General features: G+C 40.7%; 1 protein-coding gene across 1 annotated transcript; it reads right to left on the reverse strand.

The window, feature by feature from the left end:
• Nucleotides 1-23,806: 23,806 nt before the first annotated feature.
• Nucleotides 23,807-60,074, reverse strand: CMPK1 (cytidine/uridine monophosphate kinase 1). Its single transcript, XM_027537333.1, has 6 exons — nt 59,836-60,074; nt 32,308-32,454; nt 28,334-28,486; nt 26,970-27,046; nt 26,637-26,733; nt 23,807-24,898 (listed from the first exon to the last, which is right to left on the reverse strand). Exons 1-6 carry the CDS (start codon nt 60,004-60,006, stop codon nt 24,857-24,859), a joined length of 687 nt encoding a protein of 228 aa, XP_027393134.1. The 5' UTR covers nt 60,007-60,074; the 3' UTR covers nt 23,807-24,856.
• Between the last annotated feature and the right edge of the window lie 7,162 nt (nt 60,075-67,236).

Consider the following 67,236-nt stretch of genomic DNA (forward strand, 5'->3'; position numbering starts at 1 on the left):
GAAACATTTATGATATAATGTTAAATATAAAAAACAGCATGTAAAAGTTACATAGTACAATACCAATGTTTGTGTATGTGTATATACATGGAAAAAGAATGGGAAGAAAATGCACAACAATATCAAAAGCTTTATCTCTAGACAATAGATTGGGGTGATTTTTTTTCTAATTTTTTAGAAATTAAAACTATAAACATTATTTGCCAAGTTGTGCTCTTAAGACATATACATTTTGCTGTGTTTACATGTGCTAATGATTCAGTAAAAATTTTTTTAAATTTCTACACATTTGATACACCAGAAACCAATAGCAGTTGCCACAGGCAGAAGAAAAACAGTGTGGTTATAAAACAGGAGTGAGAGAGGGAGACTTTATCCCTTTTCCATTTGTATTCTTTGAACTTGAGATCATATGAGTGTATCACCTATTCGAAGATGGATTGATTAAATTAAAAAAAAAAAACATAATAAGCATGCGTGAGTTCATTAACAAGAGGAAAAATATTAATTTCCAAAAGCATCCTGTTTACAGATGAAGGAGTGGAGACTAGCAGAGGTTGGGGTACTGCCCAGAGTCACCCAGCCAGGAGACAGTTCCAAGCCCAGGGCCCCAGGGGCAGCTGTCGCTGGGTGTGTCTGGGGCTTTGAGTGTACAAATTACTGCTTCCCTATAGGCTCGTTACTCATTATAGATGCAGAAGCTGAAGATACTTAAGTTTAGCGTCCACCTCCCTCACCCCACTGCTTCTCAGGTGGTGCCGTGGTAAAGAATCCACCCGATAAAACAGGAAATGCAAGAGATGTGGGTTTGATCCCTGAGTCAGGAAGATCCCCTGGAGGAGAAAATGGCAATCCACTTCACTATTCTTGCCTGGAGAATCCCACGGACAGAGGAGCCTGGAGGGCTACAGTCCACGGGGCCACACAGAATCAGACGTGACTGACTGAGCATGCACACCTCCACCCCACTGTCACCTGGAGTGCTGGTGCCCAGCGTCCCACTGGGCGCCCTTCTCCCCCGACTCTACCCCCGGTGGGCAGGGGCCATGTCCACAGCAGTCTGTAGAGATTCCCCTAGACTGCTTTTATGAGACCCAGAAGGGCAATCACTTTGCCCACCCCAGGCCACCCTATGTCTCCCTAAGGACTAGAATCCAAGGAGGAGTCCAGAATCTTGGGTGGGAAGAAGGAAGGGCTCTCCTAGAGGCAAGAAGCAAGAAGCAGCATCTGGAACAGTTTCTGCTTTGGAGCAAGCGCGCAGTCATTAGTACGGCTTTGGCATGTTTAAGACAATAACTGCATATTTTCTCCAGGGTGCGTTGTGAACCACTGTTGCTCAGAATGTAATGAGTATGTTTCCTACGAGGTAGGGATGTTTACACTCCTCCCAGGCCTGCCTGGGCTGCTCTTCTGTCATCTGCTTGGCCGTAGGTTCCAGGCCTCCCTATTTTTATATGGATCCAACAGCGCTGGGACCAGTGGCCGAATGCAGCTGTGAGCGTGGCTTTCATGATGGTACCAAGGATCAGTGGAGCAGCTTACTAGGGGAAGCATCCTTCATTCCAGTGCTTTTCTGTGGTCTATAGTCACTTCTTTTTATCCGTGTTCAAAGACTTCACCCTGGGGATTTTACAAGCTTTAAAAAAAAACAAAAGGAGTTTTTCTTGTTCTCGCAGAAGTTAAATGGGTGGGAAATACAAATAAAAGGTCAACTCCTATGTCCCCTCCCCTCTGGCCTTAGGCAGCCACTTTCTCCCATTCTCCTTTAGGCCCTTACAAGCCAGGTTCTTCTGCCTGGAGGGCCTGTCCTCCTCTCTCCACATCCACCCCTCTCTGAAAAACTCAGCTCATGCCACCTCCTCCAGGAAGCCTTCTAAATGGGGATACGTCTCCTCTGACTTCCCCACAGTGTTTGTGCTTCCCTTTCCCAAAGCCATTACCTCACTCAGTACTCAAATGCTTGCCTAACTCCTCCCCTGCCTAACTCTGTGAGTCTTGAGAACAGGCGATGGGAATTATTCCTTTACCAATAGTCTGTGTCGAACATGGGGTCAGGGACAGAACAGATGCACAAGTGATACTGACTGATTAATTGATAGAATAAATTAATGAACATAGTAATAGAGCATCAGAGATCAAGGGGGCATCAGCCCCATCATTTTACAGATAAGGAGAGTGAGGCTTAGAAAGGGAAGGGAGAAGGCATGATCAGGAGCCACTGGTTGCAGACGACAGAATACCAAGTCAAACTAACTTAAGAAAAACAAGGCGGGTGTACTGGTGCATTAATCATGGCAAGGATGAAACTGGATTTAGGGACATCAGGACCAAGTAGTCAAACATCCCTTTATGTCAGCATCACTGTGCCAGACCACTTTCTCCACAAGGTTGAGACCTGGCTGTTGGCAAGCCCCAATCTCTCACAGTTCTACAAACAGAGACAAAAGAGCTGCACTTGAAAAAAATCCCCCAAGAGGCACCTTGAATGATCCAATTTGGGACCCATGCTCACGCCTTGCAAATCACTGTCAGAGGGTGGCAGCTCCGAACTGAGGGAGGAGCAATTCTCCCAAATACACGAGGGCATCCCAGCCATGACCCTTGAGGGATATCAATATGGACTGGGCAGCCACCACCGTTTATATCTACTAGAGTCACTAGCATTTGTTGAGCATCTCTGTACCCCACCCACGTTAGATATTTTCCCGCCCACTCTCTTACAATAATTCTGTGAGGTGGATATATTTACTCCCATTTCACAAATGAGAAAACCTAGATTTGAAGAGGACAATTGGCCCAAAGTCTAAGAGAGTTAAGGAACCCAGTAAGACACTTAGTCCCACCCTCCGCTGAGTATAAATGAAGAGCCTTCAGCCACCCGCGAGGGTAGGGACTTGCTTGAAGTCACAGAGTAGGTCAGTAGCATAGTTTGGAACTGGAATTCATGAGCACGTGGTCACATCACAGTTTTATATACGTAACAGGCCTCTTCTGGGTATCTGCTCTGCTCATGATAACTCCCTTCTCTCAAAACAGCCCACCCACCAATCCCCAGGGCTACGAGGAATGACGCCAGAGGGTAGTCTGGCAGTCATGTTAGCAAAATGTGGCCCTGTTCTCCTCCCAAAGCCGGTTGGGCCAAGAGTGGGACACCAGCTCTTGTTGGTTCAGTCATCCTCTCTTGGGAATGCGGAAATTCTTTTCACGTGGCTGGACATGACAGGTGCTGTGAGCAGCCACGTTTCCCCCATCTGATCAGAGGGGCAAAGGAGGCCAGTTCGGGAAGAGAAAAGAACAGAGAGGCAGAGACAGAGGCGGGGAGAGTCCCCACCCCTGTGGTCATGAGCTGGGTAAAGTCCTTTACCATGTTAGGTCACTTGAGACTCTAAGTACCTTGTAATCAACCCCCATTTCCTGTGTTTAAACAGACGCTGGTGGATTTCTTTTCTTAAATTAATTTTCTTGGAGTATAGTTGATTTACAATGCTGTGTTGGTTTCTGCTATGCAGCAAAGTTAATCCATTATACATATACATATATTAAACAGACTAGTGGAAAGTGGCATCCTTCTACAGTATGTGGCAAAGTGCCTTTACTCAAAGGCGGGGGGTGGTCACTGAGTGAAGTCACATGGTTACTTCAGGTATTTCAGGCGGTCTGGTGAAGAGGCCTGTGTAGGCTGGAGTGGTCAGAAGGGCTTTACTGGAGCAAGCAGGACTCCTCTGTCCGTCCTTGAAGGATAGGATGCATGTAAGCAGGGCAAGAGGCAGGAGCACTTCCAGGGGACACTTGAGATGATGCAAGAGAGGCTAATTTGAAGGAGTCAAATGTAGGGCTAAGCAGAGCAGTGAAGGAGCAAACAAGAAGGATGGTGCTCTTCTGGTCCCCTGGGAGCCATGGAGAGCTCCAGTGGATGTCTAGTGGATACGGGGAAGGATTGGGAGGAATTAGCCCCTGGGAGGGTTTCTCAGGGTTCAGTTCAGTCCAGTTGCTTAGTCGTGTCCGACTCTTTGCGATCCCATGGACTGAAGCACGCCAGGCCTCCCTGTCCATCACCAACTCCCGGAGTTCACTCAAACTCATGTCCATTGAGTCGGTGATGCCATCCAGCCATCTCATCCTCTGTCATTCCCTTCTCTTCCTGCCCCCAATCCCTCCCAGCATCAGAGTCTTTTCCAATGAGTCAACTCTTCGCATGAGGTGGCCAAAGTTGGTTACAAACTGAATCACTGTGGTGAAAGCAATTACATCCCACCTGTGCTCTAGGCTGACATCAGGCATTTTGCCATTTCCTGCCAGCCTCTCACTCTCCAGCCCCTCACTCTCCAACCTCTGTGACTTTGTGCAGTTCTACCAGCCAGGGGACTCAGTGGTAAAGACTCCACCTGCCAATCCAGGAGACATTGGAGACATATGTTCAGTCCCTGGGTTGGAAGATCCCCTGGAAGAGGAAATGACAACCCACTCCAGTATTCTTGCCAGGAAAATCCCATGGACAGAGGAGCCTGGTAGGCTACATGGGGTTGCAAAAGAGTCTGACACGACTAAACAACTGAGAACACACACACACACCAGCCTAGCAGCCCTTCCATCCAATCTCAGCCCAGCTCAAAGCCACCTTAACCCAAAGCCTTTCCTGCCACCACCTCAACCCCCAAAGTGTAATCCAGGCTTTCTTTATGTGGTTCCCACTTGGACCCTCTACTGTGTAGTTTACATAGTAATTATCTGTGTAAGTATCTGTTGCCCCCACTAGAATGTGAGCCCTGAGGCCAGGATTCAGATCTAATTCATTGCTTATCTATTGCCCACAAGTGGAGTTGGCCCCCAGTACGGGAAAGTTTGCTACATACCCGAGGGTAGCCATTGTCCACGCTAACCATGGGAAGAAGTGGTATGTTTGCTGCCTCCTTAACCTCCCGCTCCCACTTACCAATCGAGAGAGAGAGCAAGATGTGAGGGAGCAGGGAGTTCGTCCTCCCATGGAGCGCTGTGGAGTTGGGAGCTGTATGGGGCTATGTGTGCGTGCGTGTGTGTGCACATGTGTATGTGTGCACGGGTCTCTGCTGGGAGCTCTCTCTAGGTTGTCAGTCAAGGAGGGCTCCCCCCAGAGCTGGGCAGTTGGCAGCACTAGCTGTGTCACTAGCTATGGTGGCCACCCCTGGCCCCAAGCGTCATTCTAGTCACATGTCTTCTGTTGGGCTAGCAGGCATCAGGCCTGGAGGCTGATGGAAGACATAATCAATAGCTCCAGAGCCAACCCCATTTGGCTCAGAGCCCAGGAGGGGCTGGGGCTCAGCAGAAATCAATCTAATCTTCTGTCACATGATGCCCCCAAAGATCCTGTTCATCTCTGTTAACCTGCAGTTGACAGTCAGATTAATCAGATGTTTCCCTTCCTCACACTGCTCCCCAAGGCTTGTGAGCGGCCTGGAGAGGCGGTGGAGCAGCCGCATGAAAAAGAGACTGGATGCTGAAAGTTTGGACAAAGAGGAAAGGGGCCAGAGATGAGCTGGCCTTGCTGAGCACCTACAGATTCCAGCTCTGACCAGCACTTCTTCCCTTCCTCCCAACAGGCCTAGCTGTCCCTTTGCCAGCACACAGACATGGATCCTAGTGCTCTGGCCCTGAGGTGGTTTGCCCTAGGGTGAGTGGCTGTGAAGAGGCAGAGCGGAGACCTGAACCCAGTCTGTCAATGGCTGCCCTCTTGTCATGGAATCCTGTTGTCTTTAGAGGCTCTAGAAGTGGCACCCCAAGCTTCTCCAGCATCTTTTCTTCCCAAAACTTCATGCCCCAAATCCTCATGACGCTACACGTCCAATACTCTCACAAGCAGAATTTTTATGCCAGCTTTCTGCCAGTTGGCCTGCCTGGCCCTCTGTCAAGTCACCCTCATTCTACCTGCCATGTGCTCACCAGCATTTACTGCAGTTGTGTCACTTGGTCCTACAGGTGTGTGCCTGCGTGCTCAGTCATGTCCGACTCTGTGACACCATGGACTGTAGCCCACCAGGCTCCCCTGTCCATGGGATTTTCCAGGCAACAATACTGGAGTGAGTTGGCGATTTTTTCATCTAGAGGATCTTCCCAACCCAGGGATCAAACCCACATCTCCTGTATCTCCTGCATTGGCAGGAAAATTCTTTACGACTGAGCCACTGAGAAGCCCGTCCTATAGGTGACCATTTGCCTAATGTCTGCCTCTGCCACCAGACTCTGAGTCCCATGAGGGGAGGGGCTGTATCTTTTCCACCGCTGTCTCCCCATTGTTCATTCACTCAACAGAACGTAGGGCTCTGGCCCTGAGGTGACCTGCCCCAGGGTGAGTGGTCGTGAAGAGACAAAGTGGGCACTTGAACCCAGTTTGCGGACGGCTGCCCACTTGTCAAGGAGTCTTGTTGCCTTTAGCGGGTCTAGAAGTGGCTTTCCATGAGCTAGGGCCCACCTGTGTTCCCCCCTTGGGGTCTCCCCTCCCCTCCCGTCCTTTAGCTCAGATGTTGCCAGTGGGCACAGCAAGATTCCTCTCTCCTCCTTGAGGTCCTCCAGCCGAGCCTCAGGGATGTTGGGCCCTCGGGCACTTGTCTGCCTTCCTTAGGCAGCACCAGTGACAAAGAGGCCCAGGGAGCAGGCTTTCAAGGAAACACTGTGGTGAGGCGTTTGGAGTGATGTTCGGTTGGGCCAGGAGGCTGTTGAGGGTGGCAGGCTCTCTGTGGGCACGGTCCTGGATTCCAGGGAGCCAAGGCCAAGGCAGGCCAAGAATTCCTTGCCTTAATTTTTTGCCTCTAATTCCTCCCAGAAATGAGGCGTGTCAGTCCTCAAATTCTTGGGTTTTTACAAGGCGATTATGGTGATTACTGTAAATCTCCCGTGTGTTGTTTTCAAAGGGGCAATTAAGTGGAGGAACCAGGCACCATTTTCATTTCTCATTAAGTGATTAGGGTTTGTTTGGCAAATCCCAACATCTGTGGCTAGAGGCAGGCTCTGCTGAACTTGACTTGGACAGCATACGGCCTCCACACACGGTAAGCGTCCAGCACTTCCTTTTTGCCCTGGCTTCTCCTGGCGTGAAGGAATTGGAAGGAATCCTTCCATTGTGCAGATGAGGAAACTCAAGCGCAGGATGGGGGACTCATCCACTAATATTGCACCACTAGCAAGCTCTAGCAGAGAAGGCAATGGCACCCCACTCCAGTGTTCTTGCCAGGGACAATCCAGGGAGAATCCCAGGGACGGGGGAGCCTGATGGGCTGCCATCTATGGGGTCGCACAGAGTCGGACATGACTGAAGCGACTTAGCAGCAGCAGCAGCAAGCTCTAGAGCCAGGTCCTGCCTCCCAGAGTAGGTCTTCAGGCGGTACACCATGCTTCCATCTAAAGAAGGATTTTTCGATAAGCTTATACCCACTGAGGCAACTTCTGGAAGGAACAGTGAGGACTCCTTCTTTAGCATAGGGTCATCTCCCCACCTGCTTCTTCTTTCTCCTAGAACAACCATCGCATCAACAAGTAGAGCAGACACCGTTGGCTGCCCACACAATAATGATTCCCGGCCTCCTATTCTTTTGCTGGCCTCCCGCTAAAGAGGCTATACCCAGACTGCCTTGTGGTTAGGAGATGCTGTGTGATCCAGTTCTGGCCGACTGAGAATATGGGGGATTCTGCTGGGGGACTTCTGGGTAGACAAAGGTCAAAGTCACTCAAGGAGAAATTTGCTCCATACTCACTCTGTCATGTCTGCTTTTAGATGTGGTTGTTTATAATGATGCTCATAGTTGAGGCAGCCATCTTATAACTTGAGGCAACAGGCTGGAGAAAGAAAGCCAACTGTTCCAGTCATCTTTTGCTATGTAACAAATTACCTCCCCAAATTCAGAGTCTTAAAACAACAGTTTCATATTATCCTTCGCCATTTGGTACATTGGCTGGGCTCAAATAGATGGTTCTCACTTGAGGTCTCCTCTGGTAGAGGCTAGGCCAGGAGGCATCTACAGGCCCACCTGGCCCGGACATCCTGGGTGGCTCCCTCACATAGCTGGCGGTTCCTGCCAGATGTCCAGTGAGAGCTCAGCCAGGACTCCTGACCAGGACGCCTGCACAGGGCCTCTTCGTGGAGCCTGGGTGGCTCCCAGTGTGGATGTCCGAGAGCGTTTCACGCACTAGCTAAGCATTTAAGAGGCCCAGACAGATGCCACAAGGATTATGACCTAAACTTCAAAGTTCAAAATGTCATTTCCACTACATTTTATGGGTTAAGCTAGTCACTAAGGCCAGCCCAGATTCAAGTGGAAGAGAATTAGACTCCATCTCTTTATGTAAACTTTATTGAAGTATAGTTGATACACAATTTTGTATTATTAATTTTTGCTGTACAGTAAAGTGACTATAATATATATATATTCTTTTCTATTAAGGTTTACCACAGGATATTGAATATAGTTTCCTGTAGGGAACTAAACAGTAGGACCTTACTGTTTATCCATCCCATATATAATAGTTTATATAGGAGCCAGGTCCTATATATATTACACCTGCTAATCCCACATTTTCAGGCCTTCCCTCTCCTCGCCCCACTCCCCCTTGGCAACCAGAAGTCTGTTCTCTCTGTCTGTCAGTCTGTTTCTGTTTCATAAATAGGTTCATTTGTGGTGCATTTTAGATTCCACAAAGAAGTGATATATATTTGTCTTTATCTTTCTGACTTACTTTGCTTAGTGTGATAATTTCTAGGTCCATTCATGTTGTTGCAGATGGCATTATGTCCTTTTTATGGCTGAGTAATATTCCATTTTCAGCTCTTGATGAAAGCAGGGCAGGGTCACACCACAGAAGAGCAAGGGGCATGGAAAATATTATTGCTTCCATCTTTGGAAAATGTAATCTGCCATACCCACACCCTGAGGATGATTATACGGAAGAGGGAAAGAGTCATGGTCCTTGTTACCTCTGAGCTACCTCACAGTCTTTAGACTTAAGTAAATACCTAATGTTCTAAAGGCTTAAGCCATAGTAAGTTGGATTTTCTGTCAAAGTCCGAAGCAAGAAGCAAACATGATCAGCAAAGACTTTCTGGAGAAGGTGGAGCTTAAACTGGACATTTCAAAATCATTTCAAACTCTTAGACTTTGGTACCAGATACTCCTAGGTCTGAGTTCAGGTTCTGGATTTACTACTAGCTATATGATTCTGAGCAAGTTTGCCTCTGTGAGTTTCAATTCCCTCATTTGAAAACTAGGAATAATAAAACTTGGCTCTAAGTTCATTCTGAGAATTAAATGAGATGATACCTAATAAGAGCTTAGCATGAGACCCGACACAAAGTGGTCTGTAAATGTTATTTATCATTGTTATTTTATCATGTTATTGAGATGAGGAAGAGAAACCCAGCTTGCTATGTGTGGTTCCTGACATCATTGCTGATGTTATTGAGGGGACGTGTCAGGAAAGCACTTTGTGAGGGACTTAGCTGCCTCTGGGAGTGCCCAGCTTCCACCTTTGGGGGCACAGGCAGAGCTCAGGGGCCCCGTGAGGGAGGCTGCAGAAGGGCTTCTGCCTTGGGAGAAGATGGACTGCCCCTTAGAGCTCAGTAAGGAGGAAGAGGACCTGATGGGAGGGGCCTGGGTGGGACCCTGGGCAATCAGCTTTAGAGTTGTTGGTGAGGCCTTCCTCTATGGAAACCAGCCCAAGTTGGGACAGGGAGCTGTCCTCTGCAGGTGTGGTGACCAATTTGTTCCAGTTTGCATGTGTCCTTCCCGTCCTAGCACTGAAAATTCCACATCATCTGGGGAGCTGCCCAGTACAGGGCAAACCAGGCTGGCTGGTCAGCTCTTTTTGCCGGGGGTCCTCCGGCTGGAGCACACCATTCTGCAGAGGGTCCCCTGGATGGAGCACACCAGGACTTAGGGAGTCCTCCTCCGGGAGGCCTGGGATGCAAAGCCACCTCCAGGGCAACCTGGTTTTACAGTCTCTAAGTCAGGGACAACAACAGTCCCTCGGCCATCACAGGCTGCACTTCCAGGCCCGGGGGTAGCGGGTGTAGTGCAGAGAAGTAGCAGGCGCTCTCCAGCCATAGTTGGCCGGTCTTAGTCCTCTGTCCGACTCAGGCGTGTCCGACTTTGCAAACCAATGGACTGTAGCCCACCACATTTTTCTGTCGTGGGATTCCCCAGGCAAGAACACTAGAGTGGGTTGCCATTTCTTCCTCCAGGGAATTTTCCCGACTTATGATCAAACCACATCTCTTATGTTTCCTGCATCAACAGGCAGATTCTTTACCAATGGTGGGAAGCCCTCAGTTTTCCGGGAGAGATAAATCTGTGCTATTATTACCAGTAGGATCATTTTAGCACCTCAAGGCATGGAAGATACACACTTATGCCTGAGATAGAGCTTCCCTAAGCTAAGTCCTAGAACCGAGATCCCACCATCACTTGCTTTTTCTGGCCACACCACAGTTCAGTTCAGTTCAGTCGCTCAGTCGTGTCCAACTCTTTGCGACCCCATGAATTGCAGCACGCCAGGCCTCCCTGTCCATCACCAACTCCCAGAGTTCACTCAAACTCACGTCCATCGAGTCAGTGATGCCATCCAGCCATCTCATCCTCTGTCGTCCCCTTCTCCTCCTGCCCCCAATCTCTCCCAGCATCAGAGTCTTTTCCAATGAGTCAACTCTTCGCATGAGGTGGCCAAAGTACTGGAGTTTCAGCTTTAGCATCACCACAAGGCATGTGGGATTTTAGTTCTCCAACCAGGAAGTGAACCCGTTGCCCCTTGCAACACAAGCATGAAACCCTAACCACTGGACTGCTAGGGAAGTCCCCCACCATTGGGTTCAAGCCAATGGGACTGTGTTCTCTGAAGTTCTAATCTGACACGCAACCTCAGAGTAGTTTACAGTCCTTTCCTGAGGAGGAGCCCGGAAAGGTAAGAAAGAGGTGCTTGGGGCCAGGGAAGGGGAGAGAGAGCACAGGAGACACACTTGGAGGACCTCACAACTGGGTCAGTGCTATCATCCGCTGGATAGTGAGAAAGAGCTTTGGGCTGACATATCCCCGAGGATGATAAAATTGCTTGCTTGTTTTATCCCCCTTTTTCTTGAGAGACTTTTAAAGTGACTATTAAGGAATACAAAGGATGTAAACCCACAACAATAAAGGTAATGGGTGAGGTAACCTTAGTAGACAGATATTACAACAAATTTCAGGACAATAGAAAGCAGATGGAGGGGGAACTGATGCAGTGAGCAGAGAAAGCCTTAGGACAGAGTGCACAGAGGGGAAGATACGGTAAAGGAATGAGGCAGTTTGACCTGCAGATTAATTAAAAGTCTACATTGAACGGTATCTCCCCAACCTTGGGCACCCAGCACCAAGAGAACAGGGTCTACTCTCCAGGGGGAGACCAGGGGGCTTCTGGAACAATCTAACGTTCCCATGTTCTAGCATCAGGGTTGGGAGTGGAGGAAGTCCACTGCTATAGACTGACCGACTGCCCAATCAACTTGAGACATACAGACTAATCAGCAGCTCTTTAGTACTTCAATTGTAAATGTGAATGGATAGCCAAAGATTGCCACACATTTGAGGAAAGCCACCAAACTGAGAGTAAGACAAACACGAGTCCAGAGGAAATGAAAGTAATGCAGGGAGCAGAAAAGAACTAAAAAAAAAAAAAAAAGTTTCACACTCTTAATAGCATCCTCATGGAGATTCAAGGAGATAGTATATCCATAAAATAAAAACTAGATGGTATGAAGAAAAAAGAAACAACCAGAGTACAAGAGAGAGCTCTTGAAAACTTAAATATATATTTTAAATTTTAATAGGTGTCAATGTTTTCAAGTTGAAACTTCTCAGAGAGTGAAATAAAAAGATAAGGAGGTAGTAAATATGAGAGAAAAGATGAGACACAAAGGACCAATACAAGAAGTTAAAAATCCAACAGATAGGAATTCTAGCAAAAACAGATAAAAATGGAGAAATTATTTAAAAGTTACCTAAGAAAATTTCCCATAAACAAAGTTCACAAAACCTCCATATTTTTTATAATTTTATTTATTTATTTTTCGCTGTGCTGGGTCTTCATTGCTGCACAGGCTTTTCTGTGCTTGCAGCGAGTGAAGGCTACTCTCAAGTTGCAGTGGGTGGGCTTCTCATCGCAGTGGCTTCTCTTGTTGCAGACATGGGCTCTAGGGCACGTGGGTTTCAGTAGCTGTGACATGTGGGCTCAGTCTTGTGGCTCCCAGGCTCTAGACCACAGGCTCAGTAGTTGTGGCACACGGGCTTACTTTCCCACAGTATATGGGATCTTCCACGGGATCTAACCCATGTCTCCTGCTTTGGCAGGTGGATTTTTTTTTTTTTACCACTGAGCCACCAAGGAAACCCCAAGCCTCCATATTAAAAGAGCACAACATGTGCCCCCAAAATGAGTGAAAAAGCAGTCTGCACTCGGATAGCATATCCTGAAACTTTAAAACACAGGTTTAAAGAGGAGATCTAAAACCTTTCAGAGGGGAGAAAAATAAAAACAGGGAAAAAGATCACAAAGGAATAGTAATCAGAGTGACTTCAGAATTCTCAGCAGCAACACAGGATAGTAGAAGTTAGTGGAGAAATACCTCCAAGTGCTGAAGGAATAGAGTCGTATGAACCATCAAGTATACAGATATAGTAAAGACAGAGAGAGAGATGCCAGGATTCAGAATTTTTATGTCCTATGCACCCTTCCTCAGGGTTACTTAGAAGGGAAGTGACAGATATCCAGCAGGGATATGTGAAGGGAAGTGACAGATATCCAGCAGGCTTGGACACTAGCAGAGCACGACAGAGCACGAGACTAGAAGGCCTTGGAAGGAAGTCTGGGGAGAGAGGAGACTGGGTGAAAGAGAGACCGGATAAGTATGGGGGAGAGCTAAGAGGCAGTTAGGAATCTGAAGGGAAAAAGTGGCATAAGAAAGAATACGCATTCCAGGAATCACCACCTCTTCCATGAATGATGGTAGCACAACTACGTGCACAGCAGTTTATTAGTTTCTGAGTCTGGGGATGCATCTATAAACAAAGCATTAAAGACGACAGACCAGCAGCTGACAGAAGAGGAAGTCAGGAGTTTGAAGCATGAGGAAGAGTATGTCTTTTCTGACTGGAAAATGGAGGGGCACGTGGGAAGGACCTGAGCATAGCCTCGCACTATGTGTGTCCCGTGACTAATGGTCATCAAGAAAACAGGTATCTCAGTCCTACAACTGCAAGGAATTGACTTTGGCCACACTTCTTTGTGTGGAAGCCTGGAAGTGGATTATTTCCTGATTTTCTACATGAAACCTTGATTTCAGCTTTGTGATACTGTGAGCTGAGAACCCAAATTTCTTACCTATACAACTGTGAGGTAACAAGTGGGTGACATTTAAATTCACCAAGTTTGCAATGATTTATTAGGCAGCAATACAAAACGAAGACCTCTGGCATGCCTTTCCCTTCCCTGCCTCCCCCAAACTCTTAGTTTATTTATGTTCTAAGAAGTGTTTTAGCCCACAGGCTCTCAGACTGCAGCTAGGCAGACCTGGGCTAGAATTAGAATTTCACCTCTGTGAAGATGAGCAGTCATGAACACAGTAAACAATCAATAAACAGAACTATGATGATTGTTCTTATTCATTCTGTGAGTCTCAGTTCAGCTGTCACTCCCCTCTGTAAATATTTCCCTGACTCCCCAGCTCATGCCTCTGGAAAGTTTATTACATCCTCTCCTGTACTTTGTACTTACTGTACTATTGCATGCCGCATACTGTACTGATTAAAGCCGTTACTAGAACTGGACATGGAACAACACACTGGTTCCAATTTGGGAAAGGAATACGTCAAGGCTGTATATTGTCACCCTGCTTATTTAACTTATATGCAGAGTACATCATAAGAAACACTGGGCTGGATGAGGCACAAGCTGGAATCAAGATTGCCAGGAGAAATATCAATAACCTCAGATATGCAGATGACACCACCCTTATGGCAAAAAGTGAAGAACTAAAGAGCCTCTGGCTGAAAGTGAAAGAGGAGAGTGAAAAAGTTGGCTTAAAACTCAACATTCAGAAAACTAAGATCATGGTATCCGGTCCCATCAATTCATGGCAAATAGATGGGGAAACAATGGAAACAGTGACAGACTTTATTTTGGGGGGGGGGGCTCCGAAATCACTGCAGATGGTAACTGCAGCCATGAAATTAAAAGATGCTTATTCCTTGGAAGAAAAGCTATGACAAACCTAGACAGCATATTAAAAAGCAGAGACATTACTTTGCCAACAAAAGTCTGTCTAGTCAAAGCTATGGTTTTTCCGGTAGTTATGAATGGATGTGAGAGTTGGACTATAAAGCAAGCTGAGCGCCAAAGAACTGATGCTTTTGAACTGTGGTGTTGGAGAAGACTCTTGAGAGTCGCTTGAACTGCAAGGAGATCCAACCAGTCCACCCTAAAGGAAATCAGTCCTGAATATTCATTGGAAGGACTGATGTTGAAGCTGAAACTCCAGTACTTTGGCCATGTGCAAAGAACTGACTCATTGGAAAAGACCCTGATGCTGGGAAAGATTGAAAGCATGAGGAGAAGGAGACGACAGAGGATGAGATGGTTGGATGGCATCACCAACTCGATGGACATGAGTTTGAGTAAGCTCTGGGAGTTGGTGATGGACAGGGAAGCCTGGCATGCTGCAGTCCATGGGGTTGGAAAGAGTCAGACACAGCTGAGTGGCTGAATTGAACTGAGACTGCTAATTCATTGAAGGGCAAAATCCCGGTCTGTCTGGAGCCTGCCATAGCCCCTGTCATGAAGAAAGAGTCCTGAGAATGTTTATTGAAGAAGAACAGAGGAACTTTCTAGAACCAGTGACAGGGGCTGCTTAGGGAAGGGTAAGTTCTATTACTAGGGTAGCTACCTGTCAGGGGGTGCTGGAAAGGGTTGACTTCATGACATCTGGGTTCTTTCTGCCTTCACCGCGTTTTGATGCTGGGATCTGTTCCATAAAAGCACACAAAAAGCCTGGAGGCAGGTGCTAGCTGGTGAGCGACCTCTCCAGCTGAAGTCAGTGGAAGAGGCAGAGTCAGGTGTGAGCGGGGCATCAACTCATCCGTTCAATTATTTTAACACACATGGTTAACTCTGGCTGTCCTACGCAGGCAGATGCTGAAGTAGACTTTGAAAAGTAGGTGGGATTTTGACAGGTGCCCCTGGGAGAGAAGTTTTGATAGAGGTCACATTATGATCAAGACCTGACAGATCCAATTCTCCAAAGAGCACTCTGAGGACTGCGCAGGGGGTTCTGAAGTATGCTTTCAGCTAGGAGGGAGGAGGGAAGGAGACATGTGCTTGTTTCCATGGTTCGAGACAGGGACAAGGTGAGAATGAATACAGGAAGGTGCAGGCTTGTAGGTATAAAAAAAACTGACTGGGAACACTACCAGCAAAAAAAGTGGATGCAGTATGGATCCTGGGTGCCCCTTGGTGGCCACACTGAATAACTACACCTGATAACAGCCAGGCATAGCCGGTGCCCAGCAGAGTATTTCACTTACCTCTGGACAGGGAGGACCCACTCACCCACCTTGGAAAGCCACCTGTTGCATTAGTATCTGGGGTTGTGTGTCTGTGTGCTTGTGTTGCCCAACTCTGTAGGTATATACATGACTCTTTGCAACCCATGGACCATAGAATCCGCCAGGCTCCTCTGTCCATGGAATTCTCCAGGGAAGAATACTAGAGTGGGTAGCCATGCTCTTCTCCAGGGGATATTCCCGACCCCAGGGATCGAACCTGGGTCTCCTGCATTGCATCTGAGTCACCAAGGAAGGCCATATGAGTACATGCAAGTGCATTTGTCTGTGTCTGAGTATGTGTGCTGATGCCTGTGATTGGGCACGTTTTTATTTTTGCATGCGTGTATGTACTAGTACCCAAGCAGGCATTTGTGTGTGCTGATGCCAGGGTGTGCATCTGTATATTTGTATATGTATCTGTTGTCCCATTGCTCGCGTCTGAGAGCATGTGTGTTAACGCAAATTTGGGGGCCTTGGCTTTCTTTTCTGTCACACATTGAAATAGTTAAGCTCCATAATCTTATTGTTTGTTTAAAGTTTGCTCTTGGATGCAGGCCTGTTTGAGAATAACTAGCAGATGCAAAAAGCATCCATTATGTATTTTTGCAATTAGCCGAAAACCCAGAAACTTTTTCTTAAATAACAGACACAATTCTGTGGGCTGCTTATTGCTGGGAGCCACCTCCTCTCTCCGGCTTGCCTGAATCGGCATTGGGCCCAGCCCCAACCCAGGCCAAGCCAAGGAGGGTTTGCACACTGTCCCCAGCGAGATGGAAAAACCATTAAGAGTTCAGAATAGAACTCAAGGGACAGCTTACAGTGAGGAGGAGAAAGAGAAGAATAAAGAGGAGGGCTGAGGGGAGGAAAAGTACAGCCTCCAAAATCTGAGAAGCGTTTGTCACACCAGCTCGTCCAGCCTAGCAGCTATCCAGGTTCTGGTCTGGATGCAGCAGAACAGACACAGGACAAATCTATATTCTTTTAGTTTTTTTATGGCTTGTTCATTGTTATTTCCCCGCCTTCTCCTTGCATATTCCCGTCTCCTGTTGTTTGGAACACGGTCTCCCCTGCCCCTCGAGCAGTCTCACTGCCATCCTTTTGCTAGTGCTGTTTCTTTCCCTCTCTTGGAACACACTTCTCTCCTCCAATGCAAACCAGGCACCTCCTGACCACCAGCAGTATTACCATTAGCAAACGTCATTGAATACCTATCCCAGGTGCTGAGAAGGGGCCCTGGGAGACAGAAATAGAAGTTTAGGGAAACTTTGCTTTGAGTTCTTATGTGAAGGCGGAGTCTCATTTCTCAGTTTCTCCTCTCCACTTCTATGGACAGAGAGCTGTTCTGTGTCCTGGGTTTCAGGAGAGATCAGAGAATGTGGTTGGGGTTCAGGTGGACTTCAGACTGAGATTACAACTTGAACAGGATGGTCTGTGAATACATTGCTGGGCTAGAAGAATCTAAAGCATCCTGCAGAGCAGGCTCCTAGGCTCTGCTTCCTCCAGTGATGGGAAACTCATCAAATTCTCAAGCAGATCAGTTAACTGCTGGGTGGCTCTGACTTTCAAAAGTCTTCCTTATGTTGCTTCTGGTGCCCTTGCTCTGCCTGTAAGCCCACACTAAACATAGCTACTCCATTTTTCTTTAGGCTAAAGAAAGTGACAGAGGCCTCCTGGGCTCACCTTTTGTTTTTGTTTTTTCACCTTAACTTTCAAGACAGTGACAGCTGCTAAGTGAGATGAAGGCAGCTCCACTATGTCAAGCTGGCATTCATTTGACAGCTTCTTTAGTGGGGGACCATTTGTGATTTTCTCAAAGTATTTCTCTCCCCTAAACCCATGAGCTTCAGATGGCAGGCTAGGCAAATGTTTGATCTGTAAGCTTCCATTAAGGTTGTTATCAGTTTGTCAATTCATCACACATTGAGCGCCATGCTAGGCATTACGGAAACAAATACCAAGAACACGTAGTCCCTTGCCTGTAGAGAAGCAAGGCTGGGGATTTCCAGTACTGCCTCTGGCCACTCTGTTTAGCACACTGGTTCTCAGAGTACCTATACCAGCATCACCTGGAACTTTAAAAGAAATACAAATTCTTGGACCATACCTCAAATAGACTGAACCACAGAAATTCTGGGTATGGGCCAGCAATCTGGGTTTAATAAGCTTTCCAAATGCTTCTGATACATTTGAAAGTTTGAGAACCACTGGTTTAGATTCACCTGGGGAACCCTTAAATCAGAATTTCTGGAGTCTGAGGCATTTTTTTTTTCTATTTTTCAAGAGTTTTATTGATAATTTTATTTATTTATTGGCTGTTCTAGGTCTTCATTGCTGCACAGGCTTTTCTCTAGCTGTGGCAAGCAGGGGCTACTCTCTAGTTGCGATGAGTGAGCTTCTCATTGTGGTGGCTTCTCTTGTTGCTAAGCACAGGCTCTAGGATATGCGGGCTCCAGGAGTTGCAGCACAAGGGCTCAGTAGTTGTGGTTCCTGGACTTTAGAGCACAGGCTCAGTAGCTGTGGCACATGGGCTTTGTTCCTCCATGGCATGTGGGATCTTCCCAGACCAGGGATTGAACCCATATCCCCTGTATTGGCACTGAGCCATCAGGGAAGTCCAGCATTGGTTTAAAAAAAAAATGGTTTAAAAGACATTGACTAAAATTGAAGCACATGAATAAAATCTATTAAAAACTATAGGTTCTGGTGCATCACAAGATGAATTGCTTGCTTTCCCAAGTCCTTGACAGTAATGACGGGGATAATAGCATACTGGTGTTAAGCAATGGGAGCTGGTTCTGGGCCTAATTCTGCTTCTAAGTAACTGGGGGCAGGGGGCATTGAGGAAGACACCTTCCTTCTTTCAATACCAATAAAATGTATTAATAATAAAATCTATTAAGAATATACTCTGTGCCAAGTTAGTTAAGAGAATAAAGAAATACAACTAAGACCTTTTAGAGACTTCTTTCCCTAAGACTCCATTTATCAAGAACTATTATATAATGATAATTACTGAGTGACAACAATGTGCAGGTCCTGGAAAAGAAAAGAGAGATGACAAGACAGACAACTTTTCTGCTCTCCTGGCACTTGTAATCTAGCACAGATCAACAGGAAGTACACTGAGAAAACTTCATAAATTGTGCATATGTGCAATAGAGAAGATAAATGAGGGTAATGGGCTAGTGACAGAGGAAGTCTGGTAAGCTATTAGAGTCACACTTCAAAACTGGGCTTAAGAACAGGGCAGCAGGGACTACTAGAGAGACAGGAGCAGATGTGACCAGGTCCAGAGGTCTGGGCTCCAGCTCCAGACTCACAACTATCAAGCTGTAAAGATCATGGGGCAGCTGACTTGGGCTCCTTGGACCTCAGTTTAATCACCCATGAAACAGGTTGGTAAGTGAATCATCGCAACCTGCCTTGTTGGGAAAACAAAATTAGATCAGCGGTAAAAAGGTTCTCCATAATTAAAAGCACTCTACAGAAACAGAAGACAGTTTAGAAACCAGGGGCTGTATACTGTATTCCTAACAAGTCTGCCTCAAAGATGTTTTGAAGGAACGGATGACCAGATTTTTAACTGACTCTCTGATCTCAGTCACAGGGTTAGCATCTCTGACATTTGGCTTGCTATGTGATCAATTAACTCAATGAAGATGGCAGATCCTTGCATGAATGTAATCACACACTGTAATAATGCCTCCTGTTGCATCTATTATTTTAGCAACTGGCCATAATTTGTGTATTATCATATAAAAGAATGATTTAGCTGATGACTATAAAATGGCTGCTTTCTTAAGTCAAAGACACAATCTAAACTCAGAAACATCATGAAATTACTAAAAGTTAAAAGTAAATAGACAGATGGTGTTAAGGGCATCACCTTAACAGCTGAAACCCATTTTCATTAACAAAACACTCATGGAGAGGAGTGGGAATGAGATTTATGATCAGGAAGACTTCTTGACAGATTAAGAATTGGTGGTTGGTAGGAGTGATTATGGGTGGAATAAGTAAGTTCCTACAAAAGCCAACATGTATGAAGTAGTTCAGTTCAGTTCAGTTGCTCAGTTGTGTCTGACTCTCTGTGACCCCATGAACTGCAGCATGCCAGGCCTCCCTGTCCATCACCAACTCCCGGAGTCTACCCAAACCCACGTCCATCGAGTCGGTGATGCCATCCAACCATCTCATCCTCTGTCGTTCCCCTTTCCTCCCGCCCTCAATCTTTCCCAGCATCAGGGTCTTTTCCAATGAGTCAGCTCGTTGCATCAGGTGGCCAAAGTATTGGAGTTTCAGCTTCAGCATCAGTCCTTCCAATGAACACCCAGGATTGATCTCCTTTACGATGGACTGGTTGGATCTCCTTGCAGTTCAAGTGACTCTCAAGAGTCTTCTCCAACACCACAGTTCAAAAGCATCAATTCTTCGGTGCTCAGCTTTCTTCACAGTCCAACACTCACATCCATACATGACCACTGGAAAAACCATAGCTTTGACTAGATTGACCTTTGTTGACAAAGTAATGTCTCTGCTTTTCAATATGCTGTCTAGGTTGGTCATAAGGAGTAAGCATCTTTTAATTTCATGGCTGCAATCACCATCTGCAGTGATTTTGGAGCCCAGAAAAATCAAGTCAGCCACTGTTTCCACTGTTTCCCCATCTATTTGCCATGAAGTGATGGGACCAAATGCCATGATCTTAGTTTTCTGAATGTTGAGCTTTAAGCCAACTTTTTCACTCTCCTCTTTCACTTTCATCAAGAGGCTCTTTAGTTCTTCTTCACTTTTTGCCATAAGGGTGGTGTCATCTGCATATCTGAGGTTATTGATATTTCTCCCAGCACAGGGCTCAATCAACTCCACTTCTCTATACAAATGGTTTTATTCTCCCTACCCTCCCTACCCTAGCCCATCCTATAAATTTGTGAATCCTCCATTAGCACACAGTAACAACGACAGCCTCAAGTCAGCTCCTTCTCTAAAAGGCCCTGAACAGAGGAAGGAATCCAGATACAGTCTCTGCTCAACCATGTTTGATATTGAATATGACAAAGACATTCTGACACAGCATTTGACGCCAGGGGTTTTTTGATACCGTTGTTTTAACTTAGTCATCTTGATGTGGGAATATTGACTCAATCTAAAAGTTAGCCATGAAACTTTAGCATATTCCCCCTCAAATAATGTAAATAATGTGTTCATCTTGACCACCATCCCAGATGAGGACAGGATGATGGTTGTGCTTTTCTGCATATTTTGACAAAGCCATTTTGATGCAGCTCTGTAATGCTCATAGGTACTCTGGCCAAGTTCTGGCAACTGCTTTGGAGCCACTTAAACTAATAAACAACGTAGGGTGAGCCATGCACAACAGCTTTGTGCTTTTCAGCACTAATTGCTGGACCGATTCAATGTCTTTTTCTTCTGGCTCAGGAAGCCCTTGGAGCCAGCTGGCTGTGGGATGGCCAGTTCTACCCGTAGTCCTCAAAGGGTTGCGAGGATTTACCAACTACTAAGGAAACTTATCCAATTCAGGAGTTTTCTTGGAAGTCCATCCTGAGTCCACTGTAGCAATTTTCCCCCCTTAATTTCATAGACGCTGCTACTGAAAGTATATTTCTTCCAGGGAGCCTTTTAAAACTAACTGTATGAGTCTTCCCAAAGCTCACATACATGGCTTTTTTTTTTTGGTTGGTGCGACATGTAGGGTTTTATTTCCTGACCAGGGGTTGAATCCTCACCCGCTGCAGTGGGAACACAGTCTTTAACCTCTGGACCACCAGAAAAGTCCCATACATGGCTTTTTTTGAATTTTACTTTCTCAATTTAAATGTGGTTAATCAACCAAATGAGAATATATCTACTATTTCCACAGTATGCTGCTTAACTGCTTGATTTCACTGTGGAGAAGACAGCTCTTAAAGTTTCTTAGGGTTATCTCCCATTAGTGTTAGGATATAGTAATCTGCTATTCCTCTGGTTGGTGTCAAAAGCCAGTGTTAGGAAGTTGCATGAAGTTACCTCAAAATGTATCACACAAAAAAACACAATTTCCTGTGACTGCAAGAACCTCACCACCTAGAGAAATGCTGATTTATTACCCTTGTCTCCCTCAATAGTACAAAATAATTGAGCACTCTTCTCTTATGCCTGGGTCTTAGGCAAAGTCATAAAAGCCTCTTAAAGAATGAATGAGATGGCAGGGATCCCATAAAAGTTTGAGTCCTGGTGATAGCCTGCAGCTGACATGGCTGACATAGAGCATAGTATAGTAGCCAGAAATTCAACTTACTCCTTCAGCTCTCCCCAGAAGAGGAAAGATGGTGACCTGCAGAACTTAGCTAGGGTTCAGAATTAAAATCACAATCAAAATAGCCACACCTTTTCAAAGGAAAGTAGACTTAAATCCAAGAGAGTATGAAATCAGAGATGAAGAAATAAAGGGATAAGTGATTAAGACGATTTTTGCCTTTTCCTTTGGTGTACAATGAATTAACTTCCTTTCTTTCATTTAAAAAAGTGTTCAGAATTAAGAAGTACTTAATTAAGCTGAAGTATGAAAGCAGGCTATGGAAAACTGCAATAAGCTACATAAGAATGACAAGTTAGCCAACAGAAAACATCTGAAGGTCTATCCGTATCAGAGTCTTAGTTTCATACAGAAAACTCTTGGAAGACAGAGTATAAGTTGTAGCACTATGGCCTGTGCAATTAGTAAATATCTGTAGACGAAGCACCAAACCTTCAAGACGCTGACCTTGTCTGGCCAATACTGTCAGCCACTATTATCTCCAGGGACCACTGGAATGTCAGGCAACCACTTAAATTACATGGACAAAGCTATAGGCCCACAAAAAAACCTGCATCCTGATACATGTTGCTTGCTGCCAATTTCCCCCTCAAAGAGACAGCAATTGATATTGCAGGCCAGTAATGAATTAGGCTACTTGTGCCTCAATCTTGATTACGTCTTGAAAGAACGGGATAAAGTCATGCTTTCTGCTTAATTCAAGACATATAAACATAACACACAGAGCAGAAAATTCTCTTGGATTCTGAACTCTGCTTTTCCTTTGAGGACTCACATGCTAAATATGATACTTCTTGACCTTCAATATGCTTGAGAGAATAGAAATCTGAACCAGCAAAAGGCAAAGGCCATAGCACAAAATTTACTGGGATTACTCACTAAATAATTCATACACATTCAGTATCACTGAATGAAAATAATGTTGGCTAATTTTTTTCAAAAACAGCAAGGATTTCTTTGGGATCCTTAAAGTCAAAAGGTTCTTGATAACTATCTTTAATAAATGGAACGACCAAACTAGTGAAGTCAGATGTATCTCAATCAACTCCTAAACTCAATATTGCTAACATGTTTTCCTACTTGAAAAGCAAAGCTTCATAACTCAGTAATTTAATTACCATGTTTCTAGGTTTTTGTTCTTAAATGCCACAGAAAGATATTTAATGAAGGGAAGCAAAGCACCTAGTCTCAGCAGTCTTCTTAAAAACCTTAGTTTGCTTTCACAATATCAATGTAAATATTTAGATTCCCATCAGATGGGGATTTCTTCACTTATGTGAGTAGGAATGGTCTCAAAAATCTTAAGTCTTTACTCTTGCTTCAGACTACAGATGTCTGAACTACCAATAAAATCCTCAGTATTGGCTAGACTGAATCACTAGATAAGAATTCTTTACAATCTCTTCCAAGAAACCAAGGTAATCTTAACACAGATTTTAGTGGTCAATATGTTACAGTACTTATGGATACTTTGTTTTCTGTGGTATGTTGCAAATTCATCATTAATAAATTTCATAATAGAAATAATAAACCTATTCCAATATAACATTCATAAACTGTCCTCACTATTCCCAATGACTTTAAATATAAAATCTAATTACACAGAGTCTACATTCCTTGCCCAATTTAACCCCATATACCAAATAGTGTTAAGTGCTGAAAATGAGAAATATTTTAATAAATTTCATATTAAGAACTTTGGATACCACTCTGCATTAGTGATGGCAGAAAAAGATAAGGAGAAAACAAAATTTTCAGAGATTTTTAAAGGAAGAATAAACTTAAGAGAAAATTCCTTTGGATTGTATAGCTCTTTAAAAATTCTCTACCTTTTTCTTCAACATGATGCCAAAAAAAAAAAAAAGAATTTACTGAATAAAAGTAGCCAGGAAGGGAATCAAACATTTATAAGATAAATTTATTATTTTTCTGGCCAAAGTGCAATGATTTTTAAATCTTCTTAAACAACTATGAAAAAAAGTATTCAAGACAATAAAATACAAATGGAAAATTTAACCATTAAATTTCTTCTGCTTTGTACTAAACCCTATACTTAATCTAGAAAATAAACAAAAACATTTTGAAGTATTACTAAAACACTAACCGAATCACTTTTATAAATCTAAGTACATGCATTTCAAGGTTCCACTGCTACGGATTTTGTTAAGATCAGTTTAATCATTAATAACATTATATAATAGAGCAAAAGGAACACATGTTGTTAGATGTGATCCCTGACCAATACCCTCAAATTTATATCAGAATAAAGCTGACAATTCCACCAGGCTTTGAACCCCTAGTGCCCCTATCCCAATCCTGGAAGCAAAGACTATGCCCTGTCACACAACTTTGTACAAGCTGTAGTAAAACAAAGTCTAAATTTTCTTACCTTTCTATAGGAAACAGTCAGTTATTTGATAAATACTAAAACACTTCTAAGACTTAATTTTATGAGTTTGTTTACCAAACACATTGTGCAAGAACTGACTACACAAAAAGTTCCTTTGGAATTTGGTCCACAAATTCACTTACGCAGGTTGGAAATTTAAAACCTGCAAGGGAAAGAAGACATGGGGAATCCCTAATTCAAACATATTGCAATTACTACAGGGATATTCACACATACTAAAAAGTTTTGCTCACAAAAGGCACAAACTATATAAGGGATATTCTTTCTGAATAAAAACAAAGAACTACTTAATACCCTTCTTTGTTTTGTGAGCACCATAGCTAAGATGAAGTTAGACTCAAATTCACTGTCTACTCCCGTGACCAAAAAAAAATTCTTTTTAAATTGAAGATAAAAAATTTAATTTGTCTTACTACATACTTTCCAGCCATTAACTGAGATATAATTATGAAACATTAAAATTGCCTTAAAAGGGGGTTGTGACAGCAGCTATCAAAGCAATATTCAAGCATGATTTCAAGGATGCTTTCGGGTTCAGAGTTAGCCTTCTTTGTCAAAAATCTTCACAACTTCATCAAAAACCTAAAATGGAAAAAAGATAATAATTTAAAAAAGCAGATATTGTTAAAACATCATATGGCTAAGTTTCTGTTAAAACAGTAAATTTTATATTAATTTTCAAAATGGATCATTAAAAAACACATAATTTCTTAGTTTCATCTGCTTTACTTTAGACAGTAGTACAATATCATAAACAATACATATAAAATTATGAACATGATGTTTCAATTTTATTAGTGCTTTAGGACAAAACAAACTTCTTAACAGGCTACCAATAACATGATAGAAAGTAAAGTGGCTTATCTTCCTAGTTCTGATTCTAAAACACTATGTCTTCTAATGTATTCAGTTCAGTTCAGTCGCTCAGTCGTGTCCGACTCTTTGCAACCCCATGAATCACAGCATGCCAGGCCTCCCTGTCCATCACCAATTCCCAGAGTTCACTCAAACTCATGTGCATCAAGTCGGTGATGCCATCCAGCCATCTCATCCTCTGTCGTCCCCTTCTCCTCCTGTCCCCAATTCCTCCCAGCATCAGGGTCTTTTCCAATGAGTCAACTCTTCACATGAGGTGGCCAAAGTATTGGAGCTTCAGCTTCAGCATCAGTCCTTCCAATGAACACCCAGGACCGATCTCCTTTAGGATGGACTGGTTGGATCTCCTTGCAGTCCAAGGGACTCTCAAGAGTCTTCTCCAACACCACAGTTCAAAAGCATCAATTCTTCAGCGCTCAGCTTTCTTTACAGTCCAACTGTCACATCCATACATAACCATTGGAAAAACCATAGCCTTGACTAGACGGACCTTTGTTGGCAAAGTAATATCTCTGCTTTTATTACCTCACCTCTATAGGAAGCGGACATGGATAATAAGTCAGAAATGACTATATGATGTAAAGAAAAAAAAAAGGTCCAGGGACTTCCCTGGTGGTCCAGGGGTTAAGAGTCCACCTTTCAATGTAGGTGACATAAGTTTGATCCCTGGTTGGGGAACTAAGATCCCACATGCCACGGGGCAACTAAGCCGTGCGCTGCAGCTACTGAGCCCATGAGCTCCATCTAGAGAGGCCATGTACCACAACTAGAGACGCTGCATGCCCAGTGAAAGATCCTGTGCACAGTAACCAAGACCCAACACAGTTAAAATAAGCAAATTAAAAAAAAAAAAGTCCGGAGGAAGATGATTCAGGGAATCAGAGACACTAGGACTTAAGAGAAACTAGAAATAGTGACTGAACACTGAGGGCTTACAAACCACAGTTCAGAGACCACTGATTCACGAAGGAAGAGACAAGTGTTGAGTTGTGGAAACCCTGCACCTCTGGAGCTACATACTCTAGGATGGAAGTGGTGAAAACAGTTGGGGCGATTCAGCTAGATGATTTCATGTTACAGATTTTTCAAAAATGATCATGGTCCAAATCACAGCTCTGAAGATGCCAATTTTCCAGTGCTCAAAAAAAGAGGTTAGAAATAATAAACCACCTACTTCTTACAAAGAACAAGTCTGAAATTGTAAAACCGACTTTAGATTCTATTCAAAAATATACCTGAAACTAACACAATATTGTAAATCAATAAAACATACATATATCAATTAGAAAAAAAAGAAAAAGCTTAGCATTTCCTTCAGTCTCCAGTGTTCTGAAAAGCAAAATAATCTGTCATAACAGTGTATTTCTTTTTCTCCTGCATACTGCTTCCCTCCCCTCCCAAAATCACATTTTACTTTACTTTTAGGCAGGTTAGGGGTACTCACTTCATCAACAGATTTAGAAGCATCTATTTTCCTGACTTTCCCCATTTCTTCATACAAGTCAATAATTGGCTTTGTTGACTGAAGATAGGTTTGAATTCTGCAAAAGAAGCAAATATTGCAAGGTCCTAAGTATACTTCTCTCCCTGGCTATAGATCAGGGGACAATACAGAATAAAACCCAAATGACACCCTCCCTTATCATCTTTTTAGACAAGCCATTCTCTATTTAAGCGTGACATTTTCTATTTCTGGACCAAAATGCGTTAAGTGTTGAATCTGTTACTCAAGTTTCAAACTGAGGCACAGTGGGTGTGGGTAAAAACTGCAAAGTACCTCTTTTCCAAGCTCTCTCTGTTGTCATCACTTCTACCACTACTCTTTCCCCTCTCAAGACATCGTTCAATACAGATCTAAAAACAGAAATGTATAAAAGTTATTTTTTAAAAGATATTAATTTGGCAGTCTTCTGGCAATCTTTTAAACCTGAAAAGAGAAGAAAGTTTGAAGAGATTACCAACAAAACCCTGCTTTAAACCCAATGTGTCTAATTCATTAATCAACATGCAAAGTTGAAACATGTGGTTCAATTTATATAAACTAGGTTAAATAAGTACAGAGCATAATAAGAATTCATTCATGACTCAGTTTTTCCTGTGTACTTTTTTTTCAAACCGCAATAAAAAGATGATCTCTATGTGTATGGTTCCATCTAGGATATATTATTAACTTATTAGGTATGAATTACATGCCTCAAACTTTGTTCCATTTTTGCTTATTTTCAATAATTCCATAAATATCTAAATACTTGAGTCAACATATTTGCATTTGAATAAAGTATCCCTTGTTCATCGTGAATAAACATTCCTTAGTTATAAAGCTGTGGTAACATTCTAAAAGTAACTTTGAAGAATAAGTGAAAACATATTTTTGGGGGTTGGAAGAAGAGAGTTACGTTTTAAAACAACTCAAAAGCTGCAGCAAGTCCCTCCACCACAAGCACATTTGCAATTCAACCTAAGAAGAGTCAACTTCCTTCAAGGCACTACTGCTGATTCTTATTCTTTCAGGCTGTTGGCATTAATTTAATAAAGTTTATATTACAGCTGTCAAACAGAGTCAGGTCTTTTAATTAAATGATTCCCCCCGCCCCAAAAAAGGATTCCAAGAAATTCATTCAGCTATTCAAAAGTACGTCTGAGTACGTTATTAGAAGTGCCAGAAAGAAAGTCTTCTTTCCTGCTTTTTTCAATATCATTTCACTCTTAAAAGACAAATCAGGCTATCTTAGATGTTTCTTTAAAAAAGAAAGATTTCCCAACTTCCCCAAAATGTGTTTCTTTTCCACTAAGCAACACTCTAAGGCAAGATACTCTCTGAAAATAGTGTCTACTCAAGAAGTAACAGTGCAGCTTCATTACCTAATATTATTATGAGTCAATTCTTAATTCAAAACAAAACAAGCTCTTGTTATTTTGAAAATAAGGCAAATTTTAGGCCCACAAGGTTGCTGATGCCAAACAGCTTTCAATAATTCAACAGTAAGACAATGCTGTTCTGTCCATCCAACTTACCAGTTCAAAAAATACTGTTGCCAATATAAAATGTAAATGTAAGTAAAATAAATCACTTTCTTTTTCTCTAATAGTTGACCATCAGCTGTTTAAATGCCCATGTTGGCAGATGAAGATTTTCATTACCTCATTATTACAGTCAAAAAATAAAACAAAAGATACATCAGCTTTCCCATCCATGGTCTTATTCCAGCCTTGAAGGTTGTCCTGATTTCTTGGAAACCCATCAATCAAGAATTTATTCTTCTGAGCATTGGCTGCCATTGTCTGATCCATTTCCTAAAAAAAAAGGAAGATTTGAATTCAATGCTACATTAACAAAATGCAATTTCTTAAGCAGAGTATGTTTTATTATTATTCTTTATATCGTAAATGTGGAGAGTACACAGGAAAAAAAAATTTAAAGGAAATAACATGTTTGCCTCCAGCCGACAAGAGTTATGGATATGTATCCCTCTCCCATTTTATACACATACACACACAATTTTTTTTCTATAGTTTAAAAATTTTCTATAGTAAGCATTTTTATTTTCATAAAATTATTAACAGCAAGAAAAGAAAAATAAGCATTAATCAATATTCTTGCTCCAGCTACTAGAGACCCATATCTTACTTTCCTTTTCCTCTTCCCAAGTCATTTAGCTATGGTAGGGAGTACACTGCTTCTATAGGTACTCAGATTCTCTGCAGTAATTCAAGTACAACTGCAAAAAACTTTGGACATATAAACTGTTAGCAATGCTATTAGTGTAGGAGTAAATACTTTTTTTTTCATAACTGAAGCTAATTTAAACCTAAATGCCGGACTTCCCTGGTGATCCAGGGGCTAAGGACTCCGAGCTCCCAATGCAGGGGGCCCTGGTTTGATCCCTGGTCAGGGAACTAGATCCCACATGCTGCAACTAAGACCTAGTGCAGTAAAATAAAGAAATATTAAAAAATAAATAAATAAACCTAAATGCCACTGGCTACCCCAAAACACAGGTAGCAAGAGAAACAATACATTCAGAAAGATAGCAAGAATTATTTCACCATCCTCTTCCCAAGTCTGAATTCAGGTAGAATGTGGAAATCTGTGAATGGGAGATACAGATCTTGAGTCTCTAATTCTTTTCACTATCAACCACCATGGGATAAGCACAGATGTATGACTTTGGCAAACTCCAGAGGAGTTTCTATTCTAAAGCAAACCAACAACCAGTTCCCTCAGTGCTCAAACAATCCTGGTTCCTCAAGAAGAACAATGGCTGTCAGGACGTAAATTCCTTTATCTGGGGGTTGGCTTTATCCTAGTATCTAGCATCTCCAATATTCACAAAACTTTCACAGAATGCTTTTGTGTCCCTGCTATAGCATTTCTATCCCAATTATGGTAGTAGAAGATATCTGAAGAGGCACACTGATACTCTACTCACTCAACATACACTCATTCAAGGTCTAACCATCACGGAACATGAAGAGCAAGGTCATGGCCTCTGGAAGGCTTATAGTCCAGTGGTTAACAAATATGTGTAACTCAGTGTGCTAAGTTCTATACTGAGGTATGCAAGGATGCTGTGATAAAACCAAGAAGCCAGCACAAACTACCTGTGGAACCACCAGAAAGAGTTTTACTGAAGTGATGGCAGTGAAGCTGAATTCTGAATAGTAAAATGGCAGGCAGGCAGGGATCAAGGTACTCCAGAATGTGTCAACTGGATGTTAAAGGCTCAGAAATGAGGAAGCATAACAGCTTTGATGAATCTGAAATAAGCTGGTAGAGGTGAACCTTAGGATGCATGTAGAGAGTGGCAGGAGATATGACTAGAAAGTTGTTTTTTCAGTCACTAAATCATGTCGACTCCATGAGACCCCATGGCCTGTAGCACACCAGGCCTCCCTCTCCCTCACTATTTCAAGTTTTCCCAAGTTCATGTCCACTGAACTGGTGATGCCATCCAACCATCTCTTCCTCTGCTGCCCTCTTCTCCTTTTGCCTTCAATCTTTTCCAGCATCAGGGTCTTTTCCAACGAGTCGACTGTTTGCATCATGTGGCCAGACTATTGGAGTTTCAGCTTCAGCATCAGTTCTTACAATGAGTATTCAGAGTTGATTTCCCTTAGGATTGACTGGTTTGATCTCCTTGCAGTCCAAGGGACTCTCAAAGAGTCTTCTCCAGCATCACAATTTGAAAGCATCAATTCTTTCGTGTTCAGCCTTCTTTATGGTCCAACTCTCACATCCATATATGATTACTGGAAAAACCATAGCTTTGACTATATGGACCTATGTTGGCAAAGTGATGTCTTTGCTTTTTAATACGGTGTCTAGATTTGTCATAGCCTTCCTTCCAAGAAGCAAGCTAGACTAGAAAGTGGGTAGGGCCAAAATTAATGAAGAACTTGTACCACACTAAGCTTTTGGTTTTTATTCTGCAAACAATACAGGACCACTGAGAGATTTTAAGCAGTAGGAGAACATGTTCCCATCACCTTTAAAAAAAAAAACCTCTGACCACACCATAAAGGATGAATAAAGGGACAAAGATGGATCAAGGGCAAAAGACTAATGATAAGGCTCTAGTGATAGTCCAAGTAAGAAAAAGAGAAGATTTGAATTAAGATGATAGTAGCAATAAAGAAAAAATGCTAAATAGAAGAGGGTAAAGAGAAAGATAATTGAAAGGATCTACTCACTGAACAGATTTGGGAAAGTGAGGAAAAGGTAGAAATAAAGGATGGATCCCAGATTGCTGGCCTGCGCAGCTGGGTAGATGGTATTAACCAGGATACGAAATAAAGGGTGATCACATTTTAGATGATACAGTCAGCCTTTGGCATGATGATTTTGAGACACTTGTTGAGACAGTCAGATGGATGCCTAATAGTTAGAAACATAGGTCTGGTTCAGAAAAAAAAGATATGTGCTAGAGTTACAGATTTTGGCATCATTAGCACAGTGAAAACCTTGGGCATGGATAACACCATCCAGCAAGAAATGTATAAAATAAGAGGCGCACGCAGGATGAAACCTGAGAAGCATCATGGTTTGCAGAAGACTTATTAAAGGAGACTTAAGAAATAGCAGTCACTGAAGGAGGAAGAGAATCAAGAGACATTGTGTCACAGAGAACAAGGAGGAACAAGTTTCAAAAAGACAGTAAGTTAAAAGAAAAATGACTGAAAATATCCCCTAGATTTGATAAGAGAAGATCACTGGTAACATCAGAATAGTTTAGGTGAAAAGGGAAATAGAATCTTGGTGCCAAGAGCTGAAGAGCAGAAACGGAAAAAGTAAAAAATATAGATTACTCTTTCACAACTAGGTATAAAAGTGGAGAAAGGGCATTACATTCAGAGGATAAGGAGAGAGGATTTTGTTAGTCTGAATGGTAGCAGGTTACTCTAATCTCTGAGACAAGAGGTAAGAATGTGTGTGAATGAGCCACTCTTCAAGTTTCTCTGGTTCCAGTCAGAAGCTCATACATCTCTTTTCCATCAACTTTCAACTATTTCTTGCTGTTCCCACTTATCCATTTCTCCTTCACATTTCTTGTACGTGAAAATGCCTATTAATGATTATAATCTTGAGAATCTTTAGTGGAGAGTCATGTAGACCCAAGGTATCTGGTTTTCAGATGGGACCTATTTTAGTCTGATAGCTGTTAGTCTCAGCATTTCGCACTGAAGATGGGGATGAATATACCAGAAAAGGAAACATCATGACTGAGAGAATGGCAATAGTGGGAGGGAGGGACAGGGGGAAGGAAGAAAGGAAGGAAGGAAACAGAAAAGAGAAAGGAGGAGGGGGAGAAGAGGAGGAGAAAAGGAAGAAGAAACAGAAACAGGAGGATGGACTGTCTGCACACTGGGAAGGGTCAAGTGCACACAAATGAATGTTGAGTTGTAGCTGATCCTAGACCAAGGCAGAGAATGCTTCCTTCTGTCCAACTGCTTCCCAGGCGAAAGTGGAATTTCCAGTTCTGCCATTCTTGAATACCATGACCACCCTCCACAAGCAAGAAATTCAATACTCTAATTTTTCCATTACTCAAAGAAAGGGAAGATTTAATTTCTCATTTCCTTGTTGGTTTAAATTGGTTGGCATTCACACTTCTTACCCTCCTTAACAAACTGATGGTTATCTCAACTGGCACAATCTTTCCATCTTTAATGTACTTTTCAATGAGTTCACCATACTGTGAATCTGGGTTTTTCCTTTCATCACGGAGAAGTTCTCCTGCAGAAAGGTGTGTGTAGCCATATTTCTGAAAGAAAAAACACATAGAAAAAAATAAAAATACATTCAACCCAGTGATAGGACTATTGCTTTTTTCCCTTCAGGGAAATGTCTATATTCTAATTTTTCTACAACGAACAAGCTTTGCTTATATAATAAAATAAATAATAAGGAAAAATTTTAGAGAGATTTCATACAATCCCATTTGCTTAAAAAATATCCTTAACCTACATAGGGCATGGTAGCTATAATGTTCAAAATCATGCAATCATCCCAAAATTTATATAACTATTTAAGGATTAATACTCATTATATACCTTCACAAATACAAAGTTTAAATGTAATCAAGAATATTCAAAGAAAGGCCTAAAAAAATCTATATAATTCAAGGCAAAGCCCCCCCCCCACCCAAATCTTACGCCAGTTGGCTGTACCCACCTTCTGTAAAATCTTTCCTTTCCTTCCTTAAATTCAACACATCTAAATTGAACTTGTCAGCACTTACACAAACCCCATTCTTCTGCTTTGTTCCCTTTCTCAGTAAATAGTGCAAGTCCTACCCCCGCCACAAAATTAGCTTTCCTGACCACTCTGGAGAGTGGACACACAATTAAATAGTCTTAGAATATCACTGTCTCTCCATCTAGATCAGTATTTTCCTTATCATTCTCAAAGTCCATTTCCTACCTCTCTAGGTGTGACTAGAGAGGTCTCATCTGTAAAATGGGAATACAGATACCTATTTTACAATTTAGTAGTGATGATTAAATAAGATAATGTATGTAAAATGCCTACCAAAGAGCCTGATATATAGTAGGAGATAAAAGCCAACAATTATCTCCTTGCCATCATGAAGATACTTAAATAATTTGGAAACATTTTTGTACTGTATATACACACCATCTTATATTATTATATATATGTTTGTATGCATGTATATGTATTCACTTTAGAGGTTCAGATAGAAAGACCAATAAAAGGACTTAAGAGTGATAATAGATATGAATATATTGCAAAAGGTCAGTAGTACATTAGTAGTATGGCTAGTAGTATGACTGTGATGACTGTATTACTGAGGTTTACAAATGATGTATTAGGTCAGGGTATAGGTTAATAGTTGAACTATTACATAAAACGATATAGTGTTATTCTGCCACTTCTGCATGGTTAGAAAGTGAAACCAATACAGATCTGAGAGACAATTACTGAAAAGCTTCTTCCCCCACATGAACTTGCATGTTTTCTTTTATTAAATCAAAAGAGCTATAAAATCTATTTTTAAAATCTATTTTTACTCTCAAATATCAGGATATTGAGATCTATATTCAATGTTCAGTTACAACAGTCATCACATCCCAAACTCTTAGAACTCCCTAAATGAGTTTTTATCTCATCCATATTAAATGTACAGTAAACATTTGATAAATTTTATCTTTAATTTCAATGTTAAGATTTGAGACAGTTCACACTCCCACCATTCTCCTTCCAAAATAGAATGTCTCAATCATACATTTTACAAAAAAAATAACTCTCTCAATTATTCATGCTATAGTGAGTTTTCTCTCTGTGTTTTTCTCTTTTTTTGGACTGCAGAAGCCAAACATTCTTTACCCCTTTTCCATTTCCAAAAATTGCTGGCTAAACTTGCTCTTGTTTACTAAAAGTAAGCTAACAATAAGGTAGTCAGCAAAGGAAAACAAACTCTAAATAGTTTATTTGCTGACTAAAATTGGATATAAAGTTTGATGAGAGTAAATAAAACCACAGCATTGCTCATGTCTCTCTTAGGCATATAGCTCGTTGCAATAGAAGAAATGATCCAAAGTGTATTCAGTTGTTGTAACAGGCTTTTAAAAACACTCCCATCATTTACAGAAAATGGAAATACAAAAGTACCTAATTATTTAAACTGTTATTTTAAAATTATCTTCACACCACACCATTTTAAAATGCCGATTTTTTATCACCAAGTATAAGCTATACCAAGTATACTTTTGAAAAACGAGTATGGAAAAGACTATTGAGAAAAATGAGATGTGACCTACTTTGCCATTTACTATGTACAAATTTCAGAAAGCATTTTGCAACTACTGTCCACAAAACTTTATAGCAGCTTCATTTCCCACTGCTTACTTTGGCTCCTACTTGGAAGTCTCTGCTTGCCGGATGCTTTCATCTGGTCTAGAGATTATAGCATATGGTTATATTGAATAAATGCAGAGACAAACAGGACTACCCGATGGCAAACACTCAGTGAAACACCACCGATACAGACTGCTCTGTACAGACTGCTTGGATGGAGGAACACCACATACATTTAGAAACCCAGCTAGTAGTTTAGAAATTAGTATACACACTTTTTGTTTCCTAACACTGAAGAGCTCAAATTTGCAAGCTTATATTACATTACAATGGGTTTTGGCATGTCACTTTTTAAAAAGAGAGACTAGCTGTACATTGTATAAGTGTACAAATAATGTTTTTTTAAAAATTACATAAAGAACAACCTTATTGGCAAAGTTCAAGGAGACAAGGAATTTAAATAAATATAATCATGTCAAATCTGTATATATATCTTTCTATTTCTCATCTACATTCATTTATAAAAACTATTCTATCTACCAGTTACTTTTTTATACTATATTTTTCTTAAGGATTTTGCTGAAGCTTTCCTCTTACCACAGAGTTTCTACAACAAAAAAGCAACTATCACTTACACACTAGTTATTATGGTATCTAATAATAGGTAGACTTTAAACAGCATGTTTTCAAAGCATTCTGCTGTCATTAAGTAGTCACTGATGCCAATTTTGAGGAAAGCAAGAATGGCTGTTTCTCAAGTTTAATCAAAACGTTTTCACATTCTCTGAAATTTCCTAGTAATTAAAATCTAGTAGGTTACTAATTATAGCCTTAAAAGCAACATTCAAACCACAGCAGGTTATAAATACTATAAACTATAATAACTGCAATTACAAGCTACCGTTCAGCTAAAAATAGTTTTCTAGTGACAAATGTATAAACAATTCATTTATTAGAGTAATCATCAAAATTTTTACTTTCGTTTTCTCCTTTAAGATGTTGAGAAACAACTCAATGACTTCTACAAATCAGGCACTAAGATTAGGAGAGAGGAAAAAAGCACTACTCAACAAGTACAGAATAGCGCCCTATGTTACTACAACTAGACAAATGTTGACAACTTCATAGTATCAAATTTCAAATTATCTCAATAACTTCTCTTTCCATCTTTCTAAATTCAGGTAATGTCATTCTACGTGAATAGAAATAACAAGAAAAACAATCAAGACCAAAACCAAAGGGAAAAAAAACAAGTTCAAGGTACAAATGATGCATAAATGGCAAGTCCTTGGGGCAGGAAGAAATCCAGATGCCAGGCAATTCCTCTTGTGAGTATGGCAATTAGAAAGTAGAAGGAACGCAGCAGAGATAGCAGATACAGATATATTTTTAAAGCAACCAAGTGAGTTAAAACTGTTGGTGTCCTTTAAACAGCTGACACATGTATGAAGCATCTAAGTTTACTTTGCACTCCCTGTAAGATTCCTGAACTTTCAAAATCTAGTTCTGATTCTGTACTGTCAACAATGCACCTTCAGCATAACGCCTAGAAATGCTACCTGGGGCCATTCAGACTCATCGGTTTGGCACTTGTTGCAAACAATAGCTTTAGAGCTTAGGGCATCCCAGCAACATTTCATGTAAGGCTGTCATTTACTTCAAAGGCTTTTCCAATAGAACTTCTTCCAATTGCTGAAATGTATGACTAGCAGTTTTCAGTAACTTTATCTGCCAGTCTTGGAGAACTTTCTTTTGACTGTAAGAACTGCTATACAGTGCCCAGATGCTTAAAACTGGTCAACTGTTTAGGGCTCCTTCCAGTTTTACCCAGAGAGGGTTAAAAAAAGTATTTTTCTTATCATCACCATTATATGGAGGTTAGGAAAGAGAAAAAGAGGTGTGGATAGAGAGAGAGAAAGGGAAGGGGTAGAAAAGAGGAAGGAAGGAGGGATGAAAGGAAGGAAAGAAGACAGAGCGACTATCCAGTGGGAGAAAGGCTAAAAAGAATATCTGATTCAAATTGCCAGTGGATTTCCAATCTCATTTTTAGTTCGCCCTCACTGTATTTCCAAATATGTACATCACATTTGACAATGCCTATTTAATTACAAATCGGCATATTAACTACAAACTATGAAAGTTATAAACCAAGCTAAATCTTTTCTTAGGCAAAATCTTTAGCAGACAGACTCCAAATTAACATGAAGCATATTTCTTTCTCTAATTAAAGAGTGATATTTTAAAAGCTTACATCCTGCAAAAGAGAAAAGAGGAGGGATATAACCCATTCAACTGTAGACAATTAAAGCACTATTTCATTTTCCTCAATGTTTGCTACTCATGTAAGAAAACCTTAATTCAGGCAATACGTGGAACTTATTTTAAATCCACAAGTATTTACTGAGTCTCTACAAAGTGCCAGGCAAAAACGCTAATTTGGGGAGATATTTAGGTTATACTCACAAAGGATGTAATAGTGATTTACATGTTTAAAGTGAGTTGAACTCTACTATTAATTAATAGAGTCAATTTTTCATATTTGCATTAACTTTCCCCAAGGAATTCAGTCTCTACCAGCACTGTCTGCTTGGGGAATGATAAGAAGGTTAGTAGGTTGGTGCAAATGTAATTGCGACTTTGAACTGTGACTTTTAAATCATTATAACTAGGCTTAAATATCTTTATTAATCAAAATAGGAACCATTACAATCAACACAATCTTGCCAATGAGAAATGTTTATTCCTGTAGCATAAAAATCCATGCTTAGGGATTCGAAGAACTCTTGGAAAGCATTTTCTGTCTCCTGCTGGTTGTGGAAGCATTTTCCCTGCAAAATGTTGTTGAAATGCTTGATGTAGCAGTAGTCAGTTGGCAAGAGGTCAGGGGAATACGGTGGATGATGCAAAACTTCGTAGTGCAATTCATTCAACTTCTGAAGCGTTGGCTGTGCAACGTGCACTCAGGCACTGTTGTGGAGAAGAACTGGGCCCTTTCTGTTGACTAATGCCAGCTGCAGGCACTGCAGTTTTCGGTGCATGTCATCGATTTGCTGAGCATACTTCTCATATGTAATGGTTTTGCCAGGATTCAGAAACCCGTAGTAGATCAGTCAGGCAGCAGACCATCAAACAGTGACTATGACCCTTTTTTGGTGCAAGTTTGGCTGTGAGAAGTGCTTTGGAGCTGTTTGCCAGTCCAACCACTGAGCTGGTCATCGCTGGTTGTTGAATAAAATCCACTTTTCATTGCACAGCACAACCCGATTGAGAAATGGTTCATTGTTGCTGCACAGAGTAAGAGAAGACTTCAAAGAACACTTCAAAATGACGATTTTTTTGATTTGCAGTCAGCTCATGAGGCACCCACTTACCAGGTTTTTTCACCTTTCCAATCTGTTTCAAATACCAAATGATTGTAGAATGGTCGACGTTGAGTTCTTCAGTAATTTCTTGTGTAGTTTTAAGAGGATCAGCTTCAATGATGGCTCTCAATTGGTCGCTGTCAACTTTTGATGGCCAGCCACTGTGCTCCTCATCTTCAAGGCTCTCGTCTCTTTGTGAAACTTCTTGAACCACCACTGTACTATATGTTCATTATCAGTTCCTGCGCCAAATGCGTTGTTGATGTTGTGAGTTGTCTCCACTGCTTTACGACCCACTTTGAACTCAAATAAGAAAATCATTCAAATTTGCTTTTTGTTTAACATCATTTCCCTAGTCTAAAATAAATATAAAACAAGTAATAAGTCATTAGCAAAGAAATATGCATTTAAATGATGTATAACATAACCACATTTAAGAATGTATTTCAGTATCAAAAAGCAAACTTCAAAAATGCAAAAACCACAATTACTTTTGTACCAATCTAACAGAACAATAAAGAAAACTTAAAGAATGGTTGATTTAGAAGCTATGGAACAGACTGCTCTTTCATTTGTGTAGGCCTCAATACTCCTCTAACATTTTGCAGGCAGCTTCTCAGAACACTGAGGACTTTGGCATCTGATTTACATACCAAACGGCCCCTACAGCAACTGTGAATTGGAATTTTCACATTCCAATTTCATTCTAGTTGGTCATTTCCAGTATTTTTATTTAAGTCATTTCAGCCATTAATTAATTAATGGCTTAATCCACAGTCCCTATATCAGAAAGGGATGGAAAACAGTCGAAGATGAAGGAAGGTGAGGCCCAGAAACCTCCAGTGGTTCCAGGAGATTAGGGGTAATATTTTGAAAATTTCCAACATTAATGGATAGGCACAGAGGTCTTATTAATCTTAACCATTTATCTTATTAACTAAATGATCAATTCTTAAAGTCACTGCAGAGCCTACAAACAACACACTCACATCAGCACAACACAAATATTGTTGCAGGTGGTCTAAGAGCCTAGAATTCAGGAAATTTATTTAACTTTTCTTAGATCTCAGTTTCTTCATTTCTAAAATAGAAATAATATCTATACTACCAGAAATCATACCTATACTGTACTACACAATCAGCCACAGCCAAACATCATTGTCAGCTGTTAAAATCAGAAGCGTCTCCTGAAGAACACACTCCTAAAAATGTGGTCTACACTACTAGATTCAAGACCTACCATGAGAGTACTCAGATCAGGGAAGAGTTATAGTAATTTGTATAGGCTATTCTTGGAGCAAACTCCAAGATAACCAATAACCAGTGGCTAAACTACAAATTACATACCAATAAAGGTGCAAAGTCAAAGAGTAACTACAGAATAAGAAAAGTATGATACATGAATCCAATTCACTATGCAAATATCCTCAAACACACAGACTCCAAAAACTGGCATCATAGATGTATTTAAGTACACTAAAAACTTATGAGAACCTACAACAATGTGTTTATCTTGTTTACTTTCTTCTTATAAACAAACAGGTCAATAGCCTTCCAATCAACTAGCGATGGCTAATTAGAAGATGTACATTTTAAAAGATCCTATTCAAGTCAACTTACCTCAGTTTAAAAAATCCTACACAGTACTAAACAGTACTAAAAACTTAAATTTAGGGATACTAATATGTAAGAATTATATGGAGAAACTAGAAACACTTAAAATCAGTATCATAAAAAGAAGGCATAGATAATGGATAGAAAGATTCAATACAGTAGATATATAAATTTTCCACAAATTAATCTATAAATTGATAGCAACCTCAATCAAAATTCAACTGGGATTATTTATTTTTTAATGAAACTTGATGAGTTGATTCTCAAGTTTAATAGAAGGGGTAAATGTGAGATCATGACCAAATTCAAAAATATTAACAAACACAAATGTGAACTTGTCCTACCAGGTGACATAAAATATTATAAAGCTATAGTAATTAAAGCAGTATGAAAAAAAATTTTTTTAATTTTAAATGGACATGAATTTAAAATAAATAAATAAAACAGTATGATACTGGTCTAAAAATAGACAAACATAACAATGAAACTCAACAGAGTCCAAAAACAGACCTAAGTATAAATGGGAATTCAATAAATGATAGTTATTATCTAAAGATCAACAGAGAAAAGATGAACTATTTAATAAATGATACTATGCAACTGGCTACCATCTGAAAAAAAAATTAGATTCTTGCACATCATACGCAAAACTAAATTTCAGGTAAATTAAAGTTCTAAAACAACACAATACAAGCAAAACAAAACAACAACAAAACCCAATCACAGGACAGTACCAGGGGGAAATAAGATTGTGAGAAAGACACTCCAAAATAAGAATCAAAACGGCATGTTTGACCATATAAATAATAAAAACTTCTGAACAAAGAAAGACAACATAGATATAACTAAATGACAAGCAACAGACTGGGAGAAAATACTTTCACCATACAAAGGTGACAGGGTAATATACACTGTATATAAAGACGTCCTACTAACAAAGAAAAATGCTCAATACAAAAGTGGGCAAAGGATAAGAACAAACAATTCAAAGAAAAGGAGAGAATAGATGCTCAACCTTACCGGTAATCACGAAAATGCAAATTAAAGCAATTTCATTTTTCACACATCAGATTGGTTAAAATAAAAAGATGTATCTGGCTATGGCAAGGACCAGGGTATAAACTGCCTAAGCAATTTTAGAGGGCAATTCGGTAGTGAAACAAAATTTAAGTCTGTATACCCTTTGGCTCAGTGATGCCATTTCTAGGAGTTGAGCTACTGAAACAGTTGTGCATGTGCATAAAGACACATGTACATGGCAGTTTATGTTAGCATCATTTGTAAACAGAAAATCTAAATGCCCACAAATATATGAATAGTTAAATAGATTATTGTATATATTATGAATAGAGTAGAGCTATCTACATGTGCTGATATGGAAAGCTATCCAAGATATACTGTTAAGCCAAGAAATGCATGGCACGGAACAAAAGGCAATATTTGTGCATGCATTTTTATCTGTGTATAAATATATCAAAAAAGGACCAGAAAGCCACACATAAAAATGCTGATAGGTGATTACATAAGGAGAATAAGGAAGCTAAGGTTAATTACAGAACTTTCAGTTTTTACTTTATGTACTTTCAAACTGTTTGAATCTCAAAGTACATGTATACATATAAACTTTAAAATTTTTTAATTTAAAAAAGGTTATATTCTATCTACACGTCTCTAAAGGGCAAATATCACAAAGTAAGACTGATGATTTAAGTGTTTTATTAATACCAGATCCTAAGAGAACAGCAAAATAAATAGCCTAACATTAGGAATAAATATTTCTACATAAAAAGTTATCCAATTCCATGAAAAAAGAAAAACAGTACCTGCACAATCACAAACTTATTTAGAATTTAAAACTAAATCACTGTTGAGAATAGCAGCAAAAATCAATTCAAATGTTTGGATAAAAATTTCCTTGGAAAGTGATCCATTCCTCAAACAAAGGAGAAACAAAGTATAATATAGCAACACAGAAACACACTGCATGGGCATGAAGTCAAGAGTTATAGAAGGAGACAGAAAACAGTCCAGTTTTATAGCCTAGAAACAGATGGAAATTTAGAGACACACTGAGTTGAGGATCCAAAAGGCACAGCAGCAGAATTTTAAAAGGAAACATATTTCAGTGAAGCCTTACACTAGGCACTTGAGTTCAAAATTATAAGCAGGATGTTCTGGAAATGACACCGCCATGGCAGACAATGTAACCACACTACTTCTAGTCTCCAAAATGACCCCTTGGCACATTTTCAGAACTTTACTGTGCCAACCTCTCTCAACTGTTTTTTCTTTTTTTTTTAAGAAAGAGAAAATTAATCTAGCTTAGACAACAAAGAATCATCTTCATTTTTAGTTCATCAACCTGTGCTAATAGGAGGTGTGAAGAAAATCAATATTTAGCTTCAAAAAGTAGTACGTTTTTAAAAAAACTTTGGTATAAAATTTACCTTTATGATTACATTTTTCTTAATCGAAAATTAAAGTCAGTCTACGAATACATATTTTTGATGGTATAGCTATCAAATTCTAGCCCGGCCTGGGATTTAACATTGACTACAGACAAATTAAAAGACGCTTACTCCTTGGAAGGAGAGTTACGACCAACCTAGATAGCATATTAAAAAGCAGAGACATTACTTTGCCAACAAAGGTCCGTCTAGTCAAGGCTATGGTTTTTCCAGTGGTCATGTATGGATGTGAGAGTTGCACTGTGAAGAAAGCTGAGTGCAGAAGAATTGATGCTTTTGAACTGTGGTGTTGGAGAAGACTCTTGAGAGTCCCTTGGACTGCAAGGAGATCTAACCAGCCCATTCTAAAGGAGATCAGCCCTGGGTGTTCTTTGGAAGGAGTGATGCTAAAGCTGAAACTCCAATACTTTGGCCACCTCATGCGAAGAGTTGACTTATTGGAAAAGACTCTGATGCTGGGAGGGATTGGGGGCAGGAGGAGAAGGGGATGACAGAGGATGAGATGGCTGGATGGCATCACCGCCTCGATGGACCTGAGTTTGAGTAAACTCCGGGAGTTGGTGATGGACAGGGAAGCCTGGCGTGCTGCAGTTCATGGGGTCGCAAAGAGTTGGACACGACTGAGTGACTGAACTGAACTAAACAGACAACTATACCCATTTATATAATGTAGACCAGAATATAAGGGATTCTTGTTTCTTGATGAGAATCTGACTTTCTCACATGCAGGAAATGTCCTAGTAAGTGATAAGCTTATGGGTAATTTTTATGGAAAACTTTCTTCCCTGATGTAACTACACAACAGGAAGAATGCTGGAAACCACTGTGAAAAATGGACAACCTCTCCCATCTCTCTAGTCTGACTTGGTGAAAGTTGCTCAGTTGTGCCCGACTCTTTGAGACCCCATGGACTATACAGTCCATGGAATTCTCAGGCCAGAACACTGGAGTGGGTAGTGGTTTAGTCGCTAAGTCATGTCCGACTCTTATGACCCCATGAGCCATAGCCTGCCTTTCCCTTCTCCAGAGCATCTTCCCAACCCAGGGATGGAACCAGGTCTCCCACAATGCAGGCGGATTCTTCTGCAGCTGAGCCACAAGGGAAGCCCAAGAATACTGGAGTGGGTAGCCTATCCCTTCTCCAGCGGATCTTCCCAACCCAGGAATTGAATGCAGGGGTCTCTGGCATTGCAGGCAGATTTTTTACCAACTGAGGTTAGACCCAATTATGCCCTGGAATCAGTCAAGGAAGTAACACAAATCTATTACTCCCACTCTTCCTTTCCGCCTACACTATCCCCTCTCTCTTCCACCCTCAACTCTCAGTCTCAGGCACAATACAGACACTCACCAATTATACCTCTTTTACAGTTTTGGCCTCACTATCAATCTTTTAATCTCTGCTCCATAGGCAATAGAAAGCATACTGTATGTTCTAAAGTGCAAGATATCAGACTTCATCAAAGTTAAAATTTCTGTGCTTTCAAGGGCACTACCACGAAAATGAAAATATGACCCACAGGATAGAAAAAAACATTTATAAATAATATATCTGGATAAGGGACTTATACCAAAAATATATTTTTAAAACTTTACAATTTAGTAATAAAAACCACCCAGCTTTAAAAGTTACAAAAGACAGTTTTTAAAATGCAATATTCTGCAGGGAAGAAAAAGGACAAATGATCCAAACAGACATTTCTCCAAAGAAGATAAAGAAATGGCCAATAAGTATGGGAAAGTTGCTCAACATCATCAGTCATCAGGGAAATGCAAATCAAAACCATAATGAGACACCAATTCACACCCATTAGGATGGCTATTTATTTATTTTCCTTATGCCTTGATTCAAGCAATTTATTCATGTGAATTTCCTCTCCCTATGTGGTCACTGTAGAAATTTCATTTCGGATGGCTATTTAAAAAAAAAAAGGCCATGTGAGACATGAAAGATGCTCACAGCATTAAGGCATTAGGGAAATGCAAGTCCAAACCACAATAAGATACCACTGTACACCTACTGGAGTGGTGATAATCAATCAAACAAATATAACATGATAAGTGTTGGTGAAGATAAAGAAACCACACATCATTGGTAGGAAGGAAAAACGGCACAGCTGCTGGGGAAAATAGTTTGGCAGTTCCTCAAACAAGTTAAACAGAATTATATGATCCGACAATTCCACTCCTAGCTATATAACCAAACGACTGAAACAGACGCTTGCATGTCAGTGTTCACTGCAGCACGACTCAAAATAGTGCAAAGGTGCAAGCGCTCATCCAACGACAGATGAATGGATAAACAATACGTAATATACATATACAGTGAACCATCATACAGCCATAAAAAGGAATGGATGAAACTTAAAAACATTATGCTAAGTGAAATAAGCTGTATTAAAAAAAAAAAAACAAACAGGGGGGAACAAATACTGTATGATTCTACTCACACAACGTACCAAAAACAGGCAAATTCAGAGGAAAAATTAGACTAGAAGTTACTAGCGGCTAGGGGAAGGGATGAATGGGAAATTATTGCCTAAAGGTAGAGTCTTTGGTGTGAAGAGAAAGTTTTAGAAATCGTGGTGATGGTTGCACAACATTATAAATGCAATTTATACCACTGAATTACACACTTAAAGTGGTTGAAATAGCAAATTTCATGATATATTTTGTGTGTGTGCTTAGTTGCTCAGTGGTGTCTGACTCTTTGCGAACCCATAGACTATAGCCCAGCCAGGCTCCGCTGTCCATGGGGATTCTCCAGGCACGGATACTGGAGTGGGTTGCCATGCCCTTCTCCAGGCCAATCTTCCCAACCCAGAGACTGAACCCAGATCTTCGGTATTTCAGGCAGATTCTTAACCATCTGAGCCATCAGGGAAACCGTTGATATATTTTATCACAATTTAAAAAAAATTAGTAACATAATAACATATCAAAACCTTTGAATTGTACACTTCAAGTGGATGAGTTGTGTGGTATGTAAATTATATTTCCAAGTTATTTTTTTTAAAAACACAGAATATGATTTCTGAAAAGTCAGAAACAAAATGTCTAAAAGAACCAATTAATTAATGTATGTAATCTATAGAATATGATATCATCATATAGATTATGTGGTAAAAGTACATTTACTAACATGATAATATACTTGTGATATTATAAGTAAAAAGCAGGTTTCCAGAGAATGAACCTACTAAAAAAAAAATCTCTGGAAATATATGTCCCCAAATATTCATTAATGGTGGTATTTTCTGGGTGGTAAGATTCCTGGTGATTTTTACACTGTTGTTTTACTCATCTGTATTTTCTAATTTTTCTATAATGTATGTGTACTATTTGTATAATTAAAAAGTAACCAAAAGTAAAAGCACTTGCATAGTTAATAAGAAGACAGTTAAGGTATATATCCAGGCTTAGCTTAGACACCCAATCATTAGGTCATTTGCTCCATTTGGCATCGAGTAACCTATTTTGAATATAAAGAGCATTTATACTATAAGCTTTTCCCTAAATCTAGTTGCCCATTCTAGGATTTTTAATCTAAGCTAACTCCAAATATTTTCTCTAAGTAGAAAGACCTTTCATATTTGGTAGACTCTAAAATACCACCGAGTTTTTAAAAATCTGTAAACTGACTAGTGTGGGTAATCATTTCCTTATGCCATAGTAAACAATGGGAATACAATGCTTCCTTAAACTACTTTAATCTAAATTACTCTTTGATCTCTTTACCACAGACCTTTTCTAAAATAATGTTACTCTTTACACATTTTACTGAGGGCCATGTACTGTGCTGAACACAGTAGATGCATTATGGCATTTCATCTTTATAACAACCCATGAAGCTGGCATTATTATCATCACTTTACAAATGAAGACACAGAATCAGAAAAGTTAAGCAATATGGCCATAAGTGGCAGACTGAGATTTGAGCCAACATCTGATTTCAAAGTCTACATTCTTTCTAATACTATACTATATTGTAACAAAGTTGGCTCAACATCCCATTTCTTAAATATTTTTAATTAAAAAAATTCATACACACAATTGTTCCATTTCAAAAAGCTATTCCTTTTCCCGCCTTTACACATACTTTGTTACCACTCTGAAGTTCTATGTAAATATGAAATTCAGTGGGAATTTATTAAGTACAATTCCTTGGTGCTCCCATTCATATAGCATACAATGGCAAAGAATATATACCTATTCATCGTGACTGAATAATATACTTCCTGAATGTGACTACATAGGATTACAGGATTACTATCTAACATTGAAGTCTCGGTATAGAGATCTGTTTTGGGGCTTTCCAGACCATTTACTTTCAAACTCCTCATTTTACAAAAGGGGAAACTGAGATAAGCTGACTTGCTAATTAGCGGAAACTGGCACTTGAACCCAGGTCTTGTGACTTTCAGTGACTATTACTCCACAGTGGACCTCTGAGGTAATTCCTAGGTGACAGACAAGGAGACAGAATCTTGCCATCAAGCTACTGTAGTCTTTGCATGCAGAATCTGCTGCTGCTGCTGCTACTAAGTCGCTTCAGTTGTGTCCGACTCTGTGGGACCCCAGAGACGGCAGCCCACCAGGCTCCCTCGTCCCTGGGATTCTCCAGGCAAGAACACTGGAGTGGGTTGCCATTTCCTTCTCCAATGTGTGAAAGTGAAAAGTGAAAGTGAAGTCACTCAGTTGTGTCCGACTCTTCATGACCCCACGGACTGCAGCATACGAGGCTCCTCCGCCCATGGGATTTTCCAGGCAAGAGTACTGGAGTGGGTTGCCATTGCCTTCTCCACAGAATCTGCTAGTGGAAACTAAAACGGAGACTTCAAGTTGATGGACTTTATCATTTTGTTGTATCCTAGCAAGGAGATGAGATCAGGAACTTTATCCACATACAGAGTCAGGCACATCTGACCCACCACTCAGCCAGATTCTGACCATCATTGTTTCATTTGCTTCATTCTTGCCTTTTCCCACTCTTGACACCATTTCCACTTGCCTCATCCAATAATCATTCAATAAGTAGCAAATAAAAATTTCCAATTTAAAAACCTAAATTAGGACTTCCCTAGTAACACAGTGGATAAGAACCTACCTACCAAGGCAGGGGACATGGGTTGGATCCCTGGTCCAGGAAGATTTCACATGCTTTGGAGCAATGGAGCCTATGTGCCACAACTATTGAGCTCTAGAGCCTGGGAGCTGTAATTATTGAAATCCATGCCTAGAGCCTGTGCTCCGCAACGAAGAGTAGTCCCGGCTCACCACAACTAGAGGAAGTACATGCAAAGCAATGAAGACCCTGAATAGCCAAAAATAAATAAATGAAAATTATTTTTAAAATAAAAAACTAAATTAGCCATCAAGTCAATTCCCAATTACATATTATCTGGGCTGTCTCTTTACTCCCAGTAGACACCAAGAGGAAAAAATTCATGTTATTATCAATATCTACCTAAACTATACTTAATTATAAAGGTAAGTCCTATAGGCCAAATTAAATACACAGAACTTTCCAGTGACAAACACCAATGACTACTACTTACATCATGGAAGTTCCAAACAAAAAGTGAGCAAGGAAGGAGCCTTTTTGTGAAGTCCCAAACTGAGCATATTTAATTGCTTGTTGGTATAGAATACACCCTAATGATGAATAGAACCAACTTACTGGTCTTCTGGAGATGGCTGATGGAAACCAAGCATGGAACCCTGTATTTTTTGGGGACCCAGTCCCTCAAAGTTTCTGAGAATGGAACATAGTAACTGGGAGTTCTTCCTTTACCAAAGTTCAACAAGCAGCAACAACCTGTCAGCAAACAGTATGTCCAGTCACACCTGTTCTCTATTAAATTCTAAACGCTCTTATCACATGTTTAGTCTGTAAATATGTTCTTAATTTAACTGAAATGTTAGAGTCAATACATTTTCATATGGTAACTGGGCTAAAAGTACTAGCTTTAAAGCTAAGAAGAGTCAGTGTGATCAAGTTAATATGACACAAAGAATAAGACAGTTATCTCCTGCCCCCTGCTATGGTTTTTCCAGTAGTCATGTAAGGATGTAGGAGTTGGACCATAAGGAAGGCTGAACGCTGAAGAAATGATGCTTTTGAACTGCAGTGTTGGAGAAGACTCTTTAGAGTCTGTTGGGACTGCAAGAAGATCAAATCAGTGAATCTTAAAGGAAATCAACCCTGCATATTCATTGGAGGGACTGATGCCGAAGCTGAACCTCTAATATTCTGGCCACCTGATGCAAAGGGCCAACTCATTGGAAAAGACCCTGATGCTGGGAAAGACGGAGAGCAAGAGGAGAAGGGGGTGACAGAGGATGAGATGGCTGGATGATGTCACTGACTCAATGGATGTGAGTTTGAGCAAACTCAGGGAGATAGTGAAGGACAGGGAAGCCTGGTGCTGCAGGGTTGCAAAGTGTAGGACATGACCTAAAGACTGAACAATAACCCCTGCTTCCACCCTTTTTCCCTTATCTGGTCTAAAAGTCTCACGACAAGAGAAGTTTCTCTGAAATGCTCTGAATTTCAATTCAGAAGGACACGGTTACAAATACTATAATCCTAAAAAAAAAAAAAAAAAAAATACTGTACTCCGTTGTGACTTTCAGAGAGCTTTCAGATTGCAGTCCTCTCCAATTAGCATCTTAACTAGAATGTGGTGTTTACTTGACTACCATCACTAAAAACATTAACCCGAAGGATGTCAATGAAGTAGATTTCAGTGGGAATAAGGATACGGGGAAGAACCAGAACTAAAGAGGTGTTCTGAGCTAGGGCAGACTTAGGTAGAGGTGTCTAATTTTGATGGGGCTGGAATATTCATTCAAAATCCCTCCGAGCACAGCACACTCATGTAGTTATTAACATATAATGTTATTATTATTACCTTTCAAAGCATGACTGAGCTGGCCAAAAAAGACTAATTCAACTTCATATAAATAAGAAAGCACAAGTCCAGAGGAATCAGAGAGTGCTGGATTTGTGGCTGCCCTGGGGATGTCCCCATCCCCAAATCACAAGTGGCTGGAGCCTAGGATTTAATAGGCCACAAAGAAGGGAGAAGAGACAAAGACTGAGGCCTAAGTAGGATTGGAGTTCAGATCAATGAGTTCCACATAAAGTCAGGTGCTTGACCTAGGAAAAGAGAACCTACCATGCAGAGAAAACAGCAAAATTTCCTAACCACAAGCCTATACTGATTAAAGAAACTTCTAAAGGATATACTTCAAGAAAGAAAATGATCTCAGTGAGAAGGTCTGAGGTGCAAAAATAAATTGTTAATAAAGAAAGTGGTATGTATTTTTATTATTATAACAATTTATTATTATTATAATTATGCATATTATTCCCGGAGAAGGCGATGGTACCCCCTCCAATACTCTTGCCTGGAAAATCCCATGGACGGAGGAGCCTGGTAGGCTGCAGTCCATGGGGTCGTGAAGGGTCGGACACAACTGAGCGACTTCACTTTCACGTTTCACTTTCACGCATTGGAGAAGGACATGGCAACTCACTCCAGTGTTCTTGCCTGGAGAATCCCAGGGACGGGGGAGCCTGGTGGGCTGCCATTTATGGGGTCGTACAGAGTCAGACATGACTGAAGTGACTTAGCAGCAGCAGCAGCAGCATGCATATTATTCCAAACAAACATTTGTATAAAACATTAACAGGTCATTTGTAGGGATTAAAAAAAAAAAGTCAATATAGAATTAAAATCCTAAAAAAAGGAGAAAACAGAATAAGATAGAAAATAGAGTCAAGTGTCCTAAGGTCTATTGTTTCGAGAAGAGTAAAAATATTAATACTAGACTCAAGTTAAATAATATGTGTGCTTAAAATTTCTAGTGTAACCACTAAAAAGAGACTGTATAGCTTCCAAAGTAGGAAGGAATAAATCACGAGGAAAAAAAATCTTAAGCAACTCAAAAGAAGGTTGAGGAAGTAGGGGTGGCAGAAGAGCAGGTAAAACTAACACAGGAAAAGTAAAATGATGATGATAATAATAAACATATTTATAAAGGACTTACCATGTACCAGGCACTGCTCTAAGTACTATATGTACATTAGCTCATATACTCCTCACAAACCATTCCGAGGTAGACAGTATATATTATTAATACTCCCATTTTACAAGTGAGGAAATTGAGGCACAGAAACTAAACCTTTGCTAAGATCTCACACACAGCATGTGTTATGATCAAGATTCATACCTGGACAGTCTAACTCTCGAGTCTCAACTCTACATACTGCCTAGTAGACAATACACTAGTGTGACAGTTTGACGTTTGTTTATGTCCTTTCAAATCCATTTTTCTTCAGTCTAACAACTAAGAATGCCAACCAAAGTGTAGCTACTTACATTGCTCAAGACACTTCCTTCACTGACTATGGACAAGCAAGCACAGAACAGGAAAGGAGAGAGATGCCCACGTTATGAGAAGTGACTAATACAAAGCAGGCACTGTGCCAGACATTTTACTACATGGATTCTCTTGGTTAATCCTCATAATCACCCTAAGAGTAGATTAGTATCACAAATGTCCAGAGGAGAAAACCAAAGAGCCAAAAATTTAAATAACTCACAAAATGGCAAAAATCTTTTATGACTGGCTTTAAAATCTACTTAACAAATGTTTATTGAGCATCAACTTATGCCAGACATTGTACTATACACTAAAGATGTGAGAGTAAATTTAGAAATCTTAAGGCTCTCACCCTTATGGAGCTTATGGTCTAATGGAGGAGACAATCCAATAATTATAAAGTTAAAGGTGGTCTGCAAACTGATATATGTTATAAAGGACAACATAATTAAAAACTGGTAACTATCATAAAGGACAAAATAATTACAACTGATAGAGCCCATAATTGAGAAATCTGACCTAGTCTAAAAATTGAGGGCTAGTTTCACTGAGGAAGTCATTTTTAGCTCATGGTTCCCAAACTGTATGCCACAGTACCCTGGAGCACTGCAGCGAATTCACAAGAGTGCCCTGGATTTACATTTTTAAGGGAAATAGAGCAACACTGAACATCTATTAGATATCATGTGAACTATTAGCTCAGGGTAGCTCACAATTTCAACTTTAGATCATGCACATTCTTTTTGAAGACACATCTTTGTGATGCTAACTTTTCGGTGGGCAGTTGCTGTAATAAAAATAAGTACCACATGAAAATTAAAGTGGAAAAGGAAATGAGGATGGAAGTGGCCAATCTGATTCCAAGGTATGAGAAACTGGACAGTGCCTAACAGGCATATATTAGTAAGTGATCGAGAATGAAATAAAGCTGCTTTATTTAGCTTATTTAGCTAAAATTTATTTAGCTGCTTTATTTTTCTTTTAGCTTATATGTACTTTTTCTTTAAACAGCTACTAGATTGTTAGAAAATACTTAAGCATTGTTTGGATCTAATTACTGGATAAATATAATTAATAAATAAATATAATTACTTAATAAATATATTTATTTTGAACTAAGCTGTTTGTGAAAAAAAGTACAGAGACACGAAGGACACTATGAACTGTGAATGTTTGGGAATCTTCGTATTACGCTAAGAACTGAAGAATAAGTAGGGTTTTCAAACACCATGCAGTAGAATGAGCAACGGCAAAAGACAGGGTCCCTATCCCTGAAGACATTACAATCTAGTTTGGGAGGCAGAACTAAAAGATAAATAATTTTTCGTTTGTTTTGTTTTTGGCCACACTGCATGGCTTGAGGGATCTCAGTTCCCTGGCCAGAGACTGAACCCAGGCTACAGCAGTGAAAAGTCCAGAATCCTAACCACTAGGTCACCAGGGAACCCCCAATAAACAATTTTAAAACAATTTGTTAAACTTTAATATTTGCAAAAATCTTTCATATCCTTTCTCATGAAATTATATTAAGTACGTGTCTATCTTCACTGTAAATTAAGAGCCCCTTACTCCTTGGAAGGAAAGTTATGACCAACCTAGATAGCATATTAAAAAGCAGAGACATTACTTTGCCAACAAAGGTCCGTCTAGTCAAGGCTATGGTTTTTCCAATGGTCATGTATGGATGTGAGAGTTGGACTGTGAAGAAAGCCGAGCATCGAAGAATTGATGCTTTTGAACTGTGGTGTTGGAGAAGACTCTTGAGAGTCCCTTGGACTGCAAGGAGATCCAACCAGTCCATCCTAAAGGAGATCAGTCCTGGGTGTTCATTGGAAGGACTGATGCTGAAGCTGAAGCTCCAATACTTTGGCCACCTCATGCAAAGAGTTGACTTATTGGAAAAGACTCTGATGCTGGGAGGGATTGGGGGCAGGAGGAGAAGGGGACGACAGAGGATGAGATGGCTGGATGGCATCATTGACTCGACGGACTTGAGTCTGAATGAATTCCGGGAGTTGATGGACACGGAGGCCTGGAGAGCTGTGATTCATGGGGTTGCAAAAAGTCGGACATGACTGAGCGACTGAACTGAACTGAACTGAGAGGTTAGTATTTCCCAACACAGAGCAAAATAGTTTGCGTTTAGGAAGTGTTTTCTGGGTCAGTCTCACTTGCATCAGTTTACTCTCCTTAGGCTTTTCTCAGAATTGAAAGCTCCAACTCCTCTGTGCAAGGGTAACTCTGCTTCAAGTGTTCTCCACTACAACACATCTCCTGGCTGCTTCTTTCCTACTGTCCTTCAAAAGTCAGCTCATACATATTCACTGCCCCCCAGGAAGCTTTCCCTGACCAAATGAACTATAATTTAAATGTCCCTTATCTAAACGGTCTATTTGGTTTCTTACCATCATAGGATTTACCACTCTTTTCCTGTAGTAGTCACTGTTTAACTTTCATATGTCCCAGCTCATTGTAAACTTTTGACAGCAGGGTCCATGCCTTATTCACCTTAGCAACTATCATAAGTGCCCAGCTCTCAAAGACTGTTTTCTGAATAAATGACAAGTACAGGGAAATTTTTTTTAAGTCTAATTATGCCTTTCACCTTAATGGACTTCTTGGGGAAAAAATGAGTTATTCAGGAAAACTCTGAGGAGGAGATTAACAAATATGCAAAAATTAAAATGACTGATAACTATCCAGTGCTAGCAAAAAAAAAAATCATACACCGCTGTAGAAATGTAATTAAGTACAATGTTTTTGAAAAGTAATCAAACTATTATCAATTAAAATTAAAAATGCATTTATCTTCTGACTTAGCAATCCTATTTTTAGGAATCTTGCTTGCAAAAATAAAAGCATCCATATGCAATATTATATTTACAAGGAAGTTTACTGAAGCACTGTTTGCAACAGCAAAATAATTCCTGAAAAGTATGCTAAATGCCTAGCAATAGTGGGGGAATGGTACAACTATGCTACGGTAACATCCATATTATGGACTGTTCTGTAGCTACTGATAAAAATGAGTTAAGAGGAGAGCCATGGTACATTCCATAAAAAACAGAATAATCCCACTTGGAAGTAAAAAAGGTAAACATATGCACTTTTATTTGTAGAAGTACTGAGAAAGAGTTAATACCAGACAGTTAATACTGGTGACCTCAGGTTAGAGCCAACAACAACTAAGTATTACAATTGTAACAACTATGTATTACAATTGTAACTTAAAACGGAAAGAAAAAAAAAAAAGAGTTTTCAAAAGTAAGAACAGTAAATAATCTGAATATACTCTCCCTCCTCCAAATTCTTAAGGACAACAAAAACTCCACAATACAGTTACCTTTAATGAGATGACAGTGATCTGGGAGAGTTGAGGATTCTATGGACTCTCTTTTTAGAGACGATTTAAACTTTTCTTTAAATAAACTTAAAATCTAGTTGTCCAGTGGATCTTCCTAGTTTCTTTAATGAGTGATAGTTTGCTTTGGGGATTTGTAATCAGGAGTTTGATAATTTTAGAATGCTCATCAGATTTTTACAACTATACCATTTACTCACTGAGAGTAAACTGAAGTGTTAACATGAGAAATCAGAGGAGGTTTCAAACACGATCCTGAAACTGGAAGCACTGCTACTTGGGCGCCCCCTGGGGACTGAGTTTTAAATTTTTTTACATCCTCAAGACAAACTGGTGTGCTATATAACTTCGTTCAAAGAACACTTACTAAGCACCTATTATGTACCAGGCACAATGTTCAACACTAGAGACAAAAAGATAAATAAAATAGAGTTTCTGATTTCTATAATGCATACTTAAAGTATCACCCAAAACTTTCTAAGTACAGCAGGAAACAATGGAAACAGTGTCAGACTTTATTTTCTTGGGCTCCAAAATCACTGCAGATGGTGACTGTAGCCATTAAATTAAAAGACACTTGCTCCTTGGAAGAAAAGCTATGACAAACCTAGACAGCATATTAAAAAGCAGACACGTTACTTTCCCAACAAAAGTCCATATAGTCAAAGCTATGGTTTTTCCAGTAGTCACATATGAATGTGAGACGTTGGACCATAAGGAAAGCTGAGCGCCGAAGAACTGATGCTTTTGAACTGTGGTGTTGGAAAAAGACTCTTGAGAGTCCCCTGGAAAGCAAGGAGATTAAGCCAGTCAATCCTGGAAATCAACCTTGAATGTTCATTGGGAGGACTGATGTTGAAGCTGAAGCTCCAATACTTTGGCCACCTGATGTAAAGAACTGACTCACTGGAAAAGACCCTGATGCTGAGAAGGATTGAAGGCAGGAGGAGAAGTGGACGACAGAGGATGATATGGTTGGATGGCATTGCCGACTAGATGAACATGAGTTTGAGTAAACTCTGGGAGCTGGTGATGGACAGGGAGGCCTGGCGTGCTGCAGTCCGTGGGGTTGCAGAGTCAGACACAACTGAGCGACTGAACTGATCAGCATGTAGAATACAAAATATAAACTACTCATAGAGGTCCTGGAGGAAATTATAACACAGAAGATGATAAAAATGCTGTTGGGGTGCTTCAAAAAGGAATTTGGCATGAATATAAGCTTTAGCATAATTTGTTCATTTAACCAAAATGTTCACCATCTTTAAAAGACAGTAGATTTAAACATCTCAGATAACAGATGCAAAATTGTGGTTATTGTTTTTGGACAAGTTTAGGTTATGGCATCATGATTTTTCTTGGGCCAAAACAATACAAACAAAGCTTAATTTAAAAAATTAAAAACTGACATGGTATCCTAACATCAGATTTTTGTTGTTGTTGTTGTTCAGTCTTTAAGTCATGTCCCACTCTTTGTGACCCCATGGACTGCCACACACCAGGCTTCCCTGTGCTTCACCATCTTCCAGAGTTTGCTCAAACTCATGTCCATTGAGTCAGTGATGCTATCCAAGTATCTCATCCTCTCTTGTCCCCTTTAGTCACAATAATAATAACTCCACTCTGAGAACTTGAGTCTTGATTGCACTGATTTAGGAAATGGTTAATCTTCATAAACAAAATGAGGATGAGAAAACAGACTTAAAACAATTAGTTATAAAATGAAACTGATTTTCCAGGCAAGAGTACTGGAGTGGGGTGCCATTGCCTTCTCCGGAAACTGAAAAAGATCAGTTCAAATAAATGGGCAAAATTTAACCTCAAAGCCTCCTTCCAATCTTTCCTTCCCAGTTCACAACACTTTCAGAAGATACTGTATCAGATTTGCCTTTTCTTCCTCAAGGTCTGGGAGAGCAAGAAGCAGAGGTAGAATTCACAGCCAGAAAAACAAAACAACTAACAAGCAACAGCTTCCCCCTGTGACACAACCACAATCCCAAAGTCCCAGGACATTAGAGAGCCAGACAGTCTCAGGTTCTGTGGCCAGGGCCCAAAGAAGTACTTCTGGTGGCCTGAGTCGGAAATCAATTTAATTTTCCCAAAGGAATAATTCTATTTCAGCCACATTTCAGGTACCCTGTGAGCTGAATTAGCAATGGCATGATAGTTGGGGACTTCAACCTTTATTATATAACTTTTTCCCTACAGAAAAATAATTAGTTCCAAAAATTATATTGTTTGGGATTCAGCTTACATTTGCCTGTATAATAAAGCATTGAGTCAAAATGCAATAGACTCATAAAAGAAAAAACAAAAACAAAAAACCTCTGACTTGACTGACCATAGACATTCCACTGTTTAATCTGCTAGAAGACAGCAATTACTAAATTATAAACTATTTGGAATAAAAAGTAACAGTTTAAAAGAGTTTAAGTTCATATAATTGTTGAAATTTTAAAGAATAGGATAATATAGTATAGAACATATTTCATCACGGAAATCTTCTAATTCTTCTAATTAAGGTTTAAAATCTTGCCAGCCATTATCAAACAGAGTAAAGAATAAATACTAGTTACAGAATGTAGAGATAATGTTTAATCCAGTGGAGTAATATGGGTATCATTAGCTTGGGTGTGGACACTTAAAAGTCACATCATGAGTCAGAAACAAAATATTTAAATGCTTTCAAATACATCAATCATAAACCAATTTTTAAAAGTAATACTACAGTGTACTTTGAAGTAAAAATAACCAATCTCATAAATTCAGAACAGGAACTCTAAAATAGAGGTAAAAAATTATTTGTATCTACTTATACCAGATATTTTATCTCATTTTATATTCACAAATGCCATACCAGATAGGTATTATTTCTCCCTTTTACAGAGGAACCAAGCTAAAAGTAACAATTTCTCTGGGACTAAAGCGATAGCAAATGGAATAGTTAGGGTTATAGTCTGAACCTACATTTGTTTTAATTCTAGTAAATGGCTCATCAGAATTCAAGAAAATATTTGCAAACAAAGTAACAAGGGATTAATCTCCTAAATATACAAATAGCTCATGCAGCTCAATATAAAAAAAAAAACAACAAAAATTCCAATCAAAAAATGGGTAGAAGATCTAAACAGACATTTCTCCAAAGAAAACATCAGATGGCTGAAAGGCATCACTACATCATCACAAACTGTTAGAGAAATGGAAATCAAAGCTACTATGAGGTGTCGCCTCACACCAGTCAGAATGGCCATCAATAAATCTACAAACAATAAATGCTGGAGACGGTGTGGAGAAAAGGGAATCCTCCTTCATTGTTGGTGAAATGTAATCTGGCACAGCCACTATGGAGAACAGCACGGAAGCTCCTTAAAAAACTAAAAATAAAGCTACCATATGATCCAGCAATCCCACTCCTGGGCATATCTGGAGAGAACCATCATTCAGAAACACATGCACCTCAACGTTTACTGCAGCACTATTTACAATCACCAGGATATGGAAATAAACTAACCATTCACAGAGGAATGGATGAAAAAGATGTGATACATATATACAATGCAGTATTAATCCACCATAATAAAGAAGGAAACAGTGTCATTTGCCACAACATGAATGGACCTAAAAACTGTCACACTGAGTGAAGGAAGTCAGAGAAAAATGAGAATCATATAATATCACTTACATGTGGAATCCAAAAAATTTGGTACAAAACAGAGAGTCACAGATATAGAAAACAAACTTACCAATGGGGAAGGAAATGAGGGAGGGATAAATTGAGATATTAGGATTGACATACACACACTACTGTGTATAGAATGCTTCCCTGGTAGCTCAGCTGGTAAAGAATCCACTTACAATGCAGAAGACCCTGGTTCGATTCCTGGATCAGGAAGATACCCTAGAGAAGGGAGGGATAGGCTACCCACTCCAGTATTCTTGGGCTTCCCTGGTGGCTCAGACAGTAAAGAATCAGCCTGCAATGTGGGAGACCTGGGTTGGGAAGATCCCCTGGAGGAGAGCATGGCAACCCACTCCAGTATTCTTGCCTGGAGAATCCCCATGGACAGAGGAGCCTGGTGGGCTATGGTCCATGGGGTCCCAAAGAGTCAGACAGGACTGAGCAACTAAGCTAGACACTAACGTATATAGAACAGATAACCGAAAGGGACATACTGTATACTATAGGAAACTCTACTCAATACTCTGTGATGATCTGTATGGGAAAAGAATCTTTAAATAGGTGGATATATGTATCAGTTCAGTTGCTCAGTCGTGTCTGACTCTTTGTGACTCCATGGACTGCAGCATACCAGGCCTCCGTGTCCATCACCAACTCCCGAAGCCTCCTCAAACTCATGACCATCGTGTCGGTGATGCCATCCAACCATCTCATCCTCTGTCGTCCCCTTCTCCTGCCTTCAATCTTTCCCAGCATCAGGGTCTTTTCCAGTGAGTCAGTTCTTCACATCAGGTGGCCAAATATTGGAGTTTCAGCTTCAGGATCAGTCCTTCATGTAAAACTGACTCACATTGCTCTATACCTGAAACTGTCACAACACTGTAAATCAACTATACTCCAGGAAAAATTAAAACAAAAACAAACAAAAATAAAGTCTTTTCTCCTTCCCCTATCATGCCATTTACATGTGAGTTATTTCATACATACAACAAAAACTTGAAATAAATTGTCATGTCTTTTAAAAAGTGAAAAGAACCAACAAAAATAAGGAGAAACTTTTTTTTATCTATTTCTTGGTTGATTTAGTTCCACTTATATTTCTACAACTGATCAACAATTATCAATACAGCTATAAAACACACAATGAAGATATTTATGTTACCATCTGACTATTTCTGGATGCTCTTTAGAGAATAAAATATAGTACAGGAGTGGGTTGTATGAACCTGAGAGAGGAGTAAAATCCCAAAGCTAATAAAAGCCATGAGTTTGAGCAAGCTCGGGCAGTTGGTGATGGACAGGGAAGCCCCGCGTGCTGCAGTCCATGGATACGACTGAGCAACTGAACCGAATTGAATAAAAGCCATTTCCTGGAACAGAGGAGGGAATAATTTTAGAAGTTCTGGGTCAAAATCTTTTGGTCTGAGTTTCACAAGAATTCTCTGGTGTTTTACAGCACGACTGGTCCCCTCTTCTGTTTCTAGATATCTCTTGTCTTCCTCCTCTCCCAAACATTCCCCGGATTCTCCAGTAAGTCTTTCACCCACACTGCAGCTAACCACATATCTATTCGAAAATTGTTAACGGAATTGAACCGGTAACCTTATCACACTTTGGGGGGGAGGGGGAGAATAACACCATTTTAGAGTTGGGAGGCATTTCACATTGAGTTTAAATCTGCGTGCACAGCCTCTACTATTCTAGTGGGGACAACGGAGACTCGGAGAGAGGAAGTGACCTGGCCACAGACTAGGCGTGAGTTGGCAGCTGGGCCAGAGGTTGAAGTTTCATCTCATACTCCACGCTTTTCCAACCTCACGAAAGCGGGTTGGGCTTTAGGGCTGGGTACTAGCCATGACGGGTTTAGAAAAAGCAATCAGCAGATCCCAGAACACCTAAAGCCCTGTCGCCCGGGCTCCTTTCTAGAGTAAAGACCAGTATAGTTACCTGTTTAGAGTTCAGAGGGCCTGTGGGAAGGGGAGGGCTGAAAAAACCGGTCTCTCCTGAGGCAGCTGTGGGCACACCCCGACCTCTAACCCAAATCGACACAGCTGCCGCCTCCACCCGCCCCACAACCAGTGGTACTCCGACCTTCTACGCGCTCGGGGTCCATGGAAGCGGACCCTCCTGGGATCCCTCTCCCAGCCCACTCTCGAGACGAACTTGGCCCCCAAAATGTAAGGGAAGAGGGGTGCAGGAACAAAGCAACCCCAAGCGATCCCCTTCCTTTCTGGGCGCCCCCGGGGCGGGCGGACGTGGACTACCAGTCCCGACATGCAGCGCGCCAGCGGACCCTCGACCACCGCCAAGTCCGCGGTGCATCGGCCGCCGGGACTCGTAGTCTGCGGTTCGGGGGTGGGGTGGGGGGTGGCGCGGCCAGCCACGCGCGGCGGGACGGGCCAGCCCGGTGTCCGGTCAAGCCCAGGGAGCCTGCTGGCTGCCCGGGCCTCACCTCAACGATGCGGGCGCACTGGGTCCCCTTGCCGGCGCCGGGACCGCCAAGAACGAACACGACCTGCGGCTTCATGAAGCGATGCGGGAAGAGGAAAAGTGGCCGGCCGGTCAGCAGCGGAAAGCTAAGGCCTAGGACGTGCAGCAGCCGGCGGCCGCAGCGGTTAAGCATGCACCGCGGCTGTGTTGGACGCTGAGAGAGCTGACAGCAGCCGGGCCGGCGTTGGCGCGGGGCGGGGCGCGGAGAAGGGGGCGGGCCGAGCCGGCTCCTGCCGCGGCCCCGCCGCCTTAGCTGCCGAGGCGTCCGCCCTGCAGACGGAAGGGGCGGGGCTTCCGCTGCTCTTTCGTTGGCCGCGCCCGAGTCCTCCCCGCCCCTCTGAGGGCTCATTCATTCGTTCTGTCCGCGGGTGTTGAGCCAGCTAGTGTAGGGCCTGTGCTGGCGCCTGGCACATGGCCTACGGGAGAGCACGATCCATTGTATCTGCTCTCAAGTTTAAATTCCAGAGGGTAGGCAGCCGACCTGAACAAATCAACACGAATAAATAAATGCAAATAGCAATATTGGCTTTGAAGGAACCAAACGGAGGAATAACAAGAGATGAATGTAATTTGGCTATGGTAGTCAGACTTCTGAAGAGATGATATATAAGCCAAGACGTAAGGATAGGAAAGAGCAAAGCTAGGCAAACACTGAGACAGAGGGTCCCACAAAGAGAAAAAAGGCTAGTTTTTGCAAAACCCCTAAGACTTGAAACTGAGAGCACTTGAAAGGCCCATACGATCAGTGCTCTGTGAAACGAGGGAGGGAATGAAAGGTGGTAGAGTTTGGCTGATGACCGGTCAGTCAGGCCCTTTGGTTAAGGAAAGGAGTTTGAATTATATGCTAATTGCAGTGGGAAGTCCTTCTAACTATAACTCCATTTCCCTGCCCCTTGCATTAGGAAACATTTTCGAGAAGAAAAAGAGTTCAGTGAATGAGTCTTAGTGAATAGACCTTTAAATGTTGGAGAGAGGAGGAGGAACCCAAGAAGGCAGAGCCAGAAAGGTAAGAAGAAAACCAGAATAGGTTGTTCCAGCAAAGAGAGTGTATGGGGTGGGATTGTGGTGGTGTAGTAGTCAACACTGTGTTAAACACAAATGAGTACAGATAAAACAGCATTTGGCAACAGGGGGACTTACAAAGAGTTCTGCCCGAAGCAAGTCATACATTATATCTAATTTGAAGCCTGATTGAAAATGGAGTGGATAGGAGATGAGTAAATGAAAATAATAGAGAAAATAAGGGTCAAGACAAAGTTTATTTAGGATGGGTTATAGCAGCCATGCTGTCTAATATGGTAGCCCTTACCCACATATGGGTATTTAAATTAATTACATTAAAAATAATTAAAAATTCAGTTCTTCAGTTGTAATAACAACATTTTAACAGCTCAGTAATCACATGTGTTTGTTTAGTGGAAATTGTATTGAACAGCATACATACCAACCCTGTCATCACAAAAAGTTCTGCTGGTTAATGCTATACTCAAGCTCATGCTTAAGGGGTTAGGAATGATTTGAAAGAAAGAGAGGTAACCCCTTGAGGAGAAAAATCAGATGAGCAAGTCCAAAGGACTTGGACACATCTAAGACACCTGGAGGACCTTAGATGACTTGAAAGTCCTAGATAGGAAGATGTTCATTTGTAACAGGAATAACAAGAAGAGTAGAGTTCAGGAAGATTTGAAGGTAGGAAGGGTTCCTGTCTGATAACTTTCTTTTTCTTGTAATGAAAGGGCAATATTACCTGAGGGGAAGGGGAAGGGACTAGGATATCTGAGGAGAGAAAAGGTATGAAATAGACATCTTTGATAGTATAAAGTGTGTTTTTCTAAAGAAAACTAATCAGTAGGACTTCTGGGAAGTATTAAAAGCTCATTTGGTTTTTGAGATCATGGATTTAAAATCATTAAAGACATTAGACTATTCAGGCACAGGCAGAGAGAAGGGCAGGCAAACAGTTGGGCTAATCCAGGATTGGGGTTTTGCTAGGCAAGTAAAACAGAAAGAGAGAAGACTAAGGGAATGTTTGCAAAAGAATGTTTATGATGGTTTATGCAGAATCAAGGACCTTCCTGGTAGCTCAGATGGTGAAGAATCCACCTACAATGCAGGAGACCCCTAATCAATTCCTGGGTCTCGAAATTCCCCTGGAGAAGTGATAGGCTACCCACTCCAGTAATTCTTACCTGGAGAATCCCCATGGACCCAGGAGCCTGGCAGGCTACAGTCCATGGGGTTGTAAAGAGTTGGATACGACTGAGCGACTGAGCCAGCACAGCACATGCAGAATCAAAATCAGGCAGAAAAGCAAATGGTGGCATGTGAGGGCTAACAATGGAGAAGTGGACAGGAACCAGGGAAGATATTAGAAGTACTGATGTCAAAGAATGGTGGCAGTGGAGTACTTGAGCACATGAGCTGGTGATCTGAGTGGAATGTTTGGAACTGAAGTATCAAAGGTTGTGAGTTTCTGCTGCTGATGATATCTGGGATGAGCCCATGGGAGTGGAAGACTGAAGCAGATACACACCCTGTTATTAGAATTGAGAGGCCAGGGTGTTCAATTTATCATCCAGGTAGAAGTTTAAGTGAGATAGTACTGGCTTGAAGAGAGGGACTACAAGAGTGAAATTAAGTTCTTGAGGGCAGAGTGCCAGGAAGGGATACAGACAGGAGGGGAGGATGGTGGCACAGCCTTATCTGGCTACCACCACTCTCTTTCTCCCTGTACAACCCTTTTCCTCTTCCCTCACACACTATTTTCGGCCTCTTTTCATCTTTTCCCCCATCTTGTCCACTTTTTTTTTTTTTACTTATTTCCAATCCTCCTCCCCTTCTTTTCCCATTTCTGACTTCCCTTCCTTCTCCCTATCTACTTCTCTTTTCCATTTCTTCTCTCCACCCTCTTTCTTTGCCTCTCTAATCCCTTCTCCCTTCAGTCCCTTGTTTTTCCCTTGTTTATTGAGCCCTATCATAGTTACTATTGTATTGATTTAATGACATAGATGTTACTATTATACTCATTTTGCAAATGAAACCAAAGCCAAAAGTTGTCTGAAGACAGCTGGCCAGTAAGCAGCAGGAGCTGGAATTCAGCTGGATGTTTTCATTGTTGTTGCTATAGAGTCAGCATTATCTCCTTTAAAAGCAGAGAACATCAAGGCTGAAAGGAATGGTAGAGTTGTTAAGTCCAAAGTCTTCATGTTACCATATGGTGCCAGGTAACAAAGTACATTCCTGGTCCAAGATCTTTTCCCACTTAGTACAGTAAATATTAGGACTCAAGGAGGATTAATAGGCAAGGACATCTGACTTAGAATAGGGAGACCTAAGTTTTAGTCTCTTTGCTACCAATAAATCACTGTAACCTTAGGAAACTCCTGCTAATCTTGGAACTTCAGTTTTTCATCTTCCAACTAGGAAATGGAGAGAAGGGTGAAATGAAAGCATTGGTATAGATGACCTCACACCATCCTACTGTGTTTAGTTTTTTGATGAGAAGAAGGACAGTTATCCAATTGCTGCTACTGTGCCTCTTGAAGGTACGTCCTGGTACTTAGCATAGGGATCTGCGAACTTTTTCTGTAAAAAGCCAGACAATAAATATTTTAGGTCTTGGGTGGCTTAGCATCTCCATTCAGCTACACAACTTTGCCATTATAGTAAAAAGCAGCCTCAGATCATACATAAACAAATGAACGTGATAATGTTCCAAAAAACTTTTTTTATGGATACTGAAATTTGAATTTGCACCTGCCTCAAAATGTTATTCTCTCATTTTTTAAATCCACTTAAAAATGTAAAAACCACTGCTAGGGTGTAAGTCTATACCAAAACAGGTGCCCACAGGCTATAGTTGCTGCCCTCTGGCCTGGCAGAATGCCTGGTGGTAAAAGTCCAATTCAAGCTCAGAGGAAGTCTCCCAATCTTCCACCTGCCAGGGAGGAGGATGTAGGATATATGTCAGCTGGAAATGAGAATGACTGGTCATATTATTATGAGGTGGTAGGAGTACAAAAAAAGGCCATATTGAAGCAAATGTGCCTCTTTTCTTTTGGGCATGACTTTTCTCTATCTCATCTGGTATAATTGCCAGAGCTGAAAGATGTTACAGGGATGGGATCTGTGGAAAAGGGTCTAGGAGGCTATTCTTTGGTTTTTGATGAAGGCCTTGTGCCCTTTTTACATAAATTAGGAAAGAGACAAAAAGATAATCATTCTAGCTCCCATGATAGAGACCACCAGAACTAAGGATTCCACATAGGAAGGAGTCTGGGTGCAAAACTTCATTGTATACTTATAGCAATTTGTAGTAACTTTTCTTTGACTCCCTGGAGAATTTGACTACAAGGGCTCAGTACTTAGTATCTTGCACTGTGCCCATCTCCTGCCAACCATGTTAGGCAACTAAGGAAAATTAACTAAAGAAGAAAGATATTAAAAAAATGAAACCTAGATACCCATCTCTACCAAGGGTTTTCCAGAAAGATCAGGGCTAAGCAGAAAACAACGTATTATTTGTTGTCTCTTTGGGCCTACTCTGGTTATCTTTTGCTATATAACAAACCTTAATGGATTACAAGGAATGTTTGGTATGGGAACCCTGCCCCCAGCCCAAATATCACACACTTTTGGTGACCAGAGTGTTCAGTGTGAGTAGTGCTGTGGGTAGAGAGGAGACACATGGAAGAGGTTTTCCAAAACACCTGTTTATTACACCAGGTGGTCCCATGGAGCCAAGCCAAGGAGGCAAGCATTCATAAAAGACACTGTGCTACTCTGATGCTCGAACATTTAACCTGTCTGCTTGTCCACAGTGAAAGGTCTAATTCTTGGCACCTTAGTCCTGAATTTGTCCCCAAAGAATTCATTTTGCTTTAGCCTTATATCAGTGCTCTTAATCTGTGGAGGTGGCAGAGATTCAGTGAGTTCCCCCTCGATGCAAACAATCAGACCCCCAATAGGAATGTGCCAATGAGTATATATTGAATAAATGGCTATCACCTAATAGGAGCTATTCTCTACCTAAATCCATAGATTGAATCCATAGATTAAATACATTCGATTAATATCTATTGAATATCCACTATGTGCCAAGCATTTCACTCTATTACTTAGTTTTGGGATGACATTCAAACTTTTCAATAATTAATACAATCAGAATATTTGTTGCGATTTCTGTGCCAGGATTTGCTATGCCGGCATCAGTCCTCTAGTTGTGGGATCATGAGGAAGTCCTAGGTGTCCCAAGTTCTCAGGGAAGTAGCTATATCCAACTCACATGGAAATAATTCACTTTTAACCACCAACACAATATTACCAGTTGTGTGTTGGCTGAATATTGGCCTTGCCTTATAAAATACACATAATGAAGTTAGTGCTGTCATTTTGCAGATGGAAAAAGAGCCAGGAAGTGGAAGTACTTTATTTAAAGACACAGAGGCAGTTAGCTAGCAAAGTCAAATTCAAACTTAGAATGTACAGCTTCAAAATATGCATTCATCCTATACAGTACTGAACCTTTAGGAGGTAAAAAGTTCCATAGGCACAAAATCCATTCAAAGTCAGTTCTGTAACAGATGTGAAGACTGATCTCGAAAGATGTAAAAATAAGAGCTATCCTCAAAACTCACTCCTACCCATATGTGTTTATTTATCAAGTACATTAAGTCTTTGGAACATATATTCAGTATGTGCATACTATTACCAGAGTATAGCTGTGTTCATAGGGAACTCTCAAGGGTCTTAAGAAGTAGGGCCTTTTCACCACTTATGTCCTATTTATCATACTTGCACTTTAAATATCTGTTCCATACTTTGATTTTTCCATTTTTGACAACATCTGTTTGACGTGCTATTCATTTTTCAGGATTCAGCTCAGATTTTACCTCCTTTGGGAAGCGCTGTCTAAATTCCCAAGACTGGGTTAGGTGCCCCTCTTTTGTGTTTCTACACCCACTACCACCACCCGGCCCACACTTACTCCATCCCATGTTTACTTCTGTTGTAGCACTGTGGTGTACTGTGTATCCACACACTTGGTTTAGAGCTCCTTGAAGGCAGAGACTATGTCTGATGATTCTATACAACATAACAAATGTGTTACTGTTACAACGTGATTTACTCTCTTAAGGAAACTCCAAGGTTCTTGGAAGATTTAGAGTATGTAACTTGGCTCCTGCCACTCAAGTTCTATCTACAATGGTCTTTGACAACTGCTGCCCTGTAATTCCTTTCTTGAGTATAGCTAGGAACTGGTTTCTAGGATCAGTTTGGGTGATGGAGCAAAGACAGGGCAGGTGTGTGGGTGGCACAGGTGGGTAGGTGGCAGGCCATATGCTTTGCCCTGAGGCCTTCATAGCCATCTATTACATTGTGATCTATTTCCTGGAGGGATGCTTAGCCCATTACATAACCTGATGCTTAATGGAGGTTCTAAAAGGAAGACTCGGTGTTATTCAGATTTGCACTTATTGCTGTAATGTTTTATCAAAGTACCTTTTATCAAAGATTCTGAGAGCACTGGTTAAAAGAAACATGATTTTTTAAAAGCTGATGTGCCAAATGTGGCAACAGACAATTCACCTACCCTCCTGGGAGTGATGCTGTCAGCTGAGCTCAGTCTGCATACTGCAGAATGGCAGGCTAACCAGTGAAGGGAAATGATGGTCTTCAGCAGGTCTTCCAGCGTTTTTTGCCTATTACAACTTTGCAAGCCTAGGTAGTTTGCTTATACCCACAGTTTCTTTGCCTGCAAAATCAGGATGATGGTTAAAAAAAAAATCAGCTGAGCCATTATTTACAGAGAATTTGCCAATATGTTATTTGATCTTTCTTGTCTTTATTCCAAAACACTTCAAGCTTTCAAAAAATAAGTAAAATGAGTCAACATGACTTGACACATTGTTATTATTACCTCTCCCAAGAGGTTTGAGTCTCAAAGAAATTCTACATAAATTGACAGATTAACAATCCTCCTTAAAAATATGATGTTCCTTAAAAGCAAAGCTGTAGTCATTTTCTAAAAGCACCAGTCCAGCTTAGCTTAGAAGTGTAAATAGAGACAGGGAAAGTTGGGTGTTTTGTAAATAAGGGCAGAACTGGTAACTGATTCCAGCTTCCCTGTTCCTGGTGATAACAATAGCTCTTTAATTCCCATGACGAGCCTGTTAGCAGGCACATCAGGGTTTATAACACTGAACATTTACCAGGTCTAATCTTAAAGACCATGTCATATGTTCAGGGACTGTAAGGGAATAGGAAAAATGAAAACAATTGTTATGTTAGAATGTAGAACTTTGGATTAATTTTTCCCTTTACATTTTTTTTTAAATTTATAGTGTTGTTTGTGCAACAACTT

Source organism: Bos indicus x Bos taurus, chromosome 3 (assembly GCF_003369695.1).
Source record: "Bos indicus x Bos taurus breed Angus x Brahman F1 hybrid chromosome 3, Bos_hybrid_MaternalHap_v2.0, whole genome shotgun sequence".
In the NCBI taxonomy this organism is placed as follows: domain Eukaryota; kingdom Metazoa; phylum Chordata; class Mammalia; order Artiodactyla; family Bovidae; genus Bos; species Bos indicus x Bos taurus.

What these genes read in the sequence shown, in the direction of transcription:
- CMPK1 (XM_027537333.1), bottom strand. Translation starts at nt 60,006, where the DNA reads ATGCTTAACCGCTGCGGCCGCCGGCTGCTGCACGTCCTAGGCCTTAGC. An exon ending in CCATCAGTTTGTTAAGGAGG is followed by an intron (nt 28,487 to 32,307) that starts GTAAGAAGTGTG and finishes CTTTTTTTTTAG; the next exon opens with GAAATGGATCAGACAATGGC. An exon ending in AGAGAGAGCTTGGAAAAGAG is followed by an intron (nt 26,734 to 26,969) that starts GTACTTTGCAGT and finishes CTTCTTTTGCAG; the next exon opens with AATTCAAACCTATCTTCAGT.